General features: G+C 38.1%; 2 protein-coding genes across 3 annotated transcripts; both read left to right on the top strand.

The window, feature by feature from the left end:
- Positions 1-16,533: 16,533 nt before the first annotated feature.
- On the top strand, positions 16,534-22,706 carry LOC109240724 (ATP-dependent DNA helicase Q-like 1). Its single transcript, XM_019407394.1, has 10 exons — positions 16,534-16,752; positions 17,290-17,672; positions 18,090-18,350; positions 19,518-19,681; positions 20,332-20,428; positions 20,539-20,582; positions 20,733-20,847; positions 20,925-21,278; positions 21,639-21,863; positions 22,004-22,706. The coding sequence occupies exons 1-10, from the start codon at positions 16,557-16,559 to the stop codon at positions 22,112-22,114; spliced, it is 1,950 nt and encodes a 649-aa protein (XP_019262939.1). The 5' UTR covers positions 16,534-16,556; the 3' UTR covers positions 22,115-22,706.
- Positions 22,707-34,876: 12,170 nt separating this feature from the next.
- On the top strand, positions 34,877-42,343 carry LOC109240723. Of its 2 annotated transcripts, none has more exons than XM_019407392.1 (6): positions 34,877-35,199; positions 35,895-36,060; positions 36,170-36,228; positions 36,349-38,076; positions 39,245-39,401; positions 41,382-42,343. In XM_019407392.1, exons 2-6 carry the CDS (start codon positions 35,958-35,960, stop codon positions 42,047-42,049), a joined length of 2,715 nt encoding a protein of 904 aa, XP_019262937.1. In that variant the 5' UTR covers positions 34,877-35,199; positions 35,895-35,957; the 3' UTR covers positions 42,050-42,343. The 2 variants fall into 2 exon arrangements, with proteins under 2 accessions (XP_019262937.1, XP_019262938.1); XM_019407393.1 differs by having other exon boundaries at positions 34,917-35,199; positions 35,857-36,060.
- The last annotated feature ends 27,858 nt before the right edge of the window (positions 42,344-70,201 follow it).

Here is a 70,201-nt window from a genome sequence, read left to right as displayed (position 1 = left end):
AAAGTACTTCTAAGAAAAAAACAAAAATATTTTTGGACTTCAAAAAATTTTTTTCAAAATTTTTATTGGCATTTACAAAAAAAGACTTCTAAAAAAAAATAAGAGTATTTTTGGATTTTTTTTCTGATTTATTCTTGGATTTTCAAAATGAAGGAAACCCGTATTTTTGGATTTTGATTTTTATTGAGTTTTCCTTTTAGTATGAAAGACATTAGAAAGAAGGAAACCATTTTTGAGTTTTAAAAAACTTTTTTTTTTTGAATGTTTTTTTTTGTTTTAAGGAAAGATTTCTAAAGAAAGAACCAAAGGAAAATATTTTGGGTTTTTGAAAATTGGGGTCGGAACCGATGAGGTTTGCCTACGTATCTCACATCCGGTGAGAATCAAACCCGCGTAGTTCGGTCATATTCGCCTAAATCAAAACTATTTTGAACAATAATTTTCTTCCTATTTTTCAAGCATTTCGGTACTATTTGGGCATTGGGGTTTTTCAAAGCAAATGGTCACCCTCACTTAGTCCTAACACTGCTTATTTTCTCAATTTTCACTCATTTAGACAAGCGGGTCAACATGCAAAGCCGAGCAAATAAATGCGCAAGTAGCACGTAAGATGCATCAGGATGGTCAATTCGTTTCAGGTCACCTGTCCTAGACGGACCCAACCCCTGTGTTGAGTCCCTTAAATCAAATGCACATGATGAAAATAAACGTCCTACTAGGGATCCGGCATGAGGTTTTGTTCTTCTAGGTTTAACCCTAGGTTTATTGGTCTAGACCTGGCTTACCCGAGCGGACAACTCGAGCCGAGGGGGAGGCAGCGTACCGGGGATACAGAAGCTCCGCCGACTTTGCAACTTATCCAAACCTCGTTCTAAATGGGAAAAGACTCTAAACAGAAGAGAAGCTACACGAAGTGCACCCTTCTCCATGATGTAGAAGACTCAGAAAGAGGAGGGGATTCGCGGCAGTTTATATATACAATTTCAACAAATATCAAAGCGGTAAAACATTTAGCACATATAGCATGGAACATGTAGAGAAATCAAATAAAGCCAAATATAACAATTATACTAAGCTCGAATTCTTGAGCCCTGAATCAAAATTCTGGGTTCGTTTCCCCAGCAGAGTCGCCAGAGCTGTCACACCTCCTTTTTTTACACACATACCCCGAAGGATAATGTATAAGGGAGTTTTTCCATTTAAAGTGACATTATTCGAAATGGGATTATTTGTTTATTTTTAGAGTCGCCACTTGGGATAGGATTGGCTTTTGGTGTCCCAAGTCACCGATTTAATTTAAATCCCAAATCGAGGAAAATTTTCGACTTCCCAATTGGAGTCTGCGAACCAGGAATTCTGAATAAGGAATTCTGTTGATCCGAGGGAAGGTGTTAGGCACCCTCGGATCCCGTGGTTCTAGCACGGTCGCTTAAATTATTATAATTGGCTAACAATCTGATTCTAATACATGTTCAAACCTATAGTGCAATTTTAAATTATTTACCGCTTTTAATTAATTTTAAGGAAAGTTGAACGCCGTTTAAGAGCGTGTTTTTGGATCACGTCACATGAAATGCACCCGGATCTTCGACACCTCTTATTCAACGTTTTGGGATTTGGATTTGGGTCGCATGAAATGCACACCCGAGTTTAGGAAGGTAATATTATTAAAATAACGCGCCTAAAGCAACTGCGCGTTGTCAACTTTGCGAGGGCCATGGAAATTTGCTAAATGGCGTGCCTCGATTCTAATTTCAGAGGATTGTATTCAACTAAAGCAAACTACAGATGTTCATAATTATTCACTTCCTAAATTTGGGATTAACGAGGCAAAATTATGTTGGACTAGCAGTGATAGATTTGACGAACTTGGTATAATGTTTTCCATCAGTTAGTGAGTTCAAAGGAATNTTTCGTACTCATACTACACTTATGTGCATTTTGTTGCACGGGTATATGTAGCCCTAGTGGCCTACTGGGCGTAGCAGCGCGGATGATTCTTAGACTAGGTGAGTTGCATTATTCGAGGCGACCCGCAGCTAGTGTAGTTCCTTTCAGTATATATTATATTTTACTTCCTGTCCACTGTATTTCGGACGGAGGTTGTATTTTATTTTCTTATCAGTAGATGCTCATGCACTTGTGACACCGGGTTCTGGGAGGATTTTTGGATTATTCAGCATTAAGTCTTTTATCGACTTTATGTTCTTTTTTGTAAAATTTTTATTGTTTAATATTCAACGTATAAGAAAAAAATAATTTTCGCAAATACTAAAACTGGAATTTAATTATGCATTCTTAGTTGGCTTGCCTGACAGCGGTGTCCGGCGCCACCACGACCCTTAGTGGATTTTGGGTCGTGACATATATATATATAAAATTTTAAGTTGAATTAAAAGTAATTTAATTTTTTTTAGATATAGCGACCAACATTGGTCGCTATTCTGGTCAAACGGTCAGAAATTAGCGACCAACTTTGGTCGCTATTTTGGTCAAAATAGTCAATACATTTTTGCTACCAAAGTGAGCGACCAACGTTGGTCGCTTTTTGTAAAAACAGTAGCTAAAAAATGGGTTTCCCCTCATATTCTCTTATTTTCTTCTCTCTCTCACACTCAAACCCCCCTCCCCTTCCACCGACGCCACCGACGCCCGCCGGCGGCAGCAGCTCCACCGCCGGTGTCCTCCACTGTCCAGGTAGGTTTCTCTCTCCTTTCTTTGTTTTTTTCGAAATACACTGATTTTGTTTAATTCCTTCTAGTTTGATTTGTAAAAATTAATTGTTCTTAGCTAAATTAAATCTATGATAATTGTTAGTAGCTAAAATATTTAGTTTTACCTACTAATTTGGGGAAAAATAGTTTGAAGAGAAGAAACCCTAAAATGTTTTTCAGCATCCTTCTCTACCAAGAAAAACGTTTTATCTTTAATTCTTTTTATTAGCATTTCCATACTTTTGTCAGTTAAATCATTGTCTGAATCCGAAGAAATATGACCAATATCCCATAAGGCTTGTACGGATCAGACTTGGAAGAAAGTTGAGAATAAAACTTCCTATAATCTTTGTCATCATAGAGTCTTATGATTCCCGTTTTATGGGAACTTCCATGACCGACGGAAAACATTCCATCACCATCACCCTTGTCACTCTCAATTAAACTTCTTTTCCTCTTGGAAAATAAAGTAGAGAATTCCTCTATAATCTTTCTTCTATCTACTTAGGAAATGTTAAAATTCCTGCCTACACCATCACTATTTGAAACACATGCCATTGCCTTCTCATCATCATTGTCGCTAACGAGAACAACAATTGATCAAAAGACATACCATGTCCGCTACTGTATCCAAGTTATTCTCTGTATCCAAGTTCATCCCGAGTAATAGTACCACGAGGATAATTACCAAAGCCACCAAACAGCTTTATGATGCCAATGAAGCAAGATGAGCTATTCAATGAAACTCGTATTGCAAAGAAGAAGAAAGAGATTGATTCAGAAAGGTGGGTCGAGGGTCAAGCCTCGACTATACATGTAAGTTTTTTACTTTTCATTAAGTATTTTGATTTACTTTTATATAAATTTTGAAATATTAATTCAATATAATTTTTCTTATAGGTTCGCTTCACAGCTGATGTAGGGGAATTCATACGCAGTCAGCCACCTAATGAGTCGGCCGAGGCAATCCAACTTTCGGACGAGGATGCTGAAAGAACACTCCTTGAGTACTTTATATACTTTGAACTAGACAATAGAACTAGTTTTCGAATGAGCTTGTAATAAGCGTTAACTTAGTTTTGTTAGCTTCATGTTTAGTTCTATTGATCTTTATATTTTGTTGCTTTTTAGTGTTGTTGTTGTTGTTGGCGGCATAAAATGCCTGTTTAGGATATTTGGTATAAGCTGGCAGGTGGTGTAGCAACCAAAACAGGCAGTTTCTGCCAAAAATATACCAAGAAAAGCGACCAACTTTGGTCTCCAGTTGGTCGCTTTTCACTTAAAAAAAAAATAATTTTCTGGGCAGCAGCGACCAGTCTTGGTCGCTATTTTATTTTAAAAAAACAATTTCTGTTAATTTGGCGACCAACGTTGGTCGCTTATAGTTAAAAAAAATTAATTCTTGCCATTTGCGACCAATTTTGGTCGCCAATTTAAATAAAAAAATTATAAAAATTATTAATATAGCGACCATAGTTGGTCGCTTGCTATGATTTACAATAAATAAAAATAAAACGTTATTTACATCTGGAGACCAACTTTGGTTGCCAAATTTATAATATTAAAATATTTGAGCGACCAAAGTTGGTCGTTATATGCTTTGCCCGGAAAATTTGGTCCTTTTACCTGAGAGACCAAAGTTGGTCGCTAATTTAGCGACCAACTTTGGTCCCTAAGGTAAAGGGACCAGCTTAATATCGACCAGGCATTTTTGGTCGCTTTTTTGTCACTTTTTGGCCACTAGCGACCAACGTTGGTCGCTTTTTGTGGTATCCAAATCCCGAATTTCTAGTAGTGTTGGTCGATTTGACCTTTTGTTAAGTTGTGGCCGATGGCTGGTAGGTGTTTGTTCGAGCGAGGTCGAACATAACTTTTTTGTTAAATCGTGGCGAGGTCCGGTAGGTGTTTGTTCGAACAAGTCGAACACAACCTTTTCGTTAAACCGCAATTGAGGGTCGGTAGGTGTTTATTCGAGCGAGGTCAAACATAACCTTTTCGTTAAATCTCGGCCGAGGGTCGATAGGTGTTTGTTCGAACGAGGTCGAACATAACCTTTTCGTTAAACCACGATTGAGTGCGGTAGGTGTTTGTTCGAGCGAGGTCGAACATAACCTTTTCGTTAAATCACTGTCGAGGGTCGGTAGGTGTTTGTTCGAGCGAGGTCAAACATAACCTTTTTGCTAAACCGCTGCCAAGGTTCGGTAGGTGTTTGTTCGAGCGAGGTCGAACATAACCTTTTCATTAAACCGTGGCCAAGGGCCGGTTGGTATTTTTTCGAGCGAGGTCGAACATAACCTTTTCTTTAAACCGCAACTAAGGATCGGTAGGTGTTCGTTCGAGCGAGGTCGAACATAACCATAATACAAAAAAAGTGTCCTGATAAACGTAAGTTTCTTATTACTTTGACGTTGTTGCTTTGGTTAGATACTAGGAGAGAGTTAAAGATTTTGGGTATTGGCCGGCGTTCCAGTCCAGTCTACCTAGTTCCTTCATTGTTTGAATTGGAGAGTATTGAGGTGTCAAGCATGAAAATAACAATAGTCCCTCCCTAGCGTACTTCAAATCGCTGTGTTCCCATCGCTGCCTCATTAAAAACCTCCTTGAGAAACCCCAAATGAGACAAAACTCAAGCAAGGGAAAAAAAAGTATGACTTGGGGACAGTTTTTCTTAGAAGCTGAAGTATTTGAGGTGGCTGATATTCCAATTGTTTGGTAGAAGATTTCTTTCCATTGTCTCTAGTTGGAATGAACCCTTGTTTGCTTTGGATGTGATTTTGTATGGACTATCCTAGTTTGTTCCTAGATTGCCTTCCCGGGGGTCTTCGCTCGCTTGAGTTTTGGCTTTCAACACGCAGTTCCCGATTTTAAGCGGCCGAACCTTTGCTCTCTTGTTGTAATAACATTCTGCTGGTTATTTTTGGGTGACCATTCTTATGTACGTTATATCTCTTCGTTCATCGATTTCGTTGAGTTCATTCCTTCTGCTCTCATCGTTGCTTTCGCTTTCATGAGAGTACCTTAGGCTGGGTTCTCCGACTTCGACGGGTATTACTGCCTCGGTTCCATAGGCCAACGAGTAGGGCGTCTCTTGTGCTTGTCTTCGGAGTTGTTTGGTGTTCCAATAACACTTCTGGTTGTATTTTCGGTCATAGTCCCTTGGAGTCTTCGAGCTTTTTCTTTATGATGTTCAGTATAGACTTGTTGGAGGGTTCTGCTTATCCATTACCCGATGGGTGGTAAGGGGTTGAAAGTATCCATTTGATATGCCATTTCTCGAAGAATTCAGCCGTTTCTTTCCTGTGAACTCGGGTCTGTTTTCACAACTAATTTCCTTGGGTAGGCCGAATCGACAGATTATGTTCCTTTATAAGGTGATTACTTATTGTTCCCGTATTTGGGTGAACGCTACTGCTTCCACTCATTTAGAGAAATAGTTAGTTAAAACTAAAAGGAATCGTGCATTACCTCGCCCTACTGGGAGGGGGCCTACTATGTCCATTCCTTATTTGATGAAAGACCATGGGGAGTGACCGAGTGGAGGTGTTCGCATGCTTGGTGAATCATTGGGGCGTATTTTTGGCATTGTTCCTCACGAAGTCTGAGGCATCCTTTTTCATGGCGGACCAATACTATCCCGCCCATATGAGGCATCTAACTAGTGCTCGATTGCTAGAGTGAGCACTGCAATGGCCCTTATGAACTTCTTCGAGGACGTGTTGGGTCTGGTTTGGTCCTAGACACTTTTCCATAGGGTCGCCATAAGTTCTCTTGTACAAGTCGTTATGAAGGAGACTATATCTGGCTGTTTGCATTCTTAGTTACTTGGCTTCTTTCTTATCGTTTAGGAGCGTGCCATTATGTAAATATGTTATAATACGATTGCGTCACTCCCAAGTTAAGTATACAGTTCGTACCTCGATTTGTTCTAGTGATGAGTTGAGGAGGTAAACCACGCTCTTATCCCTGGTCGTGATGCTTTTGGTGGCTACGACCAATTTGGTGAGGCCGTCCTCTTCGGCGTTCTACACATGTGGGATCTGGTCGAGCTAGCATTCGTTGAACTCAAGCAGTAGCTTGCAAATCTTGGTCAGATATTCTTGCAAGCTTTGTTCCTTGATTTGAAACGCCCCTGTGACTTGGTTGACTATGAGCTGGGAATCACAGCGGAGTTTCAACCACTTCGTCCCATACTTGAGTGCTAGCCTCACCCCTGCATTTACAGCCTCATACCCGGCCTCGTTGTTAGTCATATCCGGGCATCTTATGGACTGGCAAATTACTTCGCCTGTGGGGACCTCGAGTACGAGTTCTAGTCCAGACCATGTTGCATTGGATGTGCCATTGGTGTATAGAAACCAAAGGTCTTGTGTTTGGAGGGAAGTTTGGACGGCTTCCTTTTCGACTTCAAGCATTGTCTTTGCACTGAAGTTGGCGACAAAGTCGGTGAGAACCTGTGACTTTATCGTTGTTCGTGGCTGGTATGTGATATCATGATCACTTAGTTCGATGGCCCACTTGGCCAGCCTTCCCGATAGCTCGGTTTATGCAAAATGATCCTTAGGGGGGAAGGTTGTAACAATCGAGATAGGTTGACACTTGAAATAGGGTCTAAGCGTTCGTGAAGCTATGACCAATGCCAGAGCCAACTTTTTGAGGTACGGGTACCTCGTCTTGGCGTCGACGAGTGTTTTGCTAATGTAAAATACGGTAGATTTCATACCTTTGTTTTTGCTGATCAAGACTGCACTTACCGCTACTTCGGAGACGGCTAGATAGACGAGGATATGCTCTCCATCTTCGGGTTTTGAAAGCAGGGGTGGTGATGATAGGTATGCCTTCAGTTCTCGTAGAGCCTGGGCGCACTCGGGAGTCCATTCGATGTCGTTGTCCTTTTTGAGTACGCCAAAAAATTGAGACATCTATGAGACGACCGCAAGATGAATCTTGATAGAGCGGCGATTTGACCAGTCAACCTTTGGATTTGCTTCTGAGTAGTCAAGAATTCCGGTATCCCATCTATAGCTTTAATTTGGTCTAGGTTGACCTCGATCCCCCATTGTGATACCAAAAAACCCAAGAACTTTCTCGAGGCTACACCAAACGCGCACTTCTCCAAGTTCAGTTTCATTATGTACCATCTTAGTTTGTCGAAAGCTTCCTTCAAATGATCAATGTGATCCTCTGACCTTATGGATTTGACCAACATGTCATCTATGTATACTTCTATGGTCTTGCCGAGCTGGTATTTGAACATTTTTGTGACCAATCTTTGATATGCAGCCCCCGAACTTTTCATCCCAAATGGCATGACCCTGTAACAATACATTCCTTGGTGGGTGATGAACGTGGTCCTCTCCTAGTCTTCCTCCTCGACAAGTATTTGGTTATAGCCCGATTACGCATCCAAGAAGCTCAATAGCTCGTGACCGGTTGTTGCGTCGATGTGGGGTAATGAGAATGAATCCTTCGGACATGCTTTGTTCAAGTCTATGAAATCCACGCACATCCGCCAATTCCCATTTTTGTTGTTGACTATCACTACGTCGGCGCTCCACTTAGGATACTTAGACCCCCTAATGGAGCCGTTCTTTAATAGTTTCTCCACCTCGGGACTACATTGTTGATGGCGAAGTTGAATTTGCGCCTGATCTATCTTACTTGGGGGTGGAATGGGTCGACGTTTAGTTTGTATGTCGCGATTTCCTTTAGAATACCCGGCATATCTCCATGGCTGAAGGCTTACAAATCTGTATTAGTTTTTAATAATTGACTGAATTTACATGGTTCCCGGAGTTTGCAACCGATATAGGCCTTTTTACTACGGTCATTGAGGTCTAATTGAATGGGGCCGAGGTCTTCTATGGTCAAATTTGCAGCCTCGACCATTTGGGATCAATGATAGCGTCCCCGGTCTCTCCTTGCGTCGACCTCAGCCCTGTTGATTACTATGACTTTTTTCTTTGTCTTTTTTCTTTTCGGTTGTCGTGCTATCTTAGGCAATGCGGTAGCTTTCTCGGGACATGCGTTGTTCTCCGTGCATGTTGAATATCCCCCATGGTGTTAGGAATTTAATTACTTGGTATAAGCTGGAGGGGATGGCTCTCATGGGATGTATCCATGGTCGTCCCACAGTGGCATTTTACGTGGTGACCTGGTCCATGATGTGGAATGTCAACTCCAGAGTCACACCACCGGCCAAGACGGGGATTGTAATTTCCCTGACGTTAGCTCAACTACATTATTAACCCCGGTTAGCGTAATGCAACGCGACACTATCTTCTCCTCGAGTCTCATTTGGGTGAGGAATCGGGGATGGATAATACATGATCCACTTCCATCATCCACCATGATACGTTTGACATCGGTATCTAAAATGCGTAAAGTAATGACGAGGGCATCATTATGAGGGAAAGTCAAACCGTCGGCATCCGACTCGTCGAAGATGATACTTTTTTCGAGTCCGTCGTACCCTTCGCGTGTGATACACCACTTGAGCTTGTGGGTGGTAGTGAACTTCACGTCATTGATAGAGTTGTCATCACCACCGCCGTTGATCATGTTGATAGTACGAGCTGGTGATGGCGGCTTAGGCGGGCCTTGGTGTTTATGTCTTCTAGCAAATTTATCCATCCCCTTGTCGCTTAACAACTCTTTGAGGTGTCCCTACCACATCTTGTTTACGACTCCTTGTCTAATGGTGATGCAATCTTCTATTTTCTACCTACGATCCTGGTGGAACTCATAAAGGGCGTTGGATTTCTGTTGTTCGGATCGGATCTCATCTTTGGTGGCCACTTTGCCTTTGTTCCGAGCTTCTCAAGCGCATAGACTATATTTGTATGCGATACACAAAAATTATGAGTAGATAATAAGGGGGAATACATCTCTCATTTCGGTGAGTCCCTGTCCTTGGCTGGGAAGGTGCGATGGGTGCACTGACATATGGCTGGTGTCATTCCTTGTTGGGTCACGAGACCAGGTGGTCCCTTCTGACGTTGTCCCTTCATTCTTTCCTGGACTCGGCTTGTACCGAAATGAGTCCATGAGTTGGTCTGTTGAGGTCGTCCTCATCTGCTCGGACTTCGGCACAATAGGCATTATGGATATCGTCCCAAGTGGTTGGGGGTATTTCATTAGCCGGTTCAACAATTTTCTAGTTGCTCTTGAACCATCCCTACTCAGCCCGTTTTGGAAAGCTGTGACCGCCATCCCTTCGAATATGTTCGGCAAAGTCATCCTTACTCTATTGAACCGGGCGAGGAATTCCCCTAGTCCCTCTCCCAAGGATTGTTTGACAGTGAATATGTCGTTTACTTTCGCTTAGTCCTTCTTGGCTCCAGCGTGTGCGGTTATGAACGTGTCGGCCATTTCCTCAAAAGTTTATATGGAAAACGCTAGTAATTGTGAGTACCATGTTAGTTCTCCTCCCGCAAGTGTTTCGCCAAACTTCTTTAGCAATGTAGAGGACATTTGTTCCTTAACAAGGTCGTTACCTTTCACGGCAGTGACGTAACGGGTCACGTGATCTTCTAGATCAGTCGTTCCGTCATATATCCTAAGATAAGGTGGCATTTTGAAGGTCCTTGGTATGGCATGCAGGGTTGCTGCGTCATTGTATGGCTATTCTACAAACCTGTCGGTGTCCCTTTTTTGGCAACAACTTAGTGGCGCCGGGTATCTTGTAGACCCGTTCCTAGTGTTCCTTCATATGGTCTCGGAATTTCATTCTCCATTTCCTGCATCCTCTTTAGAATGCCAATGAGAGCGTTGTCACTTGCACTGTTGGTAATATTGTTAGTTATACCTGTTGTTGGAGGGTTCGGCCCGTCGCATTGTTAGTTTGCTCGTTGTACCGTGCATGACCTTGCGGTTTCTGTAGTCGTGCCTAGAGTGGTCCTGTTAAGCACGTTCACCAGCGTATCGATCAACCACGCCTCGAGGAGCTTCTTCACAACTGGTGGTGTCCCTTCTTTTGAGAACGTGGAAACTCCTTTTCCGTTGGGTTTTTTATGATATAATAGGGGAGGGAGACCTCTCGCGCACAGGGGACGCAGTGGGCGTTATGTCTTCGCCTAGGGTTTAACAGCTCTCGTTGATAGCATTCACGAGGTTGCTAGGGAGATCCCCTGTTACCTTCGTCCTCTATCCTTGGTTACCTGCCATGTAGGTTTTTGTACACACACGGAAAGAAAAAGATCTTAGGATTTGTGATGTTAGTGACTTGCATTATTTGTAGATCAAAAAATTAACTAAGAAATCCTCACAGACGGCGCCAAATTATTTGACCAAAAAATATATATCTTGGTTAAACTAAACAATCGGCAGAACAAGATGGGAAGGGAAACATGAGCCTAAAAAATTATATTTTTTCCATAATTGAAGGATATTTCAAGTAGAAGAGCTAACGTATTGTTTCACATTTGAATTTTTACCATTAGCGCCCAAGCTAACCATCTCGATTGATCAATCGGGAAGGTTCTCGAACTGGATTACGACCGAATAGAGCACGCAACCAACAAATTCAGTCGAACAAGGTAACGAGTCTAAGGGAAGGATCAAGCTTGAAAGGAATGGACAAGTTATTTTTATACAAATAAGGATTAATCGTAGTTAATAATAATATCCCCAAGATAAAGTTCTCGAAACTGTGATAAATAGGATATGGATTTGTCTCAAAGGCTATGATAGTGTATAATAGTTAATATTTAAGAACCCAAACAAAAGCAACATGGCATCATATAGTAATGAACAACAATAAATGACATTTATGTGAATAAATGTAAAGGAGTCACCCAAGAAAGGATGAAAGCAATGAAGATTCCATCTGACAATGATGAATGAACCTTAAAGTGTCCGAAATATTCTCGAATCCAGTGAAAAAGTGTCAACAAGAATCTTAATGAAAAGGTTGTTTATGTGTGCTTATGATGAGACTCGATTTTCTCTCCCTAAAGTCCAAGTATTATTTACAAAATATATATTTCATGTCCCCTATCATTGTGTCTCTTTCTACTTATAAGAAACATGTTCCTAAAAACCTTAATAGTACAAGTGCAAAGAATATCCTCTAGAATATCATCTTTAGTATCCTATCTTGAAATGTATCGTTATAACTCTGTCAAAAGTGTTCGACCTCGGCCTCGATCTTTGACGACTCCTCGACCCCAGCCTTTGCTGACTCTTCGACCACGTCCTCCGTTTGTTAATTGGATGACATCGACACATGACGGCCTTGGGATGTGTCATCAATGCCATTTATACTCAAGTATCCTAGAGATAGATTTCGACCCATACACACATAGAAATGGAGAAAAAACGTACTCATACTCAATGTTTACTTTAAATAATATAATCTATATAACGACATATACTCATAGCCCGTTTGGATTGGCTTAAAAAAGTGGCTTTAAGCATAAGTGCTTAAAAGTACTTTTTAAGTGCTGAAGCTTGTTTTATAAATAAGCAGTTAAGTGTTTGGATAAAAGTGCTGAAACAAAAAAAAAATTATTGAAGTGTTTGGTAAATAAGTGTTAGCAAGCACTTGTTTCTATTAAAATGGCTAAAATATCCTTAAAGTTGTTAACACTATAAAGAAGATGATTACAATAATGTTTTATTCTAAGTTAATACATATACAAAAAAATTATAATTTAGTTCACTTTCAAATTAAACTGATTGGCTAAATATAAATTATTTATTTAAATAACATGCAATAATCTATTATTTCACCAACAAATATTTTTTCGGCTCATAGCTTCAAATTCTAGGTTAGCATGTAGACTCATTGAAAATTTGGTTTAGAATATAGTTTCACCAATTTAAAAAATGAAGGATTCAACATCAACTTTTTTTTTAAAAATGTTATGGAACCAAAAGAAGCTAAAACAAAACAATGTATGCAAAATATTAGAATGTATCAAACATTTACAAAGCTACAGTTGGCTTTACGTTTACAATTTCAAAGAAATTGATAAATTATTGGGGAATGGCAGCAAAAAGCTTGAAAACGGCCATTAGATGACACGGGTATTTAATTAGCAAGGGAAGGATAGTTTTGGGTTTAGAAAAATTAAAAGGGACAATAAGGTAAATTACTTAGTCAAAGATAAGGGGCTTATAAGCCAAAAAGCAATAAGTTGGGCGACCCCAACTTATTGTTGGTGGCTTGTTTTGGGTGTTTTAGCTTAAAAGTATTTGGCTTAAAAATACTTTTATAGTCTATTCACTCAAATAAGCCCAAAAGTGTTTTTAAGCTGGTTTGACCGGCTTTTAAGCCAATCCGAATACTCTCTTATTGCGTTTGTGGAGACAATGATTGTACCCCCTACACACACAAAAAACAAAAGTAGGTGGGGTGGGGGGAAGAAGGAGAATAATTTAGTAATGAAAAAGTTTAAGGACCACAAGATCCGTAAAAACAACAATCAATGCGGAAGTATGTATCTAAATGATATCAATTTTTGTTTTACTTACCAAGTGTATGAACGTTGTTTTCTGGATGTAATTTTTTCCTCTATAACTGTTGCGATTTTGATTATCATCCTCTTTATTTTATTTTCCAGCCACCTTGCCTAGAAATGATAGATACAGATAATCTCAAGGTTTCCAAATATTAATTTGAGATGTACATAAATTATAGGAAATACAGTATAATTTTACAACTTAGTTTTATTGTTTCACGGTATTGAATAGAACTAGTTGTTAAAAACTTATATAATTTTTTTGCCCAAAAAATACTTGTTAAAAAAAACTAGGAAAAATTACACGTATAACCGCCCTTCAAATAATAGCCGACAAAGGGTGTGTGTGTATATATATATATTAGGGCAAAATATGAGATCAGTCGGTCGTTGAATTGATTGCATTCGCTAGGCAAAAATATATAAAATATGTATATTATATATATAATATTTAAATCTAGAAATATATTTTATTTACTATTGTTTTTTAGAACTGCTAATAATATATTCAAACGACCGGACAAATGTGTTAAAAGCCCAAAAAACTGAGAAAATCTCACTTTATACCCATTAAAATCCAAACTACCCTTTAATGCCCAAGCCCAAACTATTTACTACTCCTACCCATGCGACCCAAACTATTTACCCGGTTATTCATTTGGGTTTTAGGATTTTGGGAATATCATAGAATAGCAATTTGGGTGCGCTAGAAACTAATTTTTTCATCTGGGTGTTGTCCAAACCGGTTTGTTTCAAGAAATTGAGGACTAAATCAGAATTTTTTAAGGATTTCCATGAAGTTACCTTGGAAGATGTAGAGGTTTCTTCTTCTTTGGAGAATCCTGGAGAATTAACCAGATATTTTACCAAGAAATGTGTCGGGGCAGGAGCTGGAGGTTGCACTTTTTGAGTAGAAATATTGAGATACAATTTGCCTCCGAATCGGACGAGCATATCGTTTAGCTATTGTAGATCCACAAAAAGACACCATTGTCAACTGACATACTAGATGATGCCAGGCAATATGAAGACTTGGGCATTGGTGGGGTTAGTTTATAGAAGCAGCTTGGTTCTTTTAATTATTGATTTATTTTTGCGTTTACGATGATTTTCTCCAGTTGATTGCTAGTTTTTTGCATTTTTCCCCTGAAATTCATCTACTTCATCTACTTGGGGTCCAAGTCAGATGACAATCTTTTTGTTAACAAAGATGAAATTGAACAACTGTGTAGGGTTCTTAACTTATTCAGCATGGTAAAGAAGTTGCTGTACTTGTGTCTCGAAGAACATGGTTCTATATTTTCTTCAAAATTTCCTGCAAGTGGTATTGAGCATCTATTACTTTGAATATATTTGGAATTGATCAGATCTCAATTGCTTGGCATATCATTACTTTTTATTTGCTCAAACTAACTAAGATTATGTGGATCAATTATGCGCCACTAACGAAAATGGCTAGTTTCAATTCTGCTCCACTTTTTCTTGATTGTTCTTTCCTTAGCTCTTGCTCTTGCCTTGGCTTAAAATTTTTATTTTGAAGATTTCTCGTTTGATTCAAAGTGGGTGCTGTTAAATATTGCTTATAATACCTTCTGGAAGTTCATAATGAAATTTGATAGCATTTGGAGCTGATTTGAGGTGATTGAGATCGAAATTTTCAGCTGAAAATCGAAGAAGAACACAGCTGCCCAATAGTATACTGCTACGGTATACAATATGCTATAGGAGTATATAGCTATACTGCGACAGTATACTATTATAGTTTACAATATACTACAACGGTACATTGTAATAATCGAAGAAGAACACAATTACCTAACAGTATACCGCTACAATATACAATATACTAATAGGAGTATATAGTTATATTGCAACAGTATACTATTATAGTATACAATATATTTTTATAGTATACTGTAATAATATGCAATATACTGTAACAGTATGCTGTAATAGTATACAATATACTATAATAGTATACTTATTACCGTAAATTCACTTGCCTTTTCCCTTTTAATTTGCTTTAAGCTTTTACCCAGCGTGAGGGGCAAATTGAAAATGCAAAAATAAAATAAAATATTATAGTATGCTATATAATGTAACGGTATACTCTTACAATTAGATCCTTTTAGAATTTTTTGAAATTTGTATTGACAACTGATATTATTTCAGTTTAACAAATTGAATTAATTTTTTTAACTCTTTGCATACAATTGTATATCCTGTTGGTACAGCTATATATTATACTTGTATCATATGTTAGTTAATATTTTTTGATTGTATTAGCTACATTTAATTAGTACACAATTTGATTTTTCTTTAGTAATAATATAAAAATAGTGAAAACAGTAAATAAAATTAGATTATGAAGAGAAAAAGAATATAAAAAAAGCTAAATGAAATTAGAAAAGGAAAAAGAAAAAAATAAGAAGAAAACAAGAAAAAAGAAAAGGAGAAAAGAAAAGAAAAGTAAAGAAGCATAGAAATAAAAAAGAATTGGAGAATAAAGAAAAAAATACCCACAAAAACTACTATCCGTAGGAAATGTAATTAGTTTATGGGTAGAAAATAAATGAGTAGACAATAATAAATAGTTTTATTTTTGTGGGTAACTGTGTCAAAACCCCCAAAAAACTAGGTAAAAATAGCACGGTCTAGCCAGTTTTCGGACTGGTCATTTAAAAATAGCCAGCATTTACCAAGTCAATAAAAAATAGCCACTATTTTGCTGCAATAAAGACCGGTCCAGCGTAATATACTGGAGTTCGGTGCACCTGTGTATGAACTTTCAGCATATTATGCTGGAACTCCAACACACGGAAAGTTCCAGCATAATATACTGGAGATTCGAGCACTTGTGTATAAACTTCCAGCATATTATACTGGACCGATATACTTTGCTGGAACTCCAGTATATTATGCTGGAGTTTTAGTGTACTTATGATAGAACTCCATCATATTATGCTGGAGTTCCAACATACTTATCCTGGAACTCCAGTATTATGCTGGAGTTCAAGTATACTTATGTTGGAACTCCAGCATAATATACTGGCATATTTTCCGGGTTTTGAACAATGTTTTCGCTCAAATTTATCTTTACATGAAAAGTGGCTAAATTTCGATTACTTTTGAAACTGGACTATTTTGAATGACCACTTGTAAATCTGGCTATTTTTAAATTTCTCCCAAAAACTAGGTGACAGACTCACATCTAAGCAGTGAGCTCCTGGCCCAATATATCCAAGGCCCAAGCCTAATACAAACCACTGTCAGGTAATTCTCTCATTACAGAACGAAGTGTTGTCGTTTAGTAAAAGCACTAGTATAAAACTTCTCAATACATTTTTTGTTGTAGGAAAAAGGTTTGATTCTGAAAAAGCAAATGAAAGCGCGGGAAAACCAACGACGGCCACCGCTTCGACGTCCGCGAAAGGCGGAGATTGGAGACGCCGGAGAAATGCAGGAGCAGGACAACGATCTCGAGTTAGAGAAAGTTCGGTTGATAAGCTTAGCTCTTGAATTCGGTTTTGATGAAGACTCCGCACACACGTGCTTGAATCGCCTCATTGAACTCTACGGTAACCTCCGCACCCCCCAAATTTTTCCCATTCCTTGGCCCAAACTGAACCCTAAGACAATTACAAATATCACTTCATAAATTAGCATTATAAAAGTTAAAAAGAAAAAAAATTTATTTGAATGACACTCTACATAAGTGGAAACACCCTCGTGCAGAAACCCAAGTAGAATAGACCGAATGTGGTCCGGCCCTTCCCTGACCCGCGCATAGGGGAGGTTAGTACTTTGGCATTATGAAAGTTAAATAGAAAAATGGACATAAGTTATTTTAAAACATAAGCTCTGCCTAAGATTGTTTCCCAAAACATAGCTGGTCACAAGTCCGATTATAGGAGGAGGGTTGTAGTAAATTGACTACTAGTGAAAAAGTAGTCTAGTTATGAAAAGATTCATACAAGTGACTTCAACTAGTTCAGAATTCAGGACATACTCGATTGATATACTTTTATATTTTTTTAAAACTAGACAAGTTATATGGTTCTAATATAGGAGTAGTTGGCTGAATTATTACAGTTCTCATTTTTTTACTTGTGAAGGTGATGATGGGCGAGATTTCATCAGTGTGGAGCATTGCGGAGATGATTTTCTCGCGGCGCTGGCAGAATCAATGCAAGACACTGAGGATTGGGATGATTTGCAAGCCATTGAATCAGAGGCTTGTGGAGCTCTAGCTGATATGTGGGCTAAGGATGTTCGTGACAACTGTAAAGTTGAATGTGATGAGGATTCTACGACCTATGTCCATGTTATTGAGGATTCACCCCAACAGCACAGGCGTGCAAAAGCAGTGGTGTTGGATTCTTCAAGTGACAGTGAAGAGATGGGTATGAGATGTACAAGCAAAGAGGGTGTTGCTTCTACCTCTAAGATTCGTCTTGACAGAAGCCACCAGGGAGGGCGTTGTACCTCAGTGTCAATGGTAGTATTTATTTAGACTTATAATGCTTTCTATCAACTGTTTTATTGTTCAGTTCTTAAAGTATCAGCATTTCTAGGTGATGTCATCTTATTTCCTTTTGGCTGCAAATCATGTCTTAGTTCAATACTTCAACTTCGCTTCAATTGTTCCTTTTTTTCTCTTTTGGTTTTAGTTTCATTGTCTTCTTTTTCTTTTCTGAATTTACTTCATAGTTAATATATGCTGCAGCATTGCATTAGAACAACATGCGTTGAATCATCTAGTAAATTCTTTCAAATAGCTGAGACCAAAATGAATGGCTATGTAATGTACTGTTAGCTGACATGTGATCACCCTTGTTCTAGTTAAACCTTGCTTCTTTCAATTCATCGAGTACTGACTGAAATCCTCCTATCCCTGCTCTGCCCTTGTCGAAAGGATTATACGAGTGTGGTTACTGAAGGTTCATTTTCATCGGTCTCCGCTGAAATGGAGTCCTCCTTGGCATCAAATCATGGGGATAGAACCCTTAGTTATGAAGAGTTGCAAAGGTTGGATTCTATTGAACTGGCAAATGTGGTAGTATTTGGAAACAGGTCCTTTCGACCTCTACAACATCAAGCTTGTCAAGCATGTCTTCAAAAGCGCGATTGCTTTGTTCTTATGCCAACTGGAGGTGGTAAAAGTCTTTGCTACCAGGTAGGCTTCTTTACCATTCAGCTGGTCCTTTCCCTAAGTATTGTCTAGAGTGATGCATGATCACAAGAACTTCTTTATTATATTGAACTGGCAGTTAATTAAATCTGGTTTTTGAAATGTTGGAGCACAAGTTACAATGCATAAAAAGTTGCTGAGTTGTATGCCAAAAGATGAAAATCTTGCGTCACTGCTTCTCCTGTTGTTTATGTGCTCGCATTTTTGTCGTACGGTCTATGTTATCTTATCCTCGGTTTCCTTATGAGAAGTCAGCTACTATTCACACATTACACTGCAGAAGGTTATATGACTATGTTCATCCCAGACACATAAATCATATTTAAGGTTAATGTGCAATATCTTTTCACAAGGGTTGTCCAGAGAGCACATAACAATTAACATTTTGCTTGAAGTATGCAATCCTTTTAGTTTGGGGACTTGGCATGATTTCCTATTCTGTCACTCATCAACTTACCTTGGGATGTACTGCGTAAGCCGTAAAGAATCCCCTGTTGGGAAAAGCTAGAAAAAACGTTGTATTAAAAGAAGTGGTGACAGTTTCCTATTGGAGTGACTGTTCACCATTGTTGCATATGAAGATTTTAAAGTTTTCTTTTGATAAATCATACTAATGTTTGCTGTTGAAAGTATCTACAAAGTGTGGGTTTGCAAAAAGGTTAATCCAGTCGTCTAGACACCCAGGTATCCATTCTTTACACCCAAAAGTACATGAACACAAAGCACTTTCATACTATTCATATTCCTCTCGCTTCTATGGAACAATATCCTATTTTTACATTTCACAACTAACCAATAAACCGTATGTTGTGGAAGGATTTTTACCATTGTATGCTGCTATTATATGGCTTCACCCTCTTTATAAAAAGAATACATATTAGCCCTTTCTGTCATCAATAAACTTTTGATCATCAACGCTAGAAAATTCATTCAAAGTAAAAAGTAAACAGAGAAAGCTCTGTTACTACATTTTTTAGATTACATTTTATGCAGTTAATAATGGATTTCAAATGCTTAAAATTCTCCCAACTTTGTCAATATTCAATTCAAGATTGGCCTTAAGGAAATTATAGCCCCCCATAAAATCATACTAATTTGTCAAGACTCTGACTAATGTTTGCACTAATTCTATTTTCCTTTCCTGCTATGCAGCTTCCAGCGATCGTACAACCTGGTGTTATGATTGTTGTATCCCCCCTACTTTCCCTAATTCAAGATCAAATAGTCACGCTTAACCTCAAGTTTGGGATACCAGCAACATTTTTGAATTCTCAACAAACTCCCTCACAAGCTGCAGCTGTACTACAAGAATTAAGGCAAGGTTTTACTTATCTTTCTTCATAACCACCCCTTTGGTCCTCCGGTTGCCTTTAAGGAGAACATATTTTTGAGAATGACTAATAATAAACTTCTTGAGCCTGCCACAGTGGCAGAAAATACGTTTGTGTTCCTCGCATGACTCATGGTCCATAATATCCATGGTCATGCAAGCCCCTAGCACACATGGCAGGAAAACTTACCACATTTTCAATATGTCTCATCTTGTATCCTGCAGCGCAGACAAAAAGAATTTGCTTGCTTTTCATAATTATTTGCAAGAATGAGAAGCTTGGTAGATAGTTCTTCAAATTAAAGGAAATGGGGAGGCCGACATTTTTACCTGTGCTGGTCTTTTGTCCCGATCTCTTCTCACATGTTTTCCTTTGGCTATGAAATAAATCTTGAATGCCTTAAAATTATGCTTGTTTTCAGTTTGGACTGACTCTAATGACATAATTTCATATCAAATCCCAAGTTATGACTATTCCATCAATCCATCCTTTATTAAACGATTTTACTATCAGAACTCTCTACAAGTATTCTTTAGAAAGTAATTGCTTTTGTAGAAAGTTGTAGCAGTCTTGTGATCCTGTGGCAAAATTGCTCCTAACATCATATTCTGGATTTGCATATTCTTTTCTTCTAGAAAAGATACACCATCATGCAAGCTACTCTATGTAACTCCTGAGAGGATAGCTGGAAATTTGTCATTTCAAGAAACCTTAAAATGTATGCATAGAAAGGTGAGCATGTTGTAAGCATATAACACCACATGCGGTTATTTTTTCTTGTTCAAGCCCAGAATATTGCTAGATGGTCTTAGTAAATAGAAGTTTTACTGCACTAATTTCAGGGACAATTGGCTGGTTTTGTTATTGATGAGGCTCACTGTGTGAGGTATGTCCTTATTCTAATATCATCTTATCCATCAAACAACTAAAATGATTGGTAATTTTATGGTCCCAGTTTCAAATGATATTAAGAAATAGAGAAACAATAGATGTGTTCTCAATGTGTATTTGATCTGTTCTTTTACCTGTTTCTCAGCCAATGGGGACATGATTTTCGACCAGATTATAGACTATTAGGATGTCTTAAGCAAAATTTTCCAGATGTTCCTGTGATGGCATTAACTGCCACAGCAACCCACGCAGTCCGTGAAGTAAGACAGCTACTTAAATTTGCTCTTTTGTGCGGTCTGTTTAGTTTCTTGGTTTTCACAGTTTTTGCACTTTGCAGGATATCTTGAGAGCCTTAAGAATTCCTCATGCCCTTGTCCTTGAGACCAGCTTTGACAGATCTAATTTAAAGTATGAAGTAACTGGAAAGAGCAAAGAGCCACTCAAGCAGCTTGGGAATCTATTATTGGATCGGTTCAAGAATCTATCTGGAATTGTGTACTGCCTATCCAAAAGTGAGTGCATGGATGTCTCAAAATTTTTGAATGAGAAATGCAAAATCAAAACAGCATACTATCATGCTGGGTTGGCATCTCGTCAGAGGGTTGCAGTTCAGAAGAGGTGGCGCTCTGGGGAGGTTGATGTCGTCTGTGCGACTATTGCTTTTGGAATGGGGATTGACAAACCTGATGTTGTGAGTTCTTGTAGACTATGCTGTTTCTCTGCTTCTTTGCATCATACTTGATCTTTAATGACTGATGATGTTGCAAATATGACTCTTAATCAAATGCCATTGATCAATGATCTTGATACAACTATAAAAAGCCTTAAATCGAGTGAAAGGCTGAAGCCATAGAGGTGCATTGAAAGATTGTTAAACCTATTATTAGTACATTTTTCTGGAGATGATTAGCCATTTTAGGTCTAGATCTTCTCTGGAGGCGCTTGATGTGATAGTGGGAGCGAAAGTTCTTTTTATTTAGAAATTCTACTGTATGCACTATTTGACATTTCAGGAATAAGGTAGTGGACTGATAGCTTTCTACATTTTCAGCGGTTTGTTGTTCACAATACAATGTCCAAATCTATTGAAAGTTATTATCAGGAAGCTGGAAGGGCAGGAAGAGACAGCCTTCCCGCTACGTGTGTCATATTATACCAAAAGAAGGATTTCAGTCGAGTTGTGTGCATGCTAAGAAGTGGGCATGGGTATAAAAAAGAAAGCTTGAAGAGGGCGATGGAACAAGCTCGAAAAATGCAGAGATACTGTGAACTTAAGGTGCGTTGATTGATATTTTATAGAGCTTCTATGCCTTGCATCCTCCTCATCATTCTAGCTTAATTCTTGTGTTACTGGACAGTCTCTTGAATCATCTCTATGTTATTTTCTTAATCATCACATTATCCTTAAACTTGCAGACTGAATGCCGTAGAAAATTGTTACTTGAACACTTTGGAGAGCCCTTTGACCAAAATTCCTGCAAGAATGGTTCTAGTCCATGTGACAACTGTCTCAAGTCGTTCTCGTGAGGGTTCTACATTTTATTCCAAAGAGAAGGCCCACAATACAAATCTCAAGCTTCTATTGCTCAACCACCAAACAAAATCCGTCCTAAACTAAACATGTACCGCTTGCATGGAGGTAGTGATTAATAAATTTTGAGCAGCTACGGTTACATGGTTCAGTTTGATAAACTAGGGTATCTAGTAATATGGTCATCTCATACTGTTCGTATGCATGCAACAAGGTGCTCATCTTCAAGAGGCAAAAGATGCATCTTGGAGTCGTAAGTGCAAGTCCTGCACTTGTGGCTCAAGGAGGTTAGAGCTCTTTCTTTACTGTAATCTTATTTTTGGCCCTAACCTAAGTCAAATGCTCGGCTTCAAGAAAGCATAAACGAAGCGCATGTGGTTGCACAGCGATGAGAGATACTGGCTCTCTTTATTGAAATGGTTGTTCTTAGTGGTACCAGCGATGTCTCCAAATACAATAGGTGGTTTCATTCTCACTTCTCCTCTCCCCCTTATCCCTCTTTATATAATAGATAGAAGAAGAAAAAAAAAACATCTGCATATTTGGACTGTTCCTCATGTTATGCTTTGAAGTCTGATTATTTGGGTAAAATCGTATCGTAGTGGTCAGAAGTGGCAACCCTTTTCTATCATTAGACTATAGCACAGTGGCTTGTTATCAAATTGCATTCGCCTAATTTTGTTATACTTTGGGTCCAAATATACCCTTGCCGTAATACTATTGGTTCAAATATATCCTTCTTCTGTTCAGTTTGTACAAGGTGGATATCCAATCATACATGTCACTTATATTTGATAATGTGGATGCCACATTGCACGCCACCTCAGTGTCCCTAATCCATATATAAAAGACTAAAATTTGAAATACAATATTTTTCATGGTAGTGGTAATGGTGGTAATGGTGGTGGAGGGAAAGAAAATTTTAGTGGTGGAAAAAAAAATAGAAGGGAGGGGTAAAATGGGTTAGGGGTGTTGAGGTGGCAAGCCATGTGGCATCCACCTCATCAAATGTTAGTGCCATGTAGTATTGGATGTCCACTTTGGACAAACTTAAAGGAAAAGGGATACATTTGAACCAATAATATAACGATAGTGGTATATATGGACTCAAAGTATGAGGGCCGATACATTTAAACCTTTTCTGATAGTAATTTGGCCTTTTTCCATTTTTAATAAGAAGAGTTTCTAGTTTTCATTTCATGAAGTGGCCGAGTATATGATGTAACCCAACTAGTTACGTTACCATATATTATTGCGAGATATGGGGCGTTCATCCTGCGATATGACATTTGGTTGTCTTAATCTAAACTCTAGAATACAATCATTCATAGCACAACAAAATTAACCCTTCTCTCTAATGTGCCTGAGCTTTATGTGTTTTGTGATGATTAACGGTCCCAGTGAGGGGTAATCCAGATATAATGGACCTTGATTTGTTCTCCAATTGTTAAGAATCATGGTAAACAAAATTACTCGGACCTAGTGTAACATAAAACCATTTTGATTTACCATTGTTAAGTAACAAAATTGAGCTAAGAATGTATATAATTTAACCATGAGTTAGAAATAAATTCAATATATAAAAAATGCGTGTCATATGGTCATGCACTTATTACTATTATCTCTGTTCACCCATAGATCATCGGTGATTTGCACAAATAGGACATTTTGATTTTTGGGTGCCATTTTATTTTTATTTTTTGACCCTAATTGTCTCATGGGCAGAACTTCAAGCTTAACTTTCTCACTTGCTTCATGAATAACACTTTTAACTTCTAGCCTAAAAAGTTTGCCCATAGGACAAACGAGGGTCAAAAAATCAAAATTGTCCGTTTTCTAAGGGCATAAGATATAATTTCGTGTAGATCAAATTCAAGAATTATACGACTGTGAGTAATGTATGGAGTAAGATAAAAGAGGAGCTCATACAATATTTTTTGTTCTTCTTAATGGCACTTATGACTACGCCAGATATCTTGTTGAATTGGCCGTATATGTCAGACACTTAAGTTTTGGTACTTGCTTTCTTGTTCCTATGATTATTAAAGAAAGAATAATATAGAGTTAGATGGTTCACAATGTCGCCAGCTCACATCTTAACTGTTGAATAGTTGTTAAGGGGCCTATTATGGAATTTACTGTTAATGGTCCTCTCCTCTAGCCTTTAAAGCTTTATTCCGAAAGAAATTATAGTCGAGATTATAAAAAGAAAAGAATAACAGAAAACTGATATATTGTCTCTGAGGATCTATCGGAAACCTACTCTCTACCCCTCGGGTAGGGATAAAGTCTGCATACACTCTACCCTTCCCAAACCCAACTTGTAAAATTTTACTGGGTTGTTGTTGCCGTTGGTTGTAAACTTGTACTTGTAGTCTAGAATATTTCAAAATTATGTAATTAAGGATTTATAATATGTTTTTTTTTTCAAAACAAAAAAAAATTGTAACCAAGTCAAGGGGTTGATAGGTGGCAGAGAGAAAAGATAAGATAGAATTATGATTGGAATCGGATCTAAGATCTTAACATATAACAAATGCATTTAGATTTTAAGAATCTTTTGACCTAAACCACATGCATAGTTTCAAAATCCTTTTCATAATCGTAAATCGTCATGTTAACGAGAGACATTGGTACCTAAAATTCAAGCCATGCTTATCTTGAGTTGTCAATTTCTTGTTTTCTTCCTCACCATTCCCCTCCAACGTTTGGCGTAGAATGAGAAAGTTATTTCAAATTATTATAATTATTCTATTCCGTCCAAAATAAGTGATTTTTTTTAGTTATTTTCACACAGATTAAGAAATTTCCTTTTAACATTAATTAGCAATGAAATTGACCATAGTAACCTTTACTATCTTTTCACATAAATACTCCTAACACATACTCCAACACCATTTACTCTAGGGCAATGTAGGAAAAAAATAATTATTTCATTCTTGAAATTTGAAAAAATTACTTATTTATTATTTCATTATTGAAATCTGAAAAAATAACTTATTTTGGACCGGAGGGAGTAACATTTTTTAGGAGGAATAATAGTTAATTAACGTTACGTTATATTCAATTCTCATATGTCTATGTTTCACATCATAAGAAAAGGTACATTTTTTTTCAAATTAAAAAAAGTAGGAATTTTGAAATAAAAAAGAAGAAATACAACATTATTCTTTCTGCGGAAGGAGTTAATTGCACAGTTGAATTCTCACATGGCTATGATATAATGGTCCCCAAAAACCTCATTTGCTGGTTTTGAATGTGACAAACTCATGCTGGTCACTTTGAAAATTTTGCACACCAATATTTAAGTCACCTTTAATTTTGGGACCTATCAATGATGCATCCTGTCACATGAAAATTTAATAATTATTTAAAAAAGAATTTTCGTATTACACAATTTTGGATTAGCAGCTTGATAAGTACTCTCCTATTTTTTTAAGGTTTTCCCACAATACTTAAGAAACACATTATAGTCGTAATCATAAGAATATCTAAACTACCTTTTATTTCTCCTTAAATGTCTCATTTAATTTACACTTTACTAATTGAAATATTAATGATAGTAATATTTCTTTTTTTTTTTTTTTTTTTTGCAAATTAGCACCTAATGTGCTACAGTACATAACACATATTAGCGGTGTTAACGTGTAATCAAGATTTAAACAATGATATTTCAGTTGTACCTAAAAAGGCAAAACCAGAAGTTTTTCCGTCATTATAGAACAAATTTACAATGTTAATACAACTAATATTTGAGACCGTAAACAATACAAGGTCTATATTACCTAACTATATATATTGAAGTTAGATTTGAAACAAAATTGATCTAAAGGACCAGAATATTGGAAAGTACATCCCTACTTATCTCACTGATATCTTATACATATTACTATAAGTCAAGCATAAAGTCCAAAGCAATTAGGGTAGGAAAGTCAAATTCCTCGGAAATATTGAAGTTATATTCTTTGAGATAATATTGTATCCTCTCAAAAACAGAAAAGGATACTCCCAATGCTCAACTTTTGTTCCACCTTGTTGGCTCTAGGAACAATAAAAACAATTTAATTACTACAAATACTCCCTTTTTCTCCCTCTCAATAAATAAATAAAATAATTCCACTAGAAAAATGAAGTAAAAATAAAACGAGAACCTGGAAGGAGGCTTGATAATAGGTGAATTTGACTATAATCACGCACCAAATAATCACCTTATTGTGAACTTTTAATGTGAAAAATGACAACAAAATGCTCTTATTAGTGCTTTACATGACTTGCAGGTGATATAGGTGTAAGGAAGGCTAAGGAGCGGTTTTGGAGTCAACTATTGATGAAAAGAGGCTAATTGTTGAATTTCCCAAGTAACCCATTCAAAACAGGCCAAAATGCCCGGGTACAAGTTCCATCGCGGTTCTACCGCAACCGCGGTGAAACCGCGGTGGAAGGCAGTCTCTGAAGGTTGAGGATTCCGCGAAGGCGTTTGACCGCGGTTCTACCGCGGTAGAACCGCGGTGGGCACAGTAAACTTCGGGGACTTAAGTGTAAAACACGGGATTTTTAGACCTAAACCCTATTTAAAACGCTAGACTTCGCCCAAAAGAGGCATGTATTGATTTTTTAGGTTTCTTAGCAAGGAAAAACATTGTGAGAAAATACTCTAAACATCTTTCTTCTTTTCTTTTGATTTTATGATGAATTCAAGCTTAGTTTATTTTCCCATAGCCATGAGTAGCTAAATTCCTTGTCTAAGGCTTTGATGGAACCTATTGGGTGATGAACTTCTTGTTTATGTGAATACAAATTGCTAGTTTAATCTTTATTTGTTCAACTTCGTGTTCGTTGTAGTTAATTGACAGGATCCTCAATTAGCTGTGCCTATTTAGTGTGCATAACTTGGAAAAGAGTGCATATTTAGGGTATTGTTGAACAACACCACTCCTAGATTATTAGAGGAATCTATAATTGCGGGTTTAAAGGCGGGATTAGGAATAACGAAGCCTTGGGTGCAATTTAAATTGAATTGTGCGAAATTAAGCAAGCTAGTGTATCTCGGGAGAGTGCAATAGTAGATTACTGTGAGTACTCGGGAGAGATTTGCGGTAAGATTAGCGTTCATGATTGATAGAGATGTGGGAGTAAATTTGTATGAGCATAAACAGAAGGGATTCCATCAATAGGGGAAATCATTGTCTTAGCTTTTTCTCATAATTGTTTACAACCCTTCTAATTTAGTTATAGCCTTTTTATTTACTTGCGAGTTAGTTATTAAAGAACAATCAACTGAGAATTTGAATATTTGGAAAGCTGGTTCTGAAGACTTGGTGGGTCTGAAGGTAGCAGTTGATAGGTTAACTCTCTGTGGGATTCGACTTCGGACTTGTAAACCGGATTATATTTGCAGCGACCGCATTGTTCTTTTATACGGCATAGTTGGGCGTGATCAAGGCTAAAGAGAGGGAGATGAAGTTTCTATTTCTTTTATTTTTGTGGATCATTTTATCAGAAAACAATAACGATTCTCATTGAAAACATTTGGATAATGTAATAATTGTCTTGCATGGATGAAAGTTACACTACTCAATAGTCATGAAATGTAAGAAAAAACACTTCTATCAAAGAGTGGAAAGAAAACTCTTTTTATATCACACTATTTGATTGAAAATCACAAAATATTACTCCCTCTCATCAAGAGACATATATATATATAATTGTATGGAAAACTTTCACATCTAGTAAAAATGTTCTTTTTATCTAATTTATCTAGGATAAAAAGTCACACATTTTTTATCTTGTACCTCATATGTTCATTTTGGTTCCAATGAACTAAACATCTATTAATACAGATATTTTCATTAAAAAATTTTAATCATTATTTAATTCCTATTTATAATTCATCATGATAATTCTTGTTAGAGTTGGATCCAAGATTTAATGTTTATGGGTTCCTGCAACAACCTCGAGTAAATTTTCATGCACTACTAGAAATTCGGCAAAAACCGACCAACTTTGGTCGGTAAGTTGGTCGGTAGGGGTGTTCATAATAACCCAAAAAATCGAACCAAACCGAAAACCAAACCAAACCGATCAAAAATACCGACAATTTTTGGTTTGGTTTGGTTTGGTTTTGGTTTTGAATTTTAAAAATCGATTAAATTTGGTTTGGTTTTGGTTTTAATCAGAAAAAAACCGAAAAAAAAAACGAACCAAACCGACTATAGGAGTATCTATTTTAAATTTATTATTACACCTATATATATGTATATTTTTATACAAAGTTTGAAAAATTTAATGGTAAATGTTAATAGTTTGCACTTTTAGTACAGTTCTTTACCTTTACATTCTAGTTTGATTGGTAGTTTTCTTTTGTTAAGTGTAAGAATTCATTTCGTGTTAAAATAATATATCTTTAGTTGAGTCCTTAAATTATTCATCACTATTTGATTCAATTATCATCAATATATCTTGGTAAATAATAGTGTTTGACTCAAAAGTTATCAAATACTTTCCGAGCAAATCAATCGAAATAGATCAAGGGTAAATCCTAGTTAAGAATAATTAACTCTAGATCCGAGTTGAATAATACGAATTAAAAGACATAGTTGAATATAAATGTTGATGGCGATTATGATCAGATTTAATAGCATAAATAAAGATGCATCAAGTAACAAAAATATGAATAAAGGAAAAGATTCACCCGGTCTTCAATGAGACGGATCTTCTTTCTTTTCACAAAGATGAATGATAGATGTGTACAAGAACTTCATGACCCTTTTTGGATCTGATGAAAGTATTGGCTAACCTATCCTTCTATTTCTTTGGAGAGGTATGTTTACATATTTTCTAGAGAGAGGGAGAGGGAGATCCAGAGAGAGCCCCCCTTTTTTGGGAAGTCCTCCCCTCCTATATATCAAGGGGGTATCCATAGAAAATCCTAAAAAAAGGTACAATTTACAGGGAATATTCGGTAGAATATTCCTTTTGAGTTTTCCAAAGCAAACCAGATGTTTCATGGCCTGTACGACCACGACCGTTGATGACGGTCCGACCTCGGCGTGTACGTCCACGACCGTTGATGACGGTCCGACCTTGGCCTATACGACCGCGGCCGTTGATGACGGCCCGACCTTGGCGTGTACGTCCACGATCGTTGATGACGGTCTGACCTTGGCGTATACGTCCACGACCGTTGATGACGGTCCGACCTTGGCGTATACGTCCACGACCGTTGGTGACGGTCCGACCTTGGCGTGTACGTCCACGACCGTTGATGACGGTCCGACCTTGGCGTGTACGTCCACGACCACGACCTCGTGCCGAATTTCTCTGATCTAATTTTAACCCATACAGTTAGTCCCTCCGCTTATTGAGGTCGTCTCTTGGTCGAGCTCGATGAGCGGACTTCATTAATCGTAGTTTGAGAAATTCGGATGGGGAGGCCGAATGTTGATTCGGGCGAGGCCGAAAAGCTGATTCGGGCGAGGCCGAATTTTGGTTCGGGCGAAGCCGAATTTTGATTCGGGCGAGGCCGAATGTTGATTCGGGCGAGGCCGGATGTTATTATGGTCGAAGCCGAATTCTTTTTGGCGATGGCCCTTGGCCTTAAAGGGTGTTATTTCGAACTTGTCGAAGTGTTAACCCGTCGTACTTCGATCGATGTCGAATTCTTCTTTTTGGAGAAGGCCCTTGGCCTTAAAGGGTGTTATTTCGACTTATCGAAATGTTAACCCGTCGTTGCTCGAGCGAGGTCAAACTTTGTTACACTTTGATGGCGAAGGCGCTTAGCCTGAGTCCCAGTTCGAACGAGGTCGAACTTATCAAACTTTGATAGCAAAGGCACTTAGCCTTTTACTCGATTCGAGCGAGGTCAAACTTTGTTACACTTTGATGGCGAAGGCGCTTAGCCTAAGTCCCAGTTCGAACGACGTCGAACTTATCAAATTTTGATGGCGAAGGCACTTAGCCTTTTACTCAATTCGAGCGAGGTCGAGCTTTGTTACACTTTAATGGCGAAGGCGCTTAGCCAGAGTTTTGGTTCAACCATAGTTGAACTTACTGGCGAAGGCGCATAGCCTGAGTCCCAGTTCAACTGTTGTTGAACTTTGTCAATTTTGATGGCGAAGGCGCAAACCTGAGTCTTGGTTCAACCGTAGTTGAACTTACTGGCAGGCGCATAGCCTTGATTTAATGGCGAAAGCGCCTAGCCTGAGTCCCAGTTCAACTGTTGTTGAACTTTGTCAATTTTGATGGCGAAGGCGCATAGCCTGAGTCTTGGTTCAACCGTAGTTGAACTTACTGGCGAAGGCGCATAGCCTTGATTTAATGGCGAAGGCGCATAGCCTGAGTCTTGGTTCAACCGTAGTTGAACTTACTGGCGAAGGCGCATAGCCTTGATTTAATGGCGAAGGCGCATAGCCTGAGTCCCAGTTCAACTGTTGTTGAACTTTGTCAATTTTGATGGCGAAGGCGCATAGCCTGAGTCTTGGTTCAACCGTAGTTGAACTTACTGGCGAAGGCGCATAGCCTTGATTTAATGGTGAAGGCACATAGCCTGAGTAGTTCAACTGTTGTTGAACTTTGTCAATTTTGATGGCGAAGGCGCATAGCCTGAGTCTTGGTTCAACCGTAGTTGAACTTACTGGCGAAGGCGCATGGCCTTGATTTAATGGCGAAGGCGCATAGCCTGAGTCCCAACTCAACTGTTGTTGAACTTTGTCAATTTTGATGGCGAAGGCGCGTAGCCTGAGTCCCAGTTCAATTGTTGTTGAACTTTGTCAATTTTGATGGCGAAGGCGCGTAGCCTGAGTCTTGGTTCAACCGTAGTTGAACTTACTGGTGAAGGCGCATAGCCTGAGTCCCAGTTCAACTGTTGTTGAACTTTGTCAATTTTGATGGCGAAGGCGCATAGCCTGAGTCTTGGTTCAACCGTAGTTGAACTTACTGGCGAAGGCGCATAGCCTTGATTTAATGGCGAAGGCGCATAGCCTGAGTCTTGGTTCAACCGTAGTTGAACTTACTGGCGAAGGCGCATAGCCTTGATTTAATGGCGAAGGCGCATAGCCTGAGTCCCAATTCAACTGTTGTTAAACTTTATCCATTTTGACGGCGAAGGCGCGTAGCCTGAGTCTTGGTTCAACCGTAGTTGAACTTACTGGCGAAGGCGCATGGCCTTGATTTAATGGCGAAGGCTCATGGCCTGAGTCCCAGTTCAACTGTTGTTGAACTTTGTCAATTTTGATGGCGAAGGCGCATAGCCTGAGTCTTGGTTCAACCGTAGTTGAACTTACTATCGAAGGCGCATGGCCTTGATTTAATGGCGAAGGCGCATAGCCTGAGTCCCAGTTCAACTGTTGTTGAACTTTGTCAATTTTGATGGCGAAGGCGCGTAGCCTGAGTCCCAGTTCAATTGTTGTTGAACTTTGTCAATTTTGATGGCGAAGGCGCATAGCCTGAGTCTTGGTTCAACCGTAGTTGAACTTACTGACGAAGGCGCATAGCCTTGATTTAATGGCGAAGGCGCATAGCCTGAGTCTTGGTTCAACCGTAGTTGAACTTACTGGCGAAGGCGCATAGCCTGAGTCCCAGTTTACTTAATTTTGCTTGCATTGGAGAATATGATGTATTTCCTGGGGGAGTCCCAGTTTGCTTAATTTTGCTAGTATTGGAGAATATGATGCATTTCCTGTTCGTGTATCTCGGAGAATGCTCCTGCTTCTATTCCAATTAGAGAAATAGCTAAAACAAAATAAAAGCATTTGTTACCTCAGTTTGATCACGTTCCTTTCTCCTGTTATGCTTTCAGTGCCGCTAGCAATTTGGCGTGGTAGTCCGCTTTAGCAAAGTTTTATGTCTACAATTTAGATTTGTTGTTGTAGAGGCTTTGAAGATATGTTGATAGTTCTAGAAATTATTGTTCGGGATATGTGAGCTGCCTGAACCAAGCATTTCTCCAGTAACACCAGCCGCTGCAGCATTATTGCCGGCGTCGTAGTAGCCGCAGGTCAAGTCGGTATTCACTGGCCAACCGTCGCCTAAACCGGAATGTCCTTGCCAGTTCATTCTCTAGTCTTGTGGTAAATAACCAGAACGTTGGCCTTCGAAAAAGAGAATGGATTTTGTTAATGCGCCTGTATAGTCGTGGTAGCTTCCATGAATTTTTTCAACTGAAAGTAGAAGGAGAAGAAGAAGCATGAATTTTGAAGAAATGATGTTGTTCTTCATATTTTCTAAGCTTCTTCTTTTCTTACTGGTTGTGTTTGTTATTCTAATTCTCAATTCAATTTCAGCAACCAGTAGAGGAACATAGTTGGTAAGAAATAAAATCATTCCATTGGTCAACAGTGAGTCATTATTCTCTTTTAAGAGAGATTTTTACCAAAAGACTCTTGCAAGTCTCCTTTTAAGACCGCAACCCGAGACTTTTTGACCAAAAGGATTATGTAATTCTCGATCTAGAGGAAACTAAAATTTTAACTAGAAAATCCCCACAGACGGCGCCAAATTTGTTTGACTCAAAAGTTATCAAATACTTTCCGAGCAAATCAATCGAAATAGATCAAGTGTAAATCCTAGTTAAGAATAATTAACTCTAGATCCGAGATGAATAATACGAATTAAAAGACATAGTTGAATATAAATGTTGATGGCGATTATGATCAGATTTAATAGCATAAATAAAGATGCATCAGGTAACAAATATATGAATAAAGGAAAAGATTCACCCGGTCTTTAATGAGACGGATCTTCTTTCTTTTCATAAAGATGAATGATAGATGTGTACAAGAACTTCATGACCCTTTTTGGATCTGATGAAAGTATTGGCTAACCTATCCTTCTATTTCTTTGGAGAGGTATGTTTACATATTTTCTAGAGAGAGGGAGAGGGAGATCCAGAGAGAGCCCCCCTTTTTTGGGAAGTCCTCCCCTCCTATATATCAAGGGGGGTATCCATAGAAAATCCTAAAAAAAGGTACAATTTACAGGGAATATTCGGTAGAATATTCCTTTTGAGTTTTCCAAAGCAAACCAGATGTTTCATGGCCTGTACGACCACGACCGTTGATGACGGTCCGACCTCGGCGTGTACGTCCACGACCGTTGATGACGGTCCGACCTTGGCCTGTACGACCGCGACCGTTGATGACGGTTCGACCTTGGCGTGTACGTCCACGACCGTTGATGACGGTCCGACCTTGGCGTATACGTCCACGACCGTTGATGACGGTCCGACCTTGGCGTGTACGTCCACGACCGTTGATGACGGTCTGACCTTGGCGTGTACGTCCACGACCATGACCTCGTGCCGAATTTCTCTGATCTAATTTTGACCCATACAAATAGATTTCCCAAAGGGCAATTGATTTGATAGTATTACGTTGAAAATGTGATCGCCGGAATATGTGTTTGGTAGTGTATGTTTTATATTTAAGAAAAAACCGATAAATAACCAAAAAAACCGAAAAATCGACAAAACCAAACATAAACCGAATCGAGAAAAAACCGACTTAATTGGTTTGGTTTGGTTCTAATATTTGAAAAACCGACTTACTTGGTTTGGTTTCTTTTGAAGGGGAAAACCGATCCAAACCGAACCATGAACACCCCTATTGGTTGGTTTTTCAAAATATTTTAATTTCTTTTTTTTTACGAAACCGACCAACTTTGGTCGCTTTTCTTTGGCGCAAAAATGCAGGAAACTATTTTTGAGTCCCGCGAAATTTATTTTTTAAAACCAACCAACTTTGGTCGGTTTTTGCAATTAAAATAAATAAAAATTAATATTAAAAATACCGACCAACTTTGGTCGGTAAATTCAGCCGGTCATTTTAAAAAACCGACCAACTTTGGTCAGTAATTTTATTTTTCAATAAAACCGACCAACTTTGGTCGGTTATTTTCGTGCTAAAATACCATTAAAGAGTATAAATAAATAAAAAAAGACAATCTTAAAACAAAATGCACCAATGGTCTAGTGGTAGAATAGTGTCCTGCCACAGTACACACTCCGGTTCAATTCCCAGACGATGAATCTTTTGATTACATAATTAAAATACCGACCAACTTTGGTTTTTTTTTTTTTGCAATATTTTTTTTTGAATTTAATATATCGAGCAATGTTGGTTGGTAATTTTCGACAATAATTAAAATACCGACCAACTTTGATCGGAAAAAACCGACCAACTTTGGTCGTTTCTTTTTTTACAATATTTTTTTTGAATTTAATTTACCAACCAACGTTGGTCGGTAATTTCCGACAAGCTTTGGTCGGTATATTAAAACGACCATCAAAATACCGTCCAAGCGTATTTGGTCGGTAATTGGCCATAACCAATCAAAGTTGGTCGGTTTTTTTGGTCGGAATTTACCGGATTTCTAATAGTGTCAATAGTAACTGGGTTTACATTCAAACATTTATAGTTATTTAGTAAATTTTTCGAATATATTTATACTGTTTGAGCAAAAGCTATTGTATTCATGCGAATCCGTAGGACGCAAGGTGGATCCACCTCTGATTCCTATATACTTGTTCACAAATTAAACGACCCCTTTACATCTCGGACGACATGACCACATAATGAATACTTTTATTATAACAAAAAGAAGAATACTTTTATTTATTATCTATTTAAGTTTGTGACAATTATTACCACATAAAAAAGGAGCCTAAATAATTCAATCGGAGGAGCAGTCAAAGAAGAATTTTGTAATAACTTAATTAAAATAAGCCGTACATATGTAACGGTGAGGACGTTGTCTCTTCCTTGTCTTATTATCAATTTAGTCTTTTAACTCTTCACTTCACACGCCACTCCCCCCCTTCCCCTTTTAATTTCAAATCCTCTCCCCTCTCTCTCTCTCTCTCTCTCTCTCTCTCTCTCACACACACACACAGAGTTGCACTTTCCATTTTCTCGCATTTGTTACTGTTACCCAGCTCCTCCTTCACACTTTCTCCACCATCACACCGATCAATTTTCGAACAAAAAACCCTAGACTTGCTTTTTGCTTCACCCCCAACTTCAGATCTTACTTTTTTCTTCTTTTATGGTGGAAAAAATGTGAGATTCGACTCATAGAATATTCACTGGTGAGTTTGTTTCAAAATTGTTCTTAGTTGTGTTTTTGTTCCTCATTGTCATAATTACCCTTGTCAATGTTTGTTGTATGATTTTAGTTGATTTTTTCCCTGCATCTAGCTCATGATTCCACTGTTCTTGGCTGTTTATACAAAATGCTTTTACATATTTTGGTTTATATGTTTATTTGGATGTAGTAATTGAAATATGGGATCTTCATAAATCTTTCATACGCTTAGATGAAGTAATGCTGGTTAGGAAGAGTTGGCTTTGAGGTTTGCAAAAATTGCATCTTTTAGCATTATTATTTGGTATTACGAAAATGTTCTCCTGAAAAATAATTTCCTATGTGAAATCATAATCAATATTCAGCGTTTTGCTACTTTGAATTGTGGAGAAATGTTTTCACCGGAAAGTGGAAATGACTTCCATTTATATTGAGAAAATCTTTTTATTAAACTTTTAGGTTTTTTTATTTGGTTCGAGGGATAATGATGTTCTAATTCTGGTATAAAATTCGGTAGTACTTATACAATTTTTGATTTCTGCTGTTGAGCTCTGTGTACCTGATATAATCTCTGTACATCTAGTGCAGTTTATGGTGTCCGATAGTAACTCCATCGTTTGGTTGCTAAGTTTTTAGTTCCTCTGATTACTTGTTTACTTAGGACCTGATGCCTTAACAATTATCCATTCTTGACAACAGATGGTTGTCTGATTTTGTTTGCTCATACATCCACATGGGAGTATTTGGTTATTAAATGAGGAAATGGAGGTTGAGAAGCGAAGTTCAAAGGGAGGCTTTCTTCAGCTATTTGATTGGAATATCAAATCTCGAAAGAAGCTTTTCTCTAACAAGTCTGAACTACCTGGTAACTCCTTTTCTCCTTGCCAGTTGGCAGTTGAAGGCCACTTTTCTTGTGATTGATACTTATTGATGAATATTTTGCTATGCCCATGTTCCTGTTATTGTGGCTGCAGAAAACTCTAAGCAAGGAAAAGAAAATACCAATGGATCAGCCAATTTAAGGTTTCAGCAGGTAACTTCTCTTTTACTTTGCTCTGCTATCTCCTCTCAAATAATTCAAGACATTATCTTTATGACTGTGGATCATATATTTTGGTCTGTCATTCTGATAATTCTGCATATGTTATTGAAGGCTCATGACTATGGTCCTGGTTCCAACTCCAACCAGATCTATGATTTCTATATAGCTTCATCAGTAACCGAGGATGGAAGTTATGGTCAAAAAGCACCCGGGGTTGTTGCACGTCTTATGGGATTGGATTCTTTACCAACTTCAAAAGAGTCTGATCCCTGCGTTAACTCATCCTTTGATTGTCACTCGTTCAGAGATTCTCCGTATCAAACTTTTGTGGCTGATTTCCAGAATGAACATCATATGATAGTCGATGGTAACATGCGGAATAAGTTGGATGGATTTTGGAGAAACCCTGTTGAACTGAAGTTGCAAAAGGTGCAGAGCCGGCCCATTGAGAGGTTTCAAAGTGAGGTATTGCCTCCAAAATCAGCTAAACCTATTTCAGTTACTCAACACAGATTGTTATCTCCTATCAAGAGTCCTGGGTTCATCCCTCCTAAGAATGCAGCTTACATATTAGAGGCAGCTGCCAAAATATATGAGCAGAGTCCTCGACCCGCGACTAGAGAGAAGATGCAATCTTCTGGATCTTCCTCTGTCCCTTTGAGAATACGGGACTTGAAAGATAGAATGGAGGCTGCTCAAAGACAGTCCAGGATTTATGAAGCACCGCACAGGCCAAAAGAACAAAATTCTGTTAAACATATCAGAAGACAACCCAGTGAAAGAGGTCAGGTTCAATCAGATAATACACGTCAATTCAGGGCTTCTGAGGTATCAAGAAGAGATGTCTCCCAAAATAAGGGGAAGGAGAAGTCAGTTTCACTTGCAGTTCAGGCAAAGACCAATGTTCAGAAAAGAGAGGGAAAGACATCTTCTGCTAGTAAGAACCCAGCGAACCAGAAAGAAAAGAATGATTCTAAGCCGGGTAGAAGTCGGTCGAGTTCACAAAAAGTTGGGGAAAGAAGAACTTCGCTCATTAGGCCCTCTGATGTGCTCAGGCAGAATAACCAGAAGCAGAACTATGCATCCAATAAAGATGGGGAGAGTTCGAAAACTTCAGCACCCTACCACAAAGAGAAAAAAGTATCATCCACCGGTGACATGTCTAGGCCAACCAAGACTGTAAGTAGAATTGTTGTAAATACCACCACTGCTCCCGGAACTGCAAGTCTTGTAGGAACTGATGCGGGAAAGGAACTCTCATCATCTAGGGACTCCAGAATGAGGTCATTTACTGGAAAGAAAAGGCCAGTCAATGGAGATATTGACTCTGATGGATGTGGTCCTAAAAATTTGATGAAGAGTAAAGATGAGAGGTCTATAAAATGTAATTTAACTATTGAAGGATGCCCCAATTGGGATACAGCTGACAGGAAAAATGGGAGTGATGTTGTGTCATTTACTTTCACCTCACCCATCAAAAAATCACTGCCTGGCTCCACATCGTCAAGTCAAGTTTTGGAAAAGAGTAATGTATTGTCTCTCTTTCCAGGTTCTTATGATAATCAGTTTGACTCAAGAACATCAACAATATCTCCTTTAAGTTCGAATGTTATTGGTGGTGATGATTTAGGTATGCTCTTAGAACAAAAGCTTAAAGAACTAACTTCTAAAGTTGGATCATCATGTGAAGATCCCATCAAAACAGGGACAGCCTCTATTTCTGCCAATTCTTTTGAAGATAGTGTGTCCATTATAGCACATGGAAAGAGGCCTCAAGTTGATTTGCTTCACGAAAAAGCAGATGACACTGGTCAATCTTTTGCAACTCAGATGTGGCAGGTATTCTGATATTCCCTTAGCTTCAAAATTCCATTTTTGTGACCACTCCATCCCCAAAGAAAGTCCCGGAGAGAAAAAAAGGAACAGGTAAAGCAATGAGAAAGTGGAATACAGATAACTGAACATATGCATAAGAAACTTTTTGACATGTGGTCGGAGCTGTTAACTGGTTTTGAGCCTTGAGAGGGTTTTTGCATTGAAAATACTTCTATAGCATTCCGCATTCTTATTAGTGTATGTGAGTGGTGCATATACTTGTTCCTCGGTGAAAGGAAATAGAAGATTTCAGAGTCATTTATCATTTCCGTAGATTGCTTATTATAGTGGGTGAGATCAGATTCTTAGGTTAAGGTTCATCAACAGAAAAGATAAATGTGTGTATAGCTAACAAGTAGCCAAATGTGAAAATGTGCCACAAGCCCACAACCACTTAGCAAGAATAATGAGGGTTGTTCTGAATGATTTTCGAAGTCATCATTTTTTACCTTTGGTTACTCAGTGCAAAAGATGACCGAAAGTGTAGGCGTAGGTATATCAAGAGGCTTTCTGTGCCATTACCATAAGCCAAAGAGGTCTAGGGTCTAGGCACTTTTTTCCTTTTTTTAATTTGTTTAATTCCATGGGATGCCAGTTTAGATTTTCTGAGAGACATGATTAGAGTGATAAAAGGATGGTTTAGAAATGAAAGGACCTCCAGGAAAATGTCTTTGGGATCTCCTTTGCATGCCTATTATAGAAGCAGTTATGCCCTTTACTACTTGTTTCTTTTTCTTTTTGTTGTTTTCTGCATCTTTCAGTTTTCCTCCTTAGTCCAGTTGTTGCACTTAATTCCGCTGCGCCAATGTGACAGCATATTGGTCCTAAACCCAGACAAAGAGGAGCATTGTGGTAGGTTGACATCTAGCAGGAAAATTGGTTTAACTATGACAAATCCTCTGAATTAGGGATACAAGGATTCATATATGCTATTGCTACTAGTTTGAGACTGACATAGTTGATTGATTTGCTATCCAGTTGTTAACCTTGAAAATTTGAGTATATGCAAATCCAGCTCGTTTAGGATTGAGGCATAGCTGCTGCTATTGGATTCCTATTTCTGTATTAGTACTATACTTCTTTTTCTTAAAAAAATGATGTGCCGGGCTAATCTTATCTGCATCACTTTCAGGGTCCCAAAATGGTAGAAAAGCCTAAAATGGCCAGCAGCTTTACGTGTGAAAGAGAATTTACTCTACCCTGTTCTAGTCCGGTCTCAAGTTTGGAGCCTTCTATCTCAGGAGGCAGTTGCAACTCCTTGGACAGCTACAGAAGTTTAACTACTGATGGTAATAATACTGATCTTTTAGTTTCCTCCTTTTTTAAATTGTGATGATTCATCAGTATACAAGGCATGGCTTATTCGGGGATACATCGCATTCGTCACATATATTATTGACTTAGCTGAAAGAGTTTACTTTTGTCCCATAAAACTTTTAGTGGTATTTGCTAGTATTTCTTGTGTCCAAATATATTTCACCTCAATATATGTATCAGAGTGAGAAAAGAGAGCCCGGATGATAGTTTTGCTGGATTTATGTATGGATAGAAAATTACATGTAGAAGGGGCATTTTGTTTTAACACTAAACTGTAATACGCCAACACCAAGATAAGATCTGGTGGATCTTTCTGTGTTTTGTTGAATTTTAAGAGATAGTACACTATGACCAAAATAAGACCTGGTAGTAGAATTTGGTATTATTGCACCCAAGGGTGTGGCCTAGTGGTCATGAAGTGGGTGCAAACCTTGGAGGTCAGGGTTCAAGTTCCGGTAGAGACAAGATGCACTAGGTGATTTCTTCCCATGTGCCTGCCTTAGTGGGCACAATTACCTTGTACTTGTGTTGGTGGAGAAGTGAAATAGTCTAGGTGCTTACGAGCTGACTCCGACATCCGTTGTAAAACACAAAAGAATTATTTTGTATTTTTTTTCTTCTTATAAGGCATTATATATTATATTGTCAATTTCAAAACTTAGAAACTTTTCCATTTAGTGAAATGAGCCTGGCTTGTTAGATGGAGTTAAATGGAAAATAGGAAAAGTAATTTGGGAAACAACAGTAGGATAACCTTAAGGTAACGCTTATTAGAGCGATAATGTAGATAAGATAACTTATATTTTTTGCTCATCTCATCTTGCATTTTGAATAATCACATGGTCTGGACAAAGGTTGCAGAAGTTCTCTTCTCTCAGTTCCATGGATAAATATTATCTTCCTGCCCTTCAGGTGGGATTATTACTTGTCCTATTTCATCTACTTTTCGCTAAAATATTCAGTGGTAATGAACACTGACTAATTATAAATGAAAACAACCCCAAGGCACCTTTAGTAATAAAAGATAAAAGATAAAAGATAAAAGATGGGCTGGCTGAATACATGATTTTGCACTGCTAGCATCTACTTTCAGCTATTTGCCTCTACTCTGTGTTCTGAAGCTCGTATTCAGATCCCTGCATAAATGAGGATAGTATATTCTACAGTTTTAGAGTCAAAAGACAAACAAGATAAATGAGGTAATGATTTTCTCCTTCATCATCAGATAGAAAGTAGAAGTTGAATACATTGAGTCATGAAAAACACAAAAGGTCCAAGATGTTCGAAGTTTGCATTTACCTTGGGTTACCTTGTATTTATGGGTTCAAGACTTCAAGCTCTCACTTTAACTTCTGTTTGGATGTTTCCTATCATAAACATACAGCTACCTTCAGTATTTCAAAAAGGAAAGTGTAGTTTTATAAGGAAAAGTTTCCTTACTCAAGAATTAGCATTTTATTTGGCAATTTCCTAGAGTATTATGTTTTTTCTTGTTCTTCCGGTTCTACCTTGTCCCATTCCTCTTTATGTGTGTACTCTTTCGTCAGATTTGTATACCTATATTCACTACTTCATTTTAAGATTGAACTTCTCCCGATCAATTTTGTAAATATGCATAAATCATGATTCTCTAATTTTGTTACATAGCGTTTTCTTCAACAAATTAATTATAGGAAGAGGGTAGTTTGTCTTGTACAATCGTTAAAGAAGAGAAGGCAATAAGGTTTAATGGAAATCATAAGAGTGCAAAGGGTACACTTTGACCGGAAAACAAAATTCCATTACTCATCAAAATGAGTTTATACTCTTTCTCGTAAGATCAGTACTGTAATTGCTTATGGACTTTAAAGATGTATTCAAGAACTGAATGTTGTCCACTACCAGTTATCACCCCACCCCACCCCACCCAAAATAATCAATTAAATCCTGACTGGTGAGACTTTATGATTCAGGGAGCAAGTACCATCTGTCTGATGGATCTCAGGAAATGATGAACTGGAAAACCTGCTCAAGGATCCCTTTGGCGGAAGGTGATGCGGAGTTATTAGACTCAGCCTCTTCGGTTTCTCTTGCTGACACAGGTGGAAAGGATTCCACTACTGCATCGACTTCCAGAAATTTCGATGAATCACCTTACTGGGAGTTTAGATATATTAGAGGTATAATTAGACGTTCGGACTTGATGTTGGAAGATTTTTTGTTGGGTGAGGCTCAGAGCATTATTGCTCTCGATCTTTTTGACCAGTTGGAGAATCATAATACTCGAACGAATAAAAATGTAGAAGAGCAGTTGAAGATTAGGAGGAGAGTATTGTTTGACTCGGTGGTGGAATGTCTGGAATTCAGATGTAAACAGAGTTCCGGTGGAAGTTTTGAAGCTTGGGCAAAGTGGACGGCATTGGTCCAAAGAAAGGAGTGGTTGGCAGAAGAAGTGTACAGAGAGATTGCTGGTTGGACAAGCATGGAAGAGTTGATGGTGGATGAGGTTGTCGACAAGGACATGAGCACGCGACATGGCAAGTGGACTGATTTTAGCTTTGAAGCCTTTGAAGAGGGTGTTGACATTGAGAAAGTGATCCTTTCATCTTTGATGGATGAATTGATCCATGACCTAATGTGAATGACTCCTCTTCTGGCTTCCAATCAACATGAAGTGTTTATACTTTAGCTTTGCTACTTTTCAGCTTCCTTGTGCATTGTTTCTTCTTTTCTCCTTCTTTTCCTCATGAAAGGTGGAAATCTTAATTTAAGCAAGAGATCAGGGGCTCAAGTGATTGCTCGTATTTATGTTCTTTAGATAGGATCAAAGTTTCCATGAAAGAAAGGGTTAATGTCCTTTGAATCATTAGCCTTTCTGCTTAAGTTTTCGCTGATTTTGAGTGTGATATTGATAGGTGATGCCGGTATTATTTAACATGCTGTGGGTTTTAGCTCAAACGTAGCTCTAATGACGTCTATTTTCCTCTATAAAAGCACTACTCTTGAGAGGTTAATTTCGGTTGGGCTGCTTCTGCTCAATTTTGAAGTAAGCTTCTAACAGTATAGAAAATCTGAAGAAATTTTGTTAAGAGTTTTCTTCGAGAAAATAAAAGAGAATAGCTTGTAGGAGCTTCCACTGGATGAAAGATGAAACCCTCCACTCTTGCAAGAATGAGTTTCAAGTAAAAAGTTTGTCTAATTTTTAGTCTAAAAGATTTAATTTTTAGAGCTCAATTGGTTGGTTACCTAAACTTTTAACTTGCTGGTGAAGGTTCGTAAAGTCAGTCTTGTATTCAATTCAGGCCAAAATTTCACGGTATAGCCAGTTTTCGGACTGGTCAATCAAAAATAGCCAGCGTTTACCAAGTCAATGAAAAATAGCCACCGTTTTGCTGCAATAGAGACCGGTCCAGCATAATATACTGGAGTTTCGGTGCACTTGTGTATGAACTCCAGCATATTATGCTGGACCGGTATACTTTGCTGGCTCCAGTATAATATACTGGAGAGTGCTCCAAACTCCAGTATATTATACTGGACCATTATACTTGTTGAAACTCCAATATATTATGCTGGAGTTCTAGTGTATTTATGGTGAAACTCCATCATATTATGCTGGAGTTCCAGCATACTATCCTGGAACTCCAGTATAATAGTTCAAGTATACTTATGCTGGAACTCCAGCATAATATACTGGAGTATTTTCCGGGTTTTGAACAGTGTTTTCGCGCTGATTTATCTTTACATAAAAAGTGGTTAAATTTCGATTACTTTTGAAATTGGGCTATTTTTGAACGACCAGTTGTAAATCTGGCTATTTTTAAAAATCACCCTCAATTCAGCGGTTGAAAGGATTTCAAGATGCTTCATAGTCTGTGTTGGATCTTTTCCAATTTCATTGACTCTAGGCTCCTTGTCCCTTTTCTCTTGGTTTTGGGCGGGTCTCTGAGTGTTGACTGTTGAAGGTGTTAGGCCTTTTTCTAAATTTTAAGTGTAATGATGAGCATTCAATTAGTCCACTATGAAGAAGATAGAATACTATAACGAATTAATTCAGATTTCAGAATTACGTTCTATCGTTTGGACAATTTTTCAGAAAGCATTCTGCAAAAGAAATAAGTTTTAAAAGAATAATGTATTTGAATAGTTAAAGTTTTTTTCTTCTAATTCTCTGAGTGTCTCATCAGCTGAATAAGTTTTCTTGGTTCAACAGTAGCTCACTGCACTTCTACCATTAAAATGTGAACAACCTTGGGCAAACAGTTAATATTTTTAAAATGCTTTGTCATCCTTAATAGGATTTATATGCTTTTTACATTTTAATCAAAATTATTTGGAAAAAGCTGCACAGAACTTTTTACGGTTCGGATTCTTAATATATCTTAGTTAGTACATGCGTTTAATATATCGGCAGAATTCCCTTTCGTTTGACTGCTAGCTTTTCAAATGTTAGGTAAACTTTTTAAAAAGCTCTGATTTATAATACTCTGTATTTACCTTCAAATATGTACCTTTTATTTGAAAATTAAGAACCTATGATCGGATCACGGTGATTAAGACTGTCAAATTTAGCCCAAGCCCAAATGACCTGTCCATTTAGGGGGAAATTCAAAAATAGGCAGATTTACAAGTGCTCATTTAAAAATAACCACAGTTTCAAAAGTAACCAAAATTTACCCACTTTTTATGTAAGATAAATCTGAACGAAATACTGTTCAAAATACGGAAAATATAAGTATACTGGAACTCCAGCATAAGTATACTGGAACTCTAGCATAATATACTGGAGTTCCAGTATAGTATACCGGTCCAGTATAATATGCTGGAAGTTCATACACAGGTGCACCGATCTCCAGTATATTATGCTGGACCGGTTCCTGTTGCAGCAAGATAGTGGCTATTTTTCAATGACTTTGCAAACGCTGGCTATTTTTGAATGACCAGTCTGAAAACTAGCTAGCCCGTGCTATTTTAACGTTCATTATTGAATTCAGTCCATCTTGATCCGACCCTTCGCAACCCATTTAAAGTTGGGCTAATTTTTAGCCCAAATTGATCTATGAGTAACTTTGCCAAAATATTAGAAATAAACTTTTTTTTAAATGTTTGATATATTATAAATAATCGTAACAAAAGAAGAAGAAAAAAGTCTTATTTAGTAATTATACAATTCATAAGAAAATAATATATATTAAGTAAAGCTTGATAAGATTTGGGTGGGTTGGCTTATGACCGAAATTTTAGCCCATGTTGACCAGCCCATTTTAGCCCAAGTAATTTTTCAATTATTAGGTCAACTCATTTTGACCCGCCCAAAATCAATTCAACCCGCTCATTCAACACCCATAACGGTGATAAATATATTGGTTTCCATACTCTAAACTCCACCATTGTTTTTAGGATTAGTTACCTCCTATAGCAAAGGTTGATACCTTATTAATTTTAAATAAATACCCTTTTAAAAAATTATATTCCATAGCTACCTTTTGATTTTTTATAGCTAAATATCTATTTATGGTCCATAAAATAAGCTTTGCATTATTTTTCTCTCTCATATCCCCTACCCCATATCTATTCTCCCCCCTCCCCCCTCTCTCTCTCTCTCTACTTCCCGATGTCTTCTCCTCCGCCGGACGCTGGAGCAATTGCCACCGTCACCATTTCGATCGTGGCCGTTATTCATTGATAATGCCGCCTTGAGCCTTCCAATCTCATTCACAGTCGAATTTCAATCTCGCTGGAGAAGGAGAAGAAGTCGTGAAATTTCTCTCTCAGGTCTAATGTTCTTCTTTGCTAAAAGAGTACACAAACTCGACACAGCCAAACAAAAGACAGTGAAATTGTCGCCATTTACAGACAATTACTCTTGAAAAAGCAATGGAAGAAGGAAAGATTTTGACAGATATTTTCTCGCTGTAATGGAACTTGTATTTTCTGTTAATATATTTTAATGTATTTCAATGTATCTCGCTGTATTTCATTGTATTCATTGTCTTTTTTTTCATTGTATTTCAATGTATCTTGTTGTATTCTATATATTTCATTATATTCATTGTCTTTTTTTTCAATGTATCCCGTTGTATTTTATGTATTGCATTGAATTCACTGTCTCGCTATATTCCATGAATATATTCATACGTTTTTTTTAATTAATATAATTTATGTATTCAAGTGTATTATATAATTTCTCTGAAAATTGTTATATTTTTTGGGTGTTTTTCGGTTGAGAATCTTTTTAATAACTGAAAATACAAAATTTGTGTGTTATAATTGAGTTTGTTGAGTTATATTAGGAGTTTATTATGTTAATTGATTCACTTTCCGTTTAAAAACAGTGTAATCCCCTATTTCACGTCGTGAATACAGTCGAATACAATAATCTGTCCAATTGTAATCCCATATTTCACGTCATGAATATAGTCGAATACAAAAATTTGTCTAGCTGTAATCCCCTGTTTCACGCCTAGAAATGCTACTGTATTCATATAGCTTAAATACATCGAATACACTATAAAAAAATCTAAAAATATAGTTATAGAAAGTAATATAGTAAATGATAGCTAAAACTAGCTAATAACCATTAAAACGTAATAAACGTAATGGTTTGCGAAAGTTTCTCTTATTTTTAGGAGGAAGGGAGAGATATCCAGTTTGAGGTCACATTGGCGTGAGAGCCATGACACCAAGGAAAGTCGGAAGGATCCAAAATTTAACTTTGATTGTTTTAAAGTTTTTAGTACTGATCTCATTTTACTTTTGAAATTATCATTATAGATGAAAATGTCGGGGTTGTCCATTACGCAAAAGTTACATCTAACTCCGGTGCACAGATGCCAAGCCACAATTCGAAGCTTCTAAGTTTCAAATTCCAATCATTTTAAATTACCGAAATCTAAATTAATTATTTAAATGACATAATTTCTTTAAAATAAATACAGATTTTAAATCAAACTTAAACTCTAGCTCGTGTTACCACAAAGGTAGGAGTGACAAACGGGCGGGACGGGTCGGATATGGTTCGGGTCGAAAAATGATATTGAAAAAACGGATTAATTATGCGACCCGATCCATATTTAATACGGATAAAAAATGGGTTAACCAACGGATAATATGGGTAACCATGAATTCTTGCATATGATCACTTTTGGGAGAATTCTTAGTCTTCCTAACTTGAGGAACCCTAATTTGAGGCTTTACAAATGTAAAAGTTAGACCCATTGATTATCCATTTTCTAAATGGATAATATGGGTGGTTAACTGTTTTCTTTTAACCGTTTTGTCACCCCTCCACAAAAGGTGGTCCTACAGGAAACAGGCGTCCACTTTCGTCGCCGGCGAACATCTGACAAGTAACGTGCCCCCATCTAATCTGCTATTACACTCTGATTCTTCTGAAAAAGAAGCAGACAATGGCTTCTGTCTAAAGCCCAATCTTTTGGTCCTCCATTTTAACTATTTTACATTCCCTTCTTTTACCTATCCAAGTATCGCACCCACCACCACCGGTATAGTAAAATGTTTAGACCCTCTTTCTATTTTTAATTACAAGTTTCGATTTTAAACCTTAAAAATTATTACTATAAGTTTTTGATAGAAAATGTTTTATCCTTTAAAAACTTTACTCGACACAAATTTAAATTATAAATTGAGCCGTAAAATAATCGAAAATAGAATTCACTATCTCACAAGTTTTTCTTTCTTTCCTTTGGTAGTTGGTTTGTACAACTAACCATGGATTCTATCCGAAAAATTACCACTTGGGAAATGGAGAGAGTTTTGGCTGATTTTTTCAATCTCCGCAAATCACACCTAAATAATAGATTCTATACACTTGTTGGTGTAGAACGAAGTCTTATCATTACATGCATAAAACAATGTCTATGAGTCAAATAGTTTCCTTTTATAATAAGCCAATATAAGGTACTATATATATTTTACTTGGTTGCCGAAAAAATATTGAGAAGAGGTGATCGGACAGGACATGATATATTTTTAACTTACCGAAGATACGACCCTTGATAGGAAGGTGTGGAGATCAAATATTAAGGTTGTATTTTAGTGAGTAGTACCCCGTCTGTTTCAATTTATGTGAAATTATTTTCTTTTTAGTCCGTGCAAAAAAGAATGACCCATTTCCTTATTTGGAAACAATTTACCTTTATGCAATGATTTATAGCCGCACAAAATATATATGCCTCATTTTACACCACAAGTTTAAAAGTATTCTCTCTTTTCTTAAACTCCGTGTCCAGTCAAATGTGTTCACATAAATTGAAACGGAGGGAGTAGAACTTATTCCTTTCCAAACCTGTACTTCCTTCCCTAGCTATAGCACTAGTGTTATCCTCCTATTCCGTTTTTTTAGATCGATATGATAACCTGATGTTTCCTTTGATTTGTTTTTATTTTTTCTGGTTGTTGTTATTATTTCGTTTTCCGTAGTTCTTTATCAAAATTGTTGTGATTTTGTTTTTTTGAGCGGAAGGTCTTCCGCAAATAGCTTCTCTATCTTCACAAGGTACGGATAAGTATTGCGTACATGCTACCCTCTCAAACTTAACTTGTGAAATACTAGGTATGTTATTGTAGTATTTTATTTAGTTGATATGCTGGATTATAAATTTAAAATAAGAGTATATAATTAGAAATTTAAATGGCAAAGCTATTAACTTTATTATCAAATTATAAACTGCTCTTCTGAACCTTTACTTAATAATCTCTGTCTGCTTTAGGAATTGTTACCGAGGTTATATATTTTATACTTATATAATATTGAATTGTTAGAGTCTTAGAGAAGAAACATTTTTATTTACTTAATTCCTATCTTAACATGTTTTTATATTTACATATTCTTTTACAAAATTGTATACAACAACATCAACAAATCTAGTAGACAAAATTTTATGCGAACATTTATTACTATTATTTAATGAGTTCTGACATTTATATGGGGCAATTGGTTTTTTGGCTCTTTACAAACTTGTTTTTAGTTTTATGACCCTATCTCTTTTTTTACACATGGGAGATTTACTTTTACACGTAAGAGATCTGCCTTTCACACATAAGAGATCTAAAAAGGTCATTTTCTTAAATTTAAAATTGTAAAGGAGCATGACATACAAATAGCACTATTTTTTATACATGATTGTTTACTTTACTAGTGTTTTTTAATAATTTATCAAATTCTATCTTGTATTAATCAAATATAAGATGAATTATTGATGGATAATGACTAATTGCGCCGACTCATCTCATTTTTCTCTTGTCCACTTAGCATAGATCCACCAAGTAGATGATGCATATATGGAGATCTCAAAATACAAGAATATGCACTAAACTTTCCCAAAATAAGGTGCTCCTCAGCGCTTTCAATAGTTGACTATTTAATTTATAGAGGAAAAATAATCCATATGCTGTTTAACACCCCTGGCCACCTAAATTAATCAGTTCAAATATTGATAAATGTTATGAAACAGTAAGAGAAGAAGAGTGTTGCAGAGAAAAAAGTATATAGAGAGAATTCTTATTGATTTGGGATCAATTACAATGAAATAGAACCCCTCTATTTATAGGGGAAAAGTGTTTAGCCACCAAATAACAAACTCTAAGATCTCTTAAAATATAGACATTAACCTTAAATAGAATTCTATTTATAACACTCCCCCTTGAATGTCTATTCAACAGATAATGTGCCTCGTTAAAACCTTAACTAAAATAAAACCCAGTGAAAAAAAGTTTTTAGTGAAGGAAAAAGAGTACACATATCTAACAATACGCCTTTAGGTTGTCTCGCTAAAAACATTGCAAGGACCTAGTGGGACAAAACCTTGTAAGGGAAAAAGAGTGCAACGCGCATTAACTCCCCCTGATAAGAGCATCAATTCACGTCCTTGAGCCTTCGCATCCCAATCTTGTGCACCATCTTCAAAAGATCATTGGTAGAGATTTGATAAACAAATCAGCTATTTTATCACTTGAATGAATATGTTTCACCTTGAAATCATCATTCCTGATAGATATGTAATGGTTTCATAAAATGCCGTGGAATGGCCTTTTCAATATCTCCATAGAGATTTGCGCTATCATATTATCATGTTTATAGTTATAGCAAGATACATATGTGCACAAATTGCACTTAGGATGTAGTACTTCATGACCATGAATTCTATATGCTTTAAGCAATTTAAATCCTTCAGGGATTGTTAAGTAATATAAGCCAAATAAATAGACTTTAGATGCATATCAAGTTTTCATGTCATGCTAGACATATAAGATAGATAAAGGTGATATAGCACACACCATTGACTTTATACTTTCAAGTGTTTGAACTGCAGGTCCAAAACTGCATGTCATATGGAATCAATTCTATTTGAATTGTTTCTCCAGACTTAAGATCCTCATATATATATTTAGAGTTATCGTAGATGTAATCGAGAAACATTTATATCGGTTCCAACCTCATTTTATTTTTCCATAAAGACATAACATAGAGATCTCTTCATTCATATTTTGAGATACCTGAACCTCTCCTGAGATTTTATGAAGCATTATGTCATGTGATCTTCTAGATCATTTGCCTCCTTTATTATGATCATTTTGATCATTTGCTCATCTTCTTTATCAAGAAGTTTATTTGAAACCGATTTGTCTATACGCTTTAAGCGTACCATAGACTTTGTCCTTCTAGGACTTAATAGGAGCATTTGCAATGAGAATATAGTTACTTTCTTTGGGTCAACAAATGCATCTAGCATGCTTTGCAATATATTGCAAATGAATTATCTTTTTATGAACTTCAAGTTCATATTATTTTATTCGAGGATCTATATGTACACATGATAATTCATTCCACGTAACTTTTCTCAACTTTTTATCATGTCTCCCCCTCATGTTAGAAAAACTAACTTGCTTCCTCAACTTTGGGAATCCATCTTTGTGCATTATGGTGTTAATCAAAATATACACCGCACATCAATAATATAAGATGAAATTATTTGGTTCCTGACCCTGAACCATTTGTGAGGTAGAATGTAATAACTTTCATATACAACGTATACCAAACTGATATAGATAACTTTGTTCTCATAAGCAATAGTTTAGCTATTAAGTGGAGGCACTCAATAACTCATTTTGCTAAACCAACTTATCAAGATGAATTGTCTTGAATAAAAAAACTGAAAATTATGCTCTAAATTAAATTATTGAGCAACTTACCTCGCAAACACCATATTGCGGGTTAATAATAATCGCAACATGTAACCATCTCATACATGAATCTTATATGGTATACATGGCAGGTGATGGGCCCATATTCACTTTTGCTATTTCCAGCATTCATGGGATTCAATCCCAATTTTAGTTGGTCTAAGAACAAGCAACACAAGAGAATTCGTAAAGAACTTTCTAGTTCTTTAATATTTACCCATGTACATTCTCTTTTATTTTTGCACATCATACTTAAATTAACATGACTAAACCAATTATGCCAACTGCATAAATTATCTATATTGATAAGTTTTAGGTTTACACCTTGACGCGTGCAATTATCAATAAACTCCACGTTTATTATGGTATGTGTTTTTATATCAATAAACATCCACTTTATTATGGTATTTATTTGTGTAGTACAAAATGGAGAATAAAGTGGATAGCTTTTCGCATACATACTAGCCCGCTACAAGTTGTAGTAATAGAAGATATTAAATCTTTCCTTTATTTATTGTCTCAATATAATCAACCGCTTTCGCGTATACTTTGGAAACTGAATAAGTTTATTTGAGACTTACTACAACACAATACCTCACTGGTAATCAATTGTGTTTCTCCAAAATAGTATAATTGGCTCTTGCAGAGTTCTCAATTAATTTTGTAGTGCCACATATTCATCAACATCCATATGGTGAATATCTCTTTTAAAGAGAAATTTATACCATTATGGTTATGGTCAAAATTATATGCAAGATCTGTTTCTTGCATTACCGTTGTCTTTTAATAATCACAATGCCAAAATATTTTGGCGTACAATAAGTACGTGACCAATGACCATTTATACCATAATAGTGACATTATTTTTTTATTTCCTCTCAAACCTCGTTCTAGAGGTGAGTGGTATATACCACTAACACGCTCATATTCTTCCAAAAATAAATATTTATTCATAAATCACATGTTGTCACATTCATATCATGAATGAACCATAATCATCTATATGTGCTCTACAAAATCTCATGTCAAGTCGATGATAAATATTATTTTAAGAATCCTTATTGTCCTCATTACCACAATGGTGACGATTATAATTTCGTCTATTGCCACGTCCAAACATTGATACATTCATAGTAATAATGTTGTCTTCTTTGAGACTTATCACATACTGCTATCACATTCTCTTAAGGGAATGAGAATAAAGCAAATTCAATGGGACGAGTTTTCAATTCTTTGCCCACAATCATACATGAATTCGATCATGGCAAGGCATAAATATTTTACCACTTTGGGTGGTTATAATTTCTTTCAAACTCCATTAGAGTTACAATCAAAATTTATCATCTTTGCTTGTATTTAAAATTAAATTATAGAATGTCAAGAATTTAAAAGAGAAAAATAAAGTAAAATACTTACTTTAAATCCAAAACTTAATCATGAAGAAAGTTCATGGAACAATTGACAATCATTTTGCTCAATTCCAAAGCTTCTACTAAATTGGTTAGAGTCTCGTGCTGATAACGTATTATGCAACAATAAGAGAAGAAGAAGAGTATAGCAGGGAAAAGTATATAGAGAGAATTCTTATTGATTTGGGATCAATTACAATGAAATAAAACCCCTCTATTTATAGAGGAAAAGTGACTTAGCCACTAAATAACAAACCCTAAGATCTCTCTAAAATATCGATATTCACATTAAATAGAATTCTATTTATAACAATAAACTTGTTTTGTTTCTTTATTCAGGAGGAAAATTCTAATTTCTCCTTTTGACGAATTGCCTTGTTGCCACATCAGTATGTGGATTTGGAACTTGTAAGTAAAATCTATGACGAGTATATGGGCCAAAAAATATCTTTGATATGGACAAGCCACGTCAGCACAACTATAGTCGTTATCAACCATTACGTGTTATCAGTAAGGTCCTCGCAAAAATTGGCTTCAGGGCGAAGTGTCCAAGAAGCAATGAAAGACGCGGTCGAAGAGTCAGCGAAGATTAAGGTCGCAAAGTTACCGTAGTTCGAGGTCGAGGTCGAACACCTTAGACAGAGTTATACGGCTAGTTCTAAGATATGACAAAAACTAGATTATTCTAGTGGATATTCTTTGCATATGTACTATTAGGGTTTCTAGGAACATGTTCCCTATAAATAGAAAGAGACATAACATACGGGATATGAGATATTCACTTGTAAAATACTCTTTGACTTTATAGAGAGAATCTGGTCTTATTACAAGCACACAAAAATAACCTTTTCACTAAGATTCTTGCCGACACTTTTCTACTGAATCCAATAATAACTCGGAGATTCAAAGGCATATCCATCATTCTTCGTTGTCAGAAAGAACATCCATTGATTTCATCCTTTCTCGGGTGACTCATTTGCATTTATTTTATTTAAATAAATGTCATTTATTGCTATTCATCACTATTTAATGTTACATTACTTTTGTTAGGATTCTCGAATAATATCGTTATTGTGCACTTTCATAACCTTCGAAATAGATCTTTGTGCTACCTATCATAATACCAAAAATTTTGTCTTTAGAATATTATTATTAATCAAAATTAACCGTCATTTGCATAAATTTAATTAGTTGAACTAAGATCTATATTTTTTGTCAAACAATGAAAACAACTTAATTAGAGATAATGAGATACTTAATCAATACTACCAATTAATTAGTTAAAATTGTAATCCTAGTGTACGAGTAAGGCTTAATGCAAAATGCTGGCCATAAAATGACAAGATCGACTTTGTGTTAAATGGTCGTACGGTGGTCCATAAGACCATAACAAATCATACGAGGTTACTACTAAGATTCAGTATAAGTGCAAATTAAATCTTCAAAACTATAGTTACATAAGCGGTTCACACTCTTGTTCTGATAGCTTTATCGTATGCAGCTCGTATAATAACTAAGGATTTCTATCCATCATGTTTAGCGTTTATTCTGATGCTTATCTTTTAGAGAACAAAGATGTTTCCTTGATGCAACTCAGTTTTGATCTTGATTTATTAATATTTGTTGCCTTTTTTTTTTTTAATATATATATTATAAAACAAATAGAATTTTGTAGATATAAGTAAAGAGACCTTCAAAAAATTTGCGTGCAAGTTTTTAACATAGTGTGCTGATATTTTGTTGGATAGTCCATAATGATATAACAAGAAGGTACAGTAGCAGCACATGCAAACAGATCTCACATTAATATATGTGACTAAAGATGATTTTATTTATTTAGTTTAAGAACAAGTGGAGAAGGAGAAGCAAGATGGGAAAGCACGAGCATATTGTTGTTGTTAGAGACTCTCCATACTTTGCCAAACACCTCATGTGCCCTTTTTGGCATTTGCTTGTGGGAACTATAAAACAAAAAATAAAATTCACACGCTAAATATCACATGCTCCATCCTTTCATGCATTTCTCTTCAATTCTTTTCATTTTATTTTATTATAGTAGTATTTCCCTATTTATTTCTTCAATTTTATTTTTACTCTGAACTTGGTAACCAAATTATCCTAAGTGGTATCTCTATGACATGTATTATGACTAGTTCTTCACAAACAAATAAATTAATCAAAATAATAAATAAATAAATTACTATGCAATTCCAATCAAAACCACGCTTCAATAAGTATATCGCTATTACTTTTATCTCGTTTTATTCTTTTAATGTTAGTTAATTATTACTTTTAGTAGGATCAAATAAACTTTACTCGATTCTCAATTAACTTTTTGACAATTTCTAGCTTAATATTGTTCATTAACTTTCTACATGTATAAACTTCACTAAGGAGTGTTAGAAATCAACAAGAAATAAATCAAGTTGAAGGGAGAATAGGTGCAATTATCGAATACATATTTATAGTGTGAGAGATCTATTCCGATACCACTAATTTCTAAGTCTGGATATTTTAGAGCGCATTTAAGAAAAAACGGTCGCTGAGCCGATGGTCTCCCGGAAACAACCTCTCTATCCCTCCAGGGTAAGGTAAGGTTTGCGTATACTCTACCCTCCTTAGACCCCATTAGTGGGTTTCTACTGGATTGTTGTTGTTGTATTTTAAAACAAAATGGTGAGATTATTTTACAAAAGGATAAAGTTATAGAATTGTTTTTAATTAAGTGAACGTGTCAAACAGTGATTGGCTGTGACAATCCTCTCCACACAAATCTGGGTGACCAACTTATTCGTTCTTTTCTTGGGCATAGAAAAGCTGAAAAGGGACTCCGTATTATGTACTAATATGTTCAGACTTCAGATTAATAGTATGCTACTGCATCTTACTCTTATTCAGATTAATTTAACAGATTTAATAATAGAATTAATGTTGACAGTTTATAGAATATTGTTTATCAATGATTAATTATTAATTGCACTAACCTTATAGCCTCGTATTGGCTGCACTAAGTCAGAATCCTATGGAGAAGGTCTTGTTCACCTGCTTCTCGAGTGTATGTTTATCCCTTCACTTCCAAGTCATTCAAGGGCTCGTTTGTATAATCATGGGTTCTTTACATTTTTATTTAATTAGGTTACTTTTTTTTCATTCAGTGTCTAGTACCCATTTCAGTGCCCAATTGATCCGTATTCGCGCTAATAAAGCTGATCTTGGGGGTAAAGAATAACTTTATACTCAGAGCTTGCACCACCCTCCGATTAACGGTAGATGAGTACTTACCACACCACCACAATCTACGATGATCAATGATTTCTATGGTACAATTCATTGCTTCTGCGTAGCCCTAAATAAACTAATTGAATAGATGAAACAAATAAAAGATATTTATTTTTTTAAATTTATGCAGAAACCAATTATATATGCTCTTTTTATAACTCATAATACTATTCTTTTTTACCGACAATGCGCGCATATACTTCCCGAATGAGAATTTTAGACTATTTGCATGACATGTTTTCACTAGTTTTCCAATAATAACCAATTAAACATTAGTGAAACGTATCTTTGTCGAAATATCTTGAGATAGCTTAATTGTTAAGAGATTATCATTCGAATAACAGTGTGATTCGAATAAGAGTGTGTGATAATAGGTGAATTAGACTATAATTAGGCTTTAAAGAACCACATTTTTGTATAGCTTTATGGTAAAAAGTGATAACCAAATGCTCTGATTAGTGTTTTTCATGCTTGGCAGGCTGTATCCAATAAAAGAAGTCTGTGGAGTACTTCTGGTATTAATTACGGAGAAAAAGAGGCCAATCATACAATACCCACAAAGTGCACCAAGCGAAGGGACAAAACCAGAACTGAAGCTGGCCTGCCGCTGTTCGGGCGTAACCGCGGTAGGACCGCGGCAGAACATTGCTGCAGATTCAGAGGACCATTCTGGCCGCGGTCCTGGCGTAACAGCGGCGGGACCGCGGCAGGACGAAGAAACTTCAGGGACCAAAGTGTCAAGTCGGGAAAACTTGGTGTAAAACCCTTATAAGATGTAGAAATTCGGCCACATTAGGGCAGGCTTGATTTTGAGATTATTTTGGCAAGACAAACAAGTGTGAGAGATCACCCGAAAAACATCATAGTTCTTTATCTCTTCTTTTTCTTGCTATTTTCGATTATGAATATTTTCGTAGTTTATCGTTACATCGTTATGAGTAGCTAAATACTTTAGTCTAAGGTTTTGATGGAACCTATTGAAGGATGAACTTCTTGATCATGTTAATATAGTTTGCCAGTTAATCTCTATTTGTTCAACTACGTGTTTGTTGTAGTTAATTGACAGGATCGTCTATTAGCTGTGCCTATTTAGTGTGCATAACTCGGAAGAGAGTGCATATTTAGGTAATTGTTGAACAACACCACTCCCAAAGTATAAGAGGGATCTATAACTGCGGGTTTAAATGCGGGATTAGGGATAACGAAGCCTTGGGTGCAATCTAAAGTGAGCTGTAATAAACAAAGTCAGCTAGCGTATCTCGGGAGAGTGCGTCTAGTAAATTATCGCGATTACTCGGGAGAGATCTACGGTAAAAAGAGTGCTCATGATTGATAGAGATAGTTTGGTGAATCTATATGAAACATAACCGGAAGGGATTCCATCAATAGGGAAAATCACTACCTTAGAACCTTCTCATTATTGTTTATCACCCAAGCATATTTAGTTTACAGTTGTTTATTTACTTTCAATCTTAGTTATTAGAAATACCATCAACTATTGTTTACAACGTTTGGGGAAGTTGATTATAAAGAATTTAGTAAATCCAACAAAAGTAATTGATAGGTTAATTCTCTGTGGATTCGACTCTGGGCTTAAATACTCAGGTTATATTTGCAACATCCGCGTGTCCTTTTATAAGGAATAGTTGGGCGTGATCAAATTTTGGCGCCGTTGCCGGGGAATTAACGGGGTTATCAATTACAGTTGAAAGAAGTACAAAAATTCTAAGTGTAGTCAGTTTTCTCTATACCCAATTTTTACATTGAAATTTTAACGTTTGTTGACTGGGTTGCACCGGTGCATGCCTAGAAACTCATCGAGATCTGGTGAAGTATTTGAAACATTATCAGATCCCGAGAAAGTTTTCAAAGCTTTGAATCGGGCCAACCGAAAAAACAAACAACAACCAACAACTGCACAATTCGAAACAATCATGGGAGATCACGAGGAAAACCCAGGAGTTCCAATAGTGCCAGAGGCTTCTCTCTATGATTGGGCACAACCCACAGCTGAGAATCTATCCACAACGATAGTAGTCCCGCAGATACAGGCTGAGTCATTCCAAATCACGAATAACATGCTGCACTTGTTGCAGAATAAGGGACTATTTTCGGGGTCACAAGTTGAAGATCCGCAGCAGCACTTGAAGAATTTCTTGTCTATCTGCAAAACCCAAAGGCAACCCAATGTAACTCCGGAAGCAATCAAGCTGTTATTGTTTTCATTCTCAGTGACAAGAACTGCCCAGAACTGGTTAAATTCACTCCCCATAAATTCTATAGCAACGTGGGAAGAACTAGTGAAGCAATTCCACAACAAGTTCCACCCACCCAACAAGACAGCTCAACAAATTGATGAGATTTTGAGCTTTAAACAGAGACCGATGGAAACACTGCATGAAACATGGGAGCGTTTTAAAGGGATGCTGGTCATTTGTCCACACCATGGTGTTCCAGATCTAATGTTGGGGCAGCGATTTTACATGGGATTGTCAAATAGCGTAAAGAACATTGTTGATGCTTCAGCTGGTGGGGCATTCTTGAGCAAAACATGGAGAGAGGGCCAGAGTCTGCTTGACAAGATGGCACAAAATTCGGGGTGGATAACCAGAAATGCACCTATCACCCAGTGGTGCACTCAGTGCCTTTAGATCCATCCAATTCTATGGCTGAAAATATGGCCACCTTATTGACACAGATGAGCATACTCACTAAAAAGGTGGAAGAGTCAGCGCAGAAACAGCAGGTACATATTGTTGATACTACTAATGGGGGCTTGTGCACATCTTGCATTAGTCAACCAGTTGGTAACCAGTGGAACGCAGAACACGATCATCATCACTACCCTGAAGACATGAACTATGTGTCTAATTATGGCGGCCAGAGACAGGGTGGTCAGAATTGGGTCAACAGAATCAGCAGTACAGGCCAGCACACAGTTCAACACTGGGAACATGGGAGGTATGAGACCCCCCAACAATATGGCACCTTACCCAAGACCACAGGGATACAATAATCAGAATCAGCAGCAGGGGTATCACCCACCTCAGCAGCAGCATGGTGGAAGGCAGGAAGATGGGTTTGCTAGACTTGAAGCAATGATGCAACAGGTTATTGGATCTAATGCAAAAATTACTGAGAGAGTCGATGCACATGATGCAGCAATCAAAAATATTGAGGTACAGGTGGGCCAAATTTCGATATCTCTGAACAATCGTCCTCATGGGACACTACCTGCAGACACCCAGATAAACCCAAAAGATCAGGGACCGAAGCAGCTGATGGCGGTGAGCCTACGTAATGGCAGAGATCTGGATGTAGAGCAAGAAAGGGCTCGAGAAGCTAGACAGGCTGAGACACTCATACCAGTGCCCATTGAGCTGGATGAATCAACGAAACTGACAGAGGTGACAGTCCATCCTGCTCAAGAAGAAAACACCATTCAGAAGAAGACCGAGAAAGAAGCTGAAACAATCCAGGAGCCAATAGTTGATGTAGCAGCTGATAAAGATCAGTCCCAATTGATTGGGAAGAAGAGACCTCCTGTACCCTTCCCTCAGAGGCTGGCTAAGTACAAAAGGGAGGAGCAATAGAAGAAGTTCTTTGAAATGCTAAAGCAAATCCAGGTAAATATACCATTGATTTAAGCTTTGAAGGAGATGCCTGGGTATGCAAAAATGATGAAGGACTTGATGTTCCGGAAGTTTGATTTTCAAGACTTGGCCGCAGACCTGTAGTGCAGTGGTAACTAGACCAATTGCGGAAAAGCTGTCTGACCCATGGAGCTTTATAATTCCATGCACTATTGGTAATTTTGCTTTTGCTAAGGCACTGTGTGATCTAGGGGCCAGCATCAATCTTATGCCCCTGGCAATTTATAAGAGGCTGGGCATTGGAAGAGCTAGACCCACCTCTATGTTGCTGCAGCTGGCTGACAGGACTATAAAACGACCCTCTGGTATCCTGGATGATGTGCTGATTCAGGTAGGGAAATTTGTGTTCCCTGCAGATTTTGTGATCCTAGACTGCAAGGTGGATGAAGAGATTCCCATAATTTTGGGAAGACCGTTCCTGGCCACGGGGAGAGCTCTAATTGATTGTGAGACTGGGGAGCTCAAGATGAGACTGGACGATGAAGAAATAACATTCAATGTGCAGAAATCTATGAGGCGACCAAATGAATTCGCCAATTGCTCTCTTATTGATGCCGTGGATGTAATTGTAGAGACTGACGATGAAAGGCTGACTATTGAGGACCCCCTTGCTGCATGTTTAATGAATTTGGATGAGGTAATGGAGAGGATCTGGCGGAATGGGTGTTGGCGCTAGAGGGTAGAGGGTTCTGGATAAAACTCTAGAATTTGAGCCCTTGCACTTGGAAAATCGAGAAACTCCCCCAGCCAAGCCATCAATCGAAGAACCACCAAAGCTGGAGTTAAAGCCATTGCCCGCCCATCTCAGGTATGAATTTCTTGGACCTAACTCCACATTACCTGTTATTATCTCATCTAGTTTGTTAGATGTGCAGGCTCAACAACTTTTGCTGGTACTTAAGGAGTGCAAGACTGCCATTGGGTGGACCATGGCAGACATAAAGGGGATCAGCCCCGCCTACTGTATGCACAAAATTCTACTGGAAGAGGGACACAAACCTTCCAGGGAACACCAAAGAAGGTTGAACCCCAATATGAAGGAAGCGGTGAAGAAAGAAGTAATCAAGTGGTTAGATGCGGAATCATTTTCCCAATCTCTGACATCAGCTGGGTTAGCCCAGTTCAATGTGTTCCTAAAAAGGGTGGCATCACGGTAGTTAAGAATGATAACAATGAACTGATCTCTACAAGAACCGTCACGGGCTGGAGAATTTGCATGGACTATCGAAAGTTAAATCTAGCCACCCGGAAAAACCACTTCCCACTTCCCTTCATTGATCAGATGTTAGACAGATTGGCAGGGAGGTCACATTTCTGTTTTCTGGATGGGTACTCAGGGTACAATCAGATCTCCATTGCACCGGAGGACAAAGAGAAGACCTCTTTCACTTGCCCGTATGGCATTTATGCCTTTCGGAGGATGCCCTTTGGCCTATGCAACGCACCCGCCACCTTCCAACGGTGCATGATGGCCATATTCACTGACATGGTAGAGGATATAATGGAGGTGTTCATGGATGACTTCTCAGTGGTGGGGAACTCATTTGATGAGTGCCTGATAAATGTGACTCGTGTGCTGAAACGGTGTATCGAGACTAACCTGGTTTTGAATTGGGAGAAGTGCCACTTTATGGTACAAGAGGGCATAGTCTTGGGACACCGGGTGTCAAGCAAAGGAATTGAGGTGGATCGTGCTAAGGTAGATGTGATAGCAAAGCTACCCCCTCCAACTTCAGTCAAAGGAGTCCGAAGCTTCTTCGGGCACGCCGGTTTCTATCGGCGATTCATAAAAGACTTCTCAAAAATTGCCAACCCTCTCTGTAAGTTGTTAGAAAAAGATCACCCTTTTTTGTTTTCTGATGATTGCAGGGTAGCATACGAGGAGCTGAAAAAGAGGCTGGTCACAGCACCTATCATAGTTGCCCCCGACTGGGAGCAACCGTTCGAACTCATGTGTGATGCTAGTGACTACGCAGTGGGGGCAGTGCTGGGACAGCAGAAAGACAAGCTGATGCATCCAATATACTATGCTAGTAGAACGCTGAGTGGAGCCCAGCTGAACTACACTGTCACTGAGAAGGAGATGTTGGCTGTGGTGTTTGCTTTCGACAAGTTCAGATCGTATCTGATTGGATCTAAGGTAATTGTATACACTGACCATGCATCTCTCAGGTACTTGATTGAGAAGAAGGAGTCTAAGCTGCCTCTGATTCGTTGGGTGTTGCTACTGCAAGAATTCGACCTTGAAATTCGTGACCGTAAGGGCACAGAGAATTAAGTCGCTGATCATCTATCTCGACTTGAGGGAGCTGAAAATGTGGTTGAGGTTGAGGACATTCTGGAAACTTTTCTAGACGAGCAGATGCTCGCTACTAGTCTTGAGGAAGCACCATGGTATGCAGACTTTGCTAATTACCTGGCCAGTGGTATAGTTCCTTATGACCTCTCATATGTCCAAAGAAAAAGGTTTTATCATGATAGCCGCATGTATTATTGGGACGAGCCTTATCTGTTTAGAATATGTGTTGACAATATGATCCGGAGGTGTGTCCCCGAGATAGAACAATCTTCTATTTTGCAGGCTTGTCACACATCAGCATATGGAGGACATTTTGGAGGGGTCAGGACAGCTGCGAAAGTGCTTGAGGCCGGATTCTTTTGGCCAACAGTGTTTAGAGATGCGCACCTATGGGTGAAGGGCTGCAATGAATGTCAGCGAACTGGGAACATCTCCCGTCGCCACGAGATGCCTATGAACCCGATTCAAGAGGTGGAAGTGTTTGATGTCTGGGGGATTGACTTCATGGGTCCCTTCGTCAGCTCCTTTGGCAATAAATACATACTTGTCGCTGTGGATTACGTGTCCAAGTGGGTAGAAGCTACTGCGTTGCCCACTAATGATGCAAGAGTAGTGGTGGAAGTTTTGAAAAAGAACATATCCACCCGATTTGGGACACCAAGAGCGATTATCAGTGACGGAGGCACTCACTTCTGTAATAGAGCCTTCGAGAAGTTGCTTGCAAAGTATGATGTATGCCACAAGGTGGCCACCCCTTATCACCCGCAAACTAGTAGGCAGGTTGAAGTATCCAACAGAGACACAAAGAGTGTGTTACCCAAGACTGTGAACGCCACAAGAACTGATTGGGCGAGAAAGCTAGATGATGCACTCTGGGCCTACAGAATTGCTTTTAAAACACCAATTGGCATGTCACCATATAAGTTGGTCTTTGGAAAGGCATGTCACCTGCCAGTGGAACTTGAACATAAAGCGTGGTGGGCATTGAAGCAGATGAACTTAGATATTGAGGCCGCAGGCACAACTAGAATCACTGACTGCATGAGCTTGACAAGTTCAGACATCTTGCTTTTGAGAGCACAAGATTGTACAAGGAAAGAATAAAGAGGTTACATGACCAGAATATTGTTGAGCGACATTTCAAACCCGAGGACATGGTATTGCTCTATAACTCAAAATTACGGCTGTTCCCTGGTAAGCTTAAGTCAAGATGGTCTGGACCGTTTCGAGTGATTGAAGTATTCCCTTCAGGTGCTGTAGAGATTACCGCAGAGAAAGACTCTCGTACATTTAGAGTCAATGGGCAGAGATTGAAACTATATGTAGGCATGAACGAACCAAAGGAAGGGTCTGAGATCCACCTGACTGAACCTTAGAGGTCGAGCGAGCCTTGAATGCGCTCACGTGCATCGTGCCGCGACGTTAAATCAGGCGCTGCGTGGGAGGAAACCCACGAATGTGTTGTAAGTGTAGTCTATAATGTCATGTAAAAAATAAAAATAAAAATAAAAAGAGAGAGAGAGGTTGAGCGAATCTTATTTGCGCTCGTGCTGTGTCGTGCCGCGACATTAAATCAGGCCCTTCATGGGAGGCAACCCACGATAGTATAATTTCTAACATATTGTATATATGCAGGATAGTGCGGAGGACTTTGCATCACGAGCCTGGGCATAACATGGGAAAGGTAGGCATTAAAAGAGGTAAAAATAGTGCCTAAGGGGCAAAACAATGAAAAGAACCCCGAAATTAGCATCCAGGAACAGGCTCATCGCGGTCGCAGCGTAACCGCGGTGGGACCGCGGTCAGAGACCCTCTCTGAAGATGGTTCACCGTTGTCGCAGCGTAACCGCGGTGTGACCGCGGTCAGAGACCCTCTCTGAAGTTGGTCCACCGCGGTCGCGCCGTAACCGCGGTGTGACCGCGGTAGGTCGGACCAGGCCCAGGTACAATCTGCAGGAATTTTTTTTTAATTTTAATTTTTTTTTCTTATTTTCCTCCTTTAATTAACCTAACATAAACCCACTCTCCCCATACCAACCGCCCACTCCCTCATCTTCTCTCCACTTCTCTCATCTTCTCATCTTCTCTCTTCCTTCTTCTTTCTTCTTCTTCCCAAAATCCTCTCTCTTCCTTCTTCTTTCTTCTTCTTCCCAAAATCCTCTCTCTTCCTTCTTCTTCTTCCCATAACCCAAAAACCCCATTTTTTTCTTCCTTCTTCTTATTCCTTTCCTCCAACCAAACCCTACCACAACCCCCTCCCAAAACCGCCCCTACCTCTCCACAACCCCCAAATTTGGCCCCAAGACTTCACTGTAATCTTCAAGTAAGTTGTTCTACTTTTTCTTTTGTTTTGTGTACTTTGCATTATGTAGTGGTTAGTGTGTAGAATTCTTGATTTTGGTTGCAATGGGGTCTTAGACTCCAAGTTTGGTGTTGTATATGGTGTTTGGGGTTGATTTGTGTAGATGTGGGGGTGTGTTCCTTGTTGACAATTTTTGTGTGGGGTGGGTGGTGGTAGCACTTAACTGTTATGAATTTGTGGAAGCTTGCGGGGGGTCTTATATGGCGGAATTGTAGCATTGATAGTGGTGTGGGGGCAATAGTGGATGTTGTCAACTTTGGCACCTTACTAGGTGGTTGTAATGGCCATGCTTAAAAAAAAGGGAATTGTGTGGTGCCAGAGGGTGGTGAAGTCTGAGTACCCATCCGACTAGCATATGTTTGGCTGCCCCTGATCGTTATGCTGAATGGATTGCAGGTACTATGGCCCGAAAGAAGCGTAGGAACTCAGAAAGCACTTCCGCAGTGCTGACGTATGATGCCACCCGGTTCGCGTCCGAGGAGGCAGAGGACAGGTTTCATGCTAAAGCTACAAAAAGCTTTGTCCCTGAGATTGCTATTGACAGGGCTGCCCTCCGTGTAGAAAAACCGGACATGTACGAGGAAATCAGACGGAGGGGGATGGAGTTCTTGTTCGAGGAACCTGAAACGGCCAACCCAATGATAGTCCGGGAGTTCTACGTGAACTGCCCGTAACATATGTGCCGTTCTGTGGTTGTGCGGGGCAAAGTGGTAGATGCCTTACTACTGAAGATTCGCCAGGTCTTGCAGCTGCCTCCGTTCACTGGTAAAACTGATTATTGCCACAATTCTCCAGAGGTCGATTGGGACACTCTGATTGAGTCAATATGCTCAGGGGGATGGCCAGTTTGGATACAGGAGTACATGACCCTTCATTCCAAGTCATTCACATGGGAGGCTAACTGCTGGTTCACCATTATTTGCAGCAGGTTATTGCCCACGGGCAACACGTTAGATGTGAACAACTTACGAGCTCTATTGGTTTGGTGCTTCGTAACCAGGAAGGACGTTGATGTTGCTAAAATCATTGGAGATGAAATGATCCTCCGGTCACCTCTGATGACTAAGGGGTTTTACTTCCCCTCACTTGTGACGAGGTTATGTCTGCTGGCTGATGTCCCCGCCAGTCCTACGGATGGAACTTTGCCCACAAGAACAACATTCAGAGCTTCGAAGATCAAAGTGGGCAGAGATGCACCCACTCCCATTGAGCTTGACGACGATGATGACGTCCCAGCACCCATGGCACCACCCAGGAGATCTTATGATGCGGCCGGATCCTCTCGGCAACCCCAAACTGGGGCGGAGTTCTCTGGATCACACTCCAGCCGACCCCGTTGCCTTCTTTAGAGGAAGAGGTGCCAGAACTCCGCACCTCGGTGGATGGCCTGCACATACGTTTGGATGCCATGTCTAGACGGCAGGCCAGGTCTGAGAGCTGACTGATGGCTTGGTTCCGCGCTATAGGGAGGGCCTGTAAATTGGACCCCAACACCGTCTCTGACTCCGACTGATGACCAGGGAAGTTCTCTTACCCTTCTGCGCTTTCATTGTTTTATGACATGGGTACATGCCATAATCTTTTTGTGTGGGGTGGGAGACTTGATTTAGTATGTGTATTGTTAATGTATATATGCATTAAGTATGTTGTAGTTTTGTGTTTTTGTTTTTATTTGTATTTATGTTAGACGTCACAGACTTGGCCCAATGACGGACACTTGTCGACGGGTTTCTTAAGGGCTAAGGACGGATACAAAAATAAAATAAAAAAGAAGCCAAAAAGATTTTTTTATTTTATTTTCTTTTTAGGTAGTGTAGTAATTCCCCCTTGGTTTTTCTTTTGACCACGGTTCTTTTCCAAGGGCTTTTCTTGAACCGGGTTAGGTAGATTTTTTTTTTCTTTAATTTTTTTTGGGCCCTTAGGACGTTCTTGGTCTAAGATAGGTGAGGGCAAGAATGCATCCCGTGGTGTACATACCTGCAAATACTTAAAACGAACTTGAGAGTGCGACGTCTAGGCTCACGTGTAGACTCTTAATCTTATGCCTTAATTTTGCACACCTTGTCTTACTTGAACGCTCATGTGAGTGTGTTGACAAACTAATTCGATGAGTTACATGCCAAGTGTGTGTGAGGTAATACATGTATTCTATGCTTGCATGCGATACCTAGAACTTGCCCGGTGTGTGTGCAAAGCGAAATAGAAGTTGTTTGGTCTTAGAGATGATTTAGGCATTTCTTTGTGTAGCCTATATAATTGTGAATCCACCTGTACATATTACCATAGTTAACCTCTTTGAGCCTACAATCCTTTTTCTTTGGCAACCACATTACAAGCCTTACCCATTTGTTTGAATTAACCATCTATTTGAACCTTTTCACCTCTCATGAGCACTTGAATTGTTATGAACTTTGTAAAAGTTAAAGTGTGGGGTGGTTGGTTTGGCTTTTGAGTGGAACTAATTGAATAAGGAGAAGGTGAACTGTTTTGAAAAAGGAAGAGCCACTTGAATCGAAAAAAAAAACTCCTAGATAAGTGGTGGCTCTTGACGCAAGTGTGCTTAAAGAAGAATGGGGTAGTTACATTGATGTGAAGGTGGAATTTTTGGGTGACATAAGGATGAGGTTTAATTGATAAAATATATGTATTAAAGTGCTTAGGGAGGTGTAGTGACTCTCATATCTAAATGTATCCTACCCGTCCCGTAGCCTACATTACAACCAAATGAAGCCCTATTGATCTTAGACTGAACAACTCGATTAGTAGAGTATTACACTAAGGGCAAGCATATGGTGTATCTGTGTGGCATATGAATGTTCTTTGCTGAGAGTGAGTGATTTCGTTCTATCTACAGTTCCTTGTTGTTTGATTTCATGTGTGTGGAACTTCTCTAAAAAATGTGATGTGAGGGCATTTAACTCAAGAAGAAAAAGCAAGTCTTCACTTCTGTTTAGAGTACAGAGAGTAAGCATGAGTGTGGCATGGCATTAGAGTCTTCATCTGAGGTGTGGCTGTTGCACTGCTTAGGTTGTTCCTTCATAATGGCGGGTGTGACATAAACAGGGTAATGCATCAAACGATTAGGCCTAGAAGTGTGGTTCAACTTGCTCGAGGACGAGCAAAGATTTAAGTGTGGGGTGTTGATAATAGGTGAATTAGACTATAATTAGGCCCTAAAGAACCACATTTTTGTATAGCTTTATGGTAAAAAGTGATAACCAAATGCTCTGATTAGTGCTTTTCATGCTTGGCAGGCTATATCCAATAAAAGAAATCTGTGGAGTACTTCTGGGATCAATTACGGAGAAAAGGAGGCCAATCATACAATACCCACAAAGTGCACCAAGCGAAGGGACAAAACCAGAACTGAAGCTGGCCTGCCGCTGTCCGGGCGTAACCGCGGTAGGACCGCGGCAAAACATTGCTGCAGATTCAGAGGACCATTCTGGTCGCGGTCCAAGCGTAATAGCGGTGGGACCGCGGCAGGACGCAGAAACTTCAGGGACCAAAGTGTCAAGTCGGGGAAACTTGGTGTAAAACCCTTATAAGATGTAGAAATTCGGCCACATTAGGGCAGGCTTGATTTTGAGATTATTTTGGCAAGACAAACAAGTGTGAGAGATCACCCGAAAAACATCATAGTTCTTTATCTCTTCTTTTTCTTGCTATTTTCGATTATGAATATTTTCGTAGTTTATCCTTACATCGTTATGAGTATCTAAATATTTTAGTTTAAGATTTTGATGGAACCTATTGAAGGATGAACTTCTCGATCATGTTAATATAGTTTGCTAGTTAATCTCTATTTGTTCAACTACGTGTTTGTTGTAGTTAATTGACAGGATCCTCTATTAGCTGTGCCTATTTAGTGTGCATAACTCGGAAGAGAGTGCATATTTAGGTAATTGTTGAACAACACCACTCCCAAAGTATAAGAGGGATCTATAACTGCGGGTTTAAAGGCGGGATTAGGGATAACGAAGCCTTGGGTGCAATCTAAAGTGAGCTGTAATAAACAAAGTCAGCTAGCGTATCTCGGGAGAGTGCGTCTAATAAATTATCGCGATTACTCGGGAGAGATTTACGGTAAAAAGAGTGCTCATGATTGATAGAGATAGTTTGGTGAATCTATATGAAATATAACCGGAAGGGATTCCATCAATAGGGAAAATCACTACCTTAGAACCTTCTCATTATTGTTTACAACCCAAGCATATTTAGTTTACAGCTGTTTATTTACTTTCAATATTAGTTATTAGAAATACCATCAACTATTGTTTACAACGTTTGGGGAAGTTGATTATAAAGAATTTAGTAAATCCAACAAAAGTAATTGATAGGTTAATTCTCTGTGGATTCGACTCTGGGCTTAAATACTCAGGTTATATTTGCAACGTCCGCGTGTCCTTTTATAAGGCATAGTTGGGCGTGATCAGTGTGACTTTTGGCTAGAGCTGTCAATATGGGCTTGGTTTGTTGAGCCTATCCAGTCCAGCCTGTAATTTAGCAGGAATGGGCTAGAATTTTTGAAGCCCACTTAAAAACGACGCTTTTAAGCCCGACCCGAGTAAGACCGTGGCCCGTGAGGCTTGATTGAGTCTGGGTTGGACCGGCCCGTGGGCTTAATAAAAATACGTATTTAAAATATATGAAATATAAAAAGTATATGACACAAAAAATAACAAAAAGAGTATCACAATCTTAAAGTTTATTAAGCTCATCATATTAAAAGATCAAGCTCGTAAAACGTTTATTAGTTTTAAATTAAAATTAGTTATTCTTAATATTCAACTAATTAATATTGCATACGAATTGTAGATGTAGATGAAAGTGAAGATGTCAAGACAACCTTCTCACAAGCAGATTCAAATGTGTTTGATGAAGACGATGTGTGTCACAACCCAATTCCATTATAGGCCGTGATGGCGCCCACACCGTTGTTAGGCAAACTAACGCATATCGAACAAGTGGTTTCCGTTTAAATAAATTACTAAGTAGATAACATTTCCTCATTTGTTAAAAATATTTAGGAGTTTTGCAAATGTAACATAAATAAGCAGAAGAAAATGAGTACAAATCGTAATCATGAAGACAAATCCAAAAGCATAAGTGTACTAGTATGTGTGGCAGGACCTGGTGTCACAAGTATATGGGCATTCTAGTAGAATATACAAAAGAATACTAGTCCACTATCTGAAAGGGAATAGGCAGAAAAATATAACATAAAGAAGACTCCAGCAGCTACAGAACGGCTCAGAAGGCAGCTCACCGTGAAGTCTCGAAATGGGGATCAAATCTGCGCGCCGGACTAGTAACCAGATGCATCTACCTTAGTCTTGTACAATTAAGTACAGAAGTATAGCGTCAGTACATAAAAATATGTACCCAGTAAGTATCTAGTCTAACCTCGAAGAAGTAGTGACGAGGGGTCGACTCCGACACTTACTAAGGGCCAACAATATGATAATTTGAAATTCTAATTAAACATGATATATAGAGATAACAATAAAACTCAGAACAAGAAATAACTGAACAATTCTTTCTTCATATTTAAGAACCCAAATCACTTCCTTCATTTAAAACAAATGATCTCTCAAACAATGAATTTATACCAGTTGTGAGCATGTGATTTTTGCCATGTTTAATTTACTCCTACAAATCCATTAAAATTAGGATTTTTCCTTAATTATTTGATTTCTAGGAATTAATTGTATAAGTTTGGTGTCTTGTTTGCATTTTTTGTCTGCGCATTTTTATTCAAAAAAATAAATACAAAAAAAAAAAAAAATATGTTGCATTTTAATTCATAAAAATACAAAAAAAAATGTGTAGCATTTTAATTTATAGAAAATACAAAATATGTTGCATTTTTTGCATTTAGGCATTTAATTCTAGTATTAATTAGGTATTAATTTAGTTTTAAAATAAAAAGAAAATTGCAAAAAATAGAGTTTTGAATATTTTAAGGAATACATAGTCTAATTATGTCCTTGTTTTAGCATAAGCAATAAATAAACAAATATATAAAAAAAAAAAAATAAATACAAAAAGAGAAAAAGAAAGAAAAGGAATTAATAGAGTTGGTCTTGTTAAAGGACCCAAAATTTGGGCCAGAATACAATTCTAGCCCAAAAGAGGCCCCAACCCACATACCAAACCCAGGCCCAATCCCCAGTCCGTTCAAGAGGCGCCCCCAAACGACGTCGTTTGACCCTAGTCAATCCTGGCCGTCGAGGTTTCATGATCCAACGGCCAGGAAGCTAGGGTCGACTAATATATATATGTCCAAACACACCCCCCTACCCCCTCACCACTCCTCTCTCACCCCCCCTCCTCAGAGACCCAAATAAACGCCGGCCACCGCCCTCCGCCCTGAGCCACCGCATACCACCGTCCCTCCGCCGTCCGCCGCCGGCCGGAAATCGTCGCCGCCGGCGGCGATGCTCCAATACCCAAAAATACACCATGGAATCCTCTCATCATCCTCTTTCCAACCCCCAAAACCACTTTCCCCGAATCCCTAACCAAACCGCTTCGAATTTTAAATCCTAAAATTTCCGGCCAAAATCCAAAGTATACCAAACAG

The sequence above is a fragment of the Nicotiana attenuata genome, unplaced genomic scaffold, assembly GCF_001879085.1.
Source record: "Nicotiana attenuata strain UT unplaced genomic scaffold, NIATTr2, whole genome shotgun sequence".
Lineage (NCBI taxonomy): Eukaryota > Viridiplantae > Streptophyta > Magnoliopsida > Solanales > Solanaceae > Nicotiana > Nicotiana attenuata.
Note: the sequence above shows the minus strand (reverse complement) of the source record. Positions and strands in the feature narration are given on the sequence as shown.

Coding starts and splice junctions, on each gene's coding strand:
- LOC109240724 (XM_019407394.1), top strand. CDS start 16,557: ATGAAAGCGCGGGAAAACCAACGACGGCCACCGCTTCGACGTCCGCGA. Junction 20,429..20,538: donor TAAAATGTATGCATAGAAAG/GTGAGCATGTTG, acceptor CACTAATTTCAG/GGACAATTGGCTGGTTTTGT. Junction 20,583..20,732: donor GATGAGGCTCACTGTGTGAG/GTATGTCCTTAT, acceptor CCTGTTTCTCAG/CCAATGGGGACATGATTTTC.
- LOC109240723 (XM_019407392.1), top strand. CDS start 35,958: ATGGAGGTTGAGAAGCGAAGTTCAAAGGGAGGCTTTCTTCAGCTATTT. Junction 36,061..36,169: donor TAACAAGTCTGAACTACCTG/GTAACTCCTTTT, acceptor TTGTGGCTGCAG/AAAACTCTAAGCAAGGAAAA. Junction 38,077..39,244: donor TTGCAACTCAGATGTGGCAG/GTATTCTGATAT, acceptor CATCACTTTCAG/GGTCCCAAAATGGTAGAAAA.